Source organism: Lactuca serriola, chromosome 2 (assembly GCF_051521515.1).
Source record: "Lactuca serriola cultivar US96UC23 chromosome 2, Lser_US96UC23_V15, whole genome shotgun sequence".
NCBI classification, from domain to species: Eukaryota; Viridiplantae; Streptophyta; class Magnoliopsida; order Asterales; family Asteraceae; genus Lactuca; species Lactuca serriola.
In genome coordinates, this window is record NC_136409.1 from 9,096,939 (window position 1) to 9,169,027 (window position 72,089).

A 72,089-nucleotide genomic window follows, 5' to 3' on the forward strand; every position below is an offset into this window, starting at 1 on the left:
GCTGACAGAAAGACACATTCTTCAGAGCAACTCCCATGAGTTATCCTCTTGCAATCACATGCACATGCTGAACTAGCTCTAGCACCCTCGGGTTAGGAAAACCCATCACACTGACGACCCTCAAAACATCCCTCAGGATGAACCACTACTACACAATTCCTTCACCGAAATCGAGCTGGGAATCCAAGACTCCATCCCTGCATCCCTTCCGAGCCTCTTGACTTTACACCCTTGGAATTTCTTCCGTAACCTCGGCAGACATCCAAACCGGATGTGATTCTATATTTCCGCCGCTCACACTGCGCAATAACCATAATTGAAACACTTCAGTCATAACTTCGCACTACTGATTTCACTTCCGTGACTTACACTCCCTCTCGGAGCTACATTCCTTTCCTTTTCCTTACCAACGAGATCCACTTGGCTGCCTTGACACTACCACAAGTGCCCTGTGACATCCCCAAAATCACAGCCTAAAAAGACCGGTTTTTGTTTATACTTTATTTCAAAATCAGAGTTATCTTTTAATAAAAGGGTTGCGGAATTTGTCCCAAAACAATAATATGATAAAGATTTATCAAAAGCATTTCCATATAAATGTATTTCATTAAAAGACTCGGGATGTCATGTTCGTACAGATCAAAAGTATAAACAGTACAATATAAGCCTTACTACATTTCATATCTACAGGCCTATATCCGTAATCCCTCGTCCAAAACATCACACCTATGCTCATGCGCCACTACCTGTAATGCATAAAACTGAGTGGGTCAGGCTTGGGAGCCTGGTGAGCACATAGGGTTTTCAACCCACAATAAATAAGTTTATTAATTTCATCAATCAATAATAACCCGATTACCCGTTCCCGTTATCCTCACTTTACGTCCCTAAACACCTATCATAAGGGACCTAGCCTAAGGATTATTATCGGGACGGACACTACTGCTAAGGGGATTCCTCAGCAATAAATGTCCTAATAGGCAACCATGTGGGGGATGGAGTACACCGGTGAACACATCGTTCACAACACCTACAGGTTGCGAGCCTGCTAGTGTTCCACTGGACTGTCTAGAAGAGTCCGTGGTCGTCATCTATACTCCGCTAGATGACTGGCTCAACAACAACAACATCAAGGCCTCTCATCATTTTATCACACATCACCTGTTACATCTACCCATGTTTTACACCAACATTTTCGTAGATATAAAATACATATACATTTTAAATCATTGAAAACATGTATAACAACTTTCATCTAGCATAGATAGCAAGTATTCAGATAATATGCACACATAGCACGTAATTTATATAAAATACTTCATATCTATGTGTAAGTTGAAAGTAACTATGCACTCACCTGATTAGGTGATGACTTAGCACTCGGACAGCGCTTCGATACTCTCAAAATGATATTCCTTCGATAATACCTAGTATCGATACAACTAGGGTTTAGTCTAATGATAACCGCGACAAATTAATTATCTGACTATTATTATTATTATATAAGTGTTAATAACACTCAATATAACTCATAATAATAGCCCAAATAATTATTTTAAGGACCTAATAACATTCCTATAATTATTTGAAAGCTATATTAAAAATTGCGTAAGCGTAGCATAGTTACAGCGAATTTGATCGAAAACCGGAACTTAATTGGAGCAGCGTTTCGAAACCGAAAAACTCCTTTTTCTCGGGACTCCGGGAGCCTCGGGGCTTCCTTAGGGTGCTAGGGGTTCACATAGACTTTTGGGAGGGTTCAAAACCCTAGAGAGAGAAAGTAGTGAGAGAAGAAATGAAGAAAGGTGTGAATTTTTCGGAAGGGTTCGCACCCCCTTTTATAGGCGAGCATCCTCGGATTTACACTGGGCGTTCGGTGGTGCTACGCGGGGCGTAGCTCGGAGGTGGTTGCCAGCTTGCAACAGCTAGCTCGCACTCGGACTCGGCCGGATAAGGCTAGAGGTACGCGGGGCGTACCGGACCTCGTACGCGGGGCGTAATGCGAAGGGTGCGTGTCTCAATCTGAAGCGAAGACCGTGGGCCGCAAGCGATGGCTGGGATTGTGCCACGTCATCAGCTTCGCAACAGGTTTCGCATTTTCATGCTTCAACTTTAAAAATTCGTAACTTTCGCATACGAGCTCCGTTTTCGACGTTCTTTATATCCACACGAAGGTGGGAACGTACTCTACAACTTTTGTTTAGACTTCGTCGGCTAATTTTGGCTCGATTTTAAATTTTATATTATCAACGGGCCGGGATAGGATTGGTCTGTTAAATTCTCATAACTTCTTCATCCGACATCCGTTTTCGCCCATATTTTTCTCGTTACGTTACTCTTAAAGAGATTTTCAATTTTCGTTTAGGTCGTGTCGGCTAAAAATCACTCGATCTAATATTCGAATTTCGGGTTGTACACTGTTATTCCGAAACTTCGAAAAATCGTAACTTCTTCATACGAAGTCAGATTTGGGCGTTCTTTTTATCGATGTTCTTAGTTTAACATATTCTACGACTTTTGTTTAGATTGATAAGGCTAAATAGTCTTCTATCGTAAATTCACTATTTACGTCTCCCGGTGCCGTGTCGGTTTTGCTGTAAAACTTCGGCGGGCCATAACTTCTCCGTTATAGCTCGGATTTCGGCATTCTTTATATGTACGGAAACCTTGAGACATATTCTACAGCTTTATGTAGAGATATCGGGATTATCTCACACTTTAATTTTGACGCTCATTTTTATTCTTTATTAATTATACATTTATAATTAAATAATAAACACATAAACACACATAATTCACATAATACTCAAATATTTCATATTTATTACTTCAAAAAGAGTTACAATAGTTGACCTAGACTATTACATTGACAAAATGCTTAGCCCTGAAACCCGGGCGTTACAATTCTCTCCCCCTTAGGATGATTCTGTCCCGGAATCATGCATTAGCAAACAGATGTGGATAGCGACTCATCATGTCATCCTCTGTTTCCCAAGTGAGATTCGGCTCATTCGAATGTTTCCATCGGACTAGCACTAAGTCGACCATCTTGTGTCGTAACTTCTTAGTCTTACGGTCAACAATTGCCTCGGGCTCTTCGATCAGCCGTTTATTCTCATCCATCCTTAACTCTGAAATTGGAATTATGTCGGCAACATCTCCCATGAATTTCCTCAAATAACACACATGGAAGGTGTTATGAATACCATTGAGTTCTTCGGGCAATTCCATCTTGTAAGCTTGGTTCCCAATCTTCTGAAGAACTTTGAACGGTCCAATAAACCTTGGACTCAACTTTCCTCGTTTCCCAAATCGTATAAGTCCCTTCCACGGTGAGACTTTAAGCAAAACGGAATCCCCAACTTCGAAGGTTATCGGTCGTCTTTTCTTGTCAGCATAGCTCTTCTGATGATCCTAAGCTGCTAACATTCTTTCCCTAATCACCTTCAATTTCTCAGCAGTCTCATGGACTATCTCGGGGCCCATAAACTACTTCTCTCCGTCTTCAAGCCAACAAGATGGTGTACGACACTTCTTTCCATACAAGACTTGATAAGGTGCCATCTTGATGCTCGAGTGAAAACTATTGTTGTAGGAAAATTCTACTAGAGGTAAGTGCTCGTCCCAATTCCCTTGGAATTCGAGGGTACATGCTCTCAGCATATCTTCCAATGTCTAAATCGTTCTTTCGCTCTGACCATCAATTTGCGGATGGTAAGCTGTACTCAAACACAACTTTGTACCCAAATCCTCTTGTAGACTCCTCCAAAACCTCGACGTGAAACGACTATCACGATCTGACACAATCGTAAGAGGGACACCGTGAAGTCCTACAATTTCCTTCACGTAAGAGTTTGCGAGCTTATCCATAGACCACTTCTCGTTGGCGGCTATGAATTTTGCACTCTTGGTGAAACGATCCACGACTACCCAAATCATGTCGTGTCCGTTCTTCGTTCTAGGCAGTTTAGTCACAAAATCCATGGTGATGTCTTCCCATTTACCCATGGGTACAGGTAAGGGTTCTAAACTCCCATACGGTTTTTGATGTTGTGCCTTCACCCTCGCACATGTTACGCACTTGGCCACGTACTTCACAACATCGAGCTTCATCGTCGGGCACCAGTAGTAGGGTTTTAGGTCCCTATAAATTTTAGTGCTACCGGGATGAATCGAGTACATGGTTTTGTGTGCTTCTTCCATTAGAAGATCTATTATTCCTCCCGTCTTAGGTACCCAGATTCGATCTTGGAATACCTTCAGTTCTCGATTGTTTGTACCGAACACTAACGTTTTTCCCAAACGTTCTTCCTTTCGGTCATTCTTCTCTAAGGCTTTTTCTTGAGCTTTCCTGATACTTTCCACAATCGTCGAGACGACTTCAATTCTTAACGTTCTTGGCCTTTTTCTTTCAAGATTGACTTTTCGACTGAGAGCATCAGCAACAATATTTGCTTTACCTGGGTGGTAAAGTATCTCACAGTCGTAGTCCTTGAGAAGTTATAGCCAGCGTCGTTGCCTCATGTTCAACTCCTTCTGATTAAAGAGGTACTGGAGAGTCTTATGATCAGTGAAGAGCTTGCACTTCGTGCCATAGAGGTAATGCCTCCATATCTTTAAGGCAAATACTACTGCTGATAACTCCATATCATGAGTGGGGTAGTTCTTTTCGTGCTCTTTCAATTGTCGAGATGCGTATGCTATCACCTTTTCTCTTTCGGTCAGAACACAACCCAACCTGACTCCCGATGCATCACTATAAACTGCGAAATCTTCGACTCCATCGGGTAGAGAAAGTATTGGTGCTTCACATAACTTCTTCTTTAGCTTCTCGAATGCCTCATCGTGTTTCTCACTCCATGTATACGTTGCTCCTTTATGGGTCAAAGCTGTTAATGGAGCAACTATCGAAGAAAAGCCTTGGATAAATCGTCGGTAATATCCGGCTAATCCTAGAAAGCTTTGAATCTCCGTGGGACTCTTCGAACATTCCCACTTCATTACAGCCTCGATCTTGGCGGGGTCAACCATTATTCCCTCCTGGTTAACAACATGGCCCAAGAATTGGACTTCCCGTATCCAAAAGTCGCATTTGGAGAACTTTGCAAAAAGCTTCTCCTTCTTTAACACCTCCAACACTTCTTGTAGATGCTTCCCATGCTCCTCCTGGCTTTTTGAGTAGATGAGAATGTCATCGATGAACACTATCACAGATTTATCGAGGAATGGTTTACAAACCCTATTCATCAAATCCATGAATGTTGCGGGAGCATTGGTTAGTCCGAATGACATAACCAAGAACTCGTAGTGTCCATATCTTGTTCTGAATGCAGTCTTCTCAATATCCTGCTCTCTCACCTTCAGCTGATGATATCCTGACCTAAGATCGATCTTTGAGAAGTAGCTCGAACCTTGCAGCTGATCGAATAGGTCATCAATCCTCGGCAATGGATTCTTCACCGTTGCTTTATTCAGCTCTCAGTAGTCTATGCACATCCTCATGCTTCCGTCCTTCTTCTTCACGAATAACACCGGAGCTCCCCAGGGTGATGAACTAGGTCGAATGAAACCGCTGTCCAACAGCTCCTGAAGTTGCGTCATGAGCTCCTTCATCTCCGGCGGTGCTAATCGGTAAGGTGCCTTTGCTATCGGTGTTGTTCCCGGTAACAAGTCTATACGAAACTCCACTTGTCTATCAGGTGGTAATCCAGGAAGATCTTCGGGAAAGACTTCCGGATAATCACATACAACCGGTATATTCTGCACCTCTTTCTTCTCTTTCTTAGCATCGATTACGAATGCCAAGTATGATGCACATCCTTTGGACAAACATTTCCTGGCTTTCATCAGGGAGATGATTCCAGAATTCACTCTGCGTTTGTCCCCGTACACCATAAATGATTCTTTTCTGGGTGGGTTTATCCTAACTATCTTCTTTCGGCATAATATGTCGGCATCGTTGGCGCTAAGCCAATCCATACCCAAAACGATGTCGAAACCGTTTAACTCTATGGGTAATAGTTCCTCATGGAATTCGTTTCCGTTTAGGTCAATGACGATGTTCCTAATACGATTACTAACAGGTACGAATTTGCCACTGGCAACTTCTACAATCAGGGCATTATCTAGTTTTTCTACAGGTAATGCTAATTTCGCACTAAATTTATGCGACACAAAGGAGTAGTTGGCTCCGGAATCAAACAGTATATTTGTAGGCAAACCATTTACAAGAAAGGTACCTGAAGCGACGTCTGCTGCGTCCTTTGCAGCCTCGAGCGTCATCTGGAAGGCTTTCGCCTTCGGCTTTGGTGGTATGGTGGGTCTTCCTGCCTCCTTCTTCGGGCAGTCCTTCAAAATGTGTCCTTCTTCATTACACCCATAACAGGCCTTCTGGTTGAGGGTGCATTCATTGGCATAGTGCCCAGGCTTTCCGCATTTGTAACAAGTGACCCCTCCATCACACTTCCCAGAGTGCTTCTTCTTGCACTTGTCACACCACTTTGCTTCAGATCCTCCTCCTCTCGAACCAGATTTCGAGAATCTACTCTTCTTGTTGGACTTCGAGTATCCATCGAACTTCCGTTTGTCACCAACCTCGATTTTGCTGGCAGCTCTTCCCTTAATCATGTCCTCCACGGACTTGGCAGCCCAGATAGCTGCTTCCAAAGTAGGTGCCTGACGCACTGGCACCGCGTACTCCCATGGAAGTCCCTTTGCGTACTTATCAATTTTCGTTAGCTCATCCGGAACAAGACGCAAGGCAAACTCCATCTTTTCTGTGAAGTTGTTCGTGTATTCATCGATTGACATGCTTCCCTTCTTCAGGGTTAGAAACTGGTTCTCTAACTCTAGCAGGTTTTGGGCTGAGCAGTACTTTCGTTTGAATTGCACCAGAAATTCTGCCCATGTCAGTTGCAGGGGCTTGTTGGGGCTTAAAGTCTTCCCCAAGGTATTCCACCAACGTACAGCGCCTCCTCGAAATTAACGCACTGCAAACGTGGTCTGTAGCTTTCCTCTGCAACCGCACGTCATGAAAGCTAACTCCATCTCCGAGATCCAATCCATGACCCCGATTGGATCTTCCTTTCCCGTGAAATTCGATGGCTTGCAAGTCAGAAAATCCTTGTACTTGCATCAATTCCTCTCGACTTCGTCATCTTGGTTGTTTTGTGGGACTATTGGTGGGTTGACTTGACCAACAGTTCCACTGTAGTCTCCTTCCTCAGTCTGCCCTTCGTTCAACCCGGGCTGTTCGATTTGAATAGTCTCTTCCTCTCGATTTTGCTGGAGCAAACGTCTAGTTTCTTCCATTTGACGATCCAACATCGCTTGGATCATCGCTTGCACTCCGGCCATTGTTACTGGTCCGGCAACGGCTTCCACAACGGGTATCTGTTCAATTACTGGGGGTTGGTTTCTGTTCCCATTTGCATTCACGTTTCCGCTACGGGTCCTTGCCATCTTGATCTATACACCGAATAAGGTGAATTTAGATCTTTATTTAGGACTGATGTTCAAATCATCATTATCTCTCCGAAACGTTTACATGCTAGTTCTAATATCGTAGTCGTACGTTTAGAATCCTAAACACATAAGGTTTCTAGATCCGGTCGGCAACAGACCATATATCCGAACAAAATAACAGCATATCATGCATAAAGCATTTAGCACATAAAAGCATTTTAGGCACAATTCATAAAATAAGTTAGTGCTCACACCTCACAATCATCGCTTAGCATTCTAAGTTTAAGTCTAGAAATCCTACAAATTCCTAGTTCGCTTAAACTAATGCTCTGATACCAACTGTGACATCCCCAAAATCACGGGATGAAAAGACCGGTTTTTGTTTATACTTTATTTCAAAATCAGAGTTATCTTTTAATAAAAGGGTTGCGGAATTTGTCCCAAAACAATAATATGATAAAGATTTATCAAAAGCATTTCCATAGAAATGTATTTCATTAAAAGACTCGGGATGTCATGTTCGTACAGATCAAAAGTATAAACAGTACAATATAAGCCTTACTACATTATTTCATATCTACAGGCCTATATCCGTAATCCCTCGTCCAAAACATCACACCTATGCTCATGCGCCACTACCTGTAATGCATAAAACTGAGTGGGTCAGGCTTGGGAGCCTGGTGAGCACATAGGGTTTTCAACCCACAATAAATAAGTTTATTAATTTCATCAATCAACAATAACCCGATTACCCGTTCCCGTAATCCTCACCTTACGTCCCTAAACACCCATCATAAGGGACCTAGCCTAAGGATCATCATCGGGACGGACACTACTGCTAAGGGGATTCCTCAGCAATAAATGTCCTAATGGGCAACCATATGGGGGATGGAGTACACCAGTGAACACATCGCTTACAACACCTACAGGTTGCGAGCCTGCTAGTGTTCCACTGGACTGTCTAGAAGAGTCTGTGGTCATCATCTATACTCCGCTAGATGACTAGCTCAACAACAACAACATCGAGGCCTCTCATCATTTTATCACACATCACCTGTTACATCTACCCATGTTTTACACCAACATTTTCGTAGATATAAAATACATATACAGTTTAAATCATTGAAAACATGTATAACAACGTTCATCTAGCATAGATAGCAAGTATTCAGATAATATGCACACATAGCACATAATTTATATAAAATACTTCATATCTATGTGTAAGTTGAAAGTAACTATGCACTCACCTGATTAGGTGGTGACTCAGCACTCGGACAGCGCTTCGATACTCTCAAAATGATATTCCTTCGATAAAACCTAGTATCGATACCACTAGGGTTTAGTCTAATGATAACCGCGACAAATTAATTATCTGACTATTATTATTATATAAGCGTTAATAACACTCAATATAACTCATAATAGTAGCCCAAATAATTATTTTAAGGACCTAATAACATTCCTATAATTATTTGAAAGCTATATTAAAAATTGCGTAAGCGTAGCATACTTACAGCGAATTTGATCGAAAACCGGAACTTAATTGGAGCAGCATTTCGAAACCGAAAAACTCCTTTTTCTCGGGACTCCGGGAGCCTCGGGGCTTCCTTAGGGTGCTAGGGGTTCACCTAGACTTTAGGGAGGGTTCAAAACCCTAGAGAGAGAAAGTAGTGAGAGAAGAAATGAAGAAAGGTGTGAATTTTTCGGAAGGGTTCGCACCCCCTTTTATAGGCCAACATCCTCGGATTTACGCTGGGCGTTCGGTGGTTCTACGCGGGGCGTAGCTCGGAGGTGGTTGCCAGCTTGCAACAGCTGGCTCGCACTCGGACTCGGACGGATAAGGCTGGAGGTAACGCAGGGCGTACCGGACCTCGTACGCGGGGCGTAATGCGAAGGGTGCGTGTCTCAATCTGAAGCGAAGACCGTGGGCCGCAAGCGATGGCTGGGATTGTGCCACGTCATCAGCTTCGCAACAGGTTTCGCATTTTCATGCTTCAACTTTAAAAATTCATAACTTTCGCATACGAGCTCCGTTTTCGACGTTCTTTATATCCACGCGAAGGTGGGAACGTACTCTACAACTTTCGTTTAGACTTCGTTGGCTAATTATGGCTCGATTTTAAATTTTATATTATCAACGGGCCGGGATAGGATTGGTCTGTTAAATCCTCATAACTTTTTCATCCGACATCCGTTTTCGCCCATCTTTTTCTCGTTATGTTACTCTTAACGAGATCTTCGATTTTCGTTTAGGTCGTGTTGGCTAAAAATCACTCGATCTAATATTCGAATTTCGGGTTGTACACTGTTATTCCGAAACTTCGAAAAATCGTAACTTCTTCATACGAAGTCAGATTTGGGCGTTCTTTTTATCGATGTTCTTAGTTTAACATATTCTACGACTTTTGTTTAGATTGATAAGGCTAAATAGTCTTCTATCGTAAATTCACTATTTACGTCTGTCGGTGCCGTGTCGGTTTTGCTGTAAAACTTCGACGGGCCATAACTTCTTCGTTATAGCTCGGATTTCGGCATTCTTTATATGTAAGGAAACCTTGAGACATATTCTACAACTTTATGTAGAGATATCGGGATTATCTCACACTTTAATTTTGACGCTCATTTTTATTCTTTATTAATTATACATTTATAATTAAATAATAAACACATAAACACACATAATTCACATAATACTCAAATATTTCATCTTTATTACTTCAAAAAGAGTTACAATAGTTGACCTAGACTATTACATTGACAAAATGCTTAGCCCTGAAACCCGGGCGTTACATGCCCCGGTGCTCACCCAACACTACACCATTTCCTTATGGCATAGCCACTATCCCATGCACTATTCATACTCTGAATCCACTCGCGAAGACTCTCAAGTCCATGCACTACCTCCACTGATCGTGATCAATATCCGGGGCCAGACGTTATAACGCTAACATATCGCGACATACTCAATCCATTTCCTCGCACCGATCTAACGACACATGTAGAGTCTTCAGCATGACTGGACCGCCTTACCAGGCCTTCAACCAAACTGGACCACTCTCATAACCTTCAGCAGACCTGGACCGCCCTCAAGGGCCTTCAGTCTGGCTGGACCGTTCCTCGAGCCTTCGGCCTGACTAGTACGCCTACCGGCCTTCATTCTATCCGGACCGCTCGACTAGCAATCAACATTTTGAGTTACTCCTTCGGGAAACTCCTCCCATGCATACTGTTCTAGCCCTCTAGGGGTTCCGAACTCTACCCCCATCCCATATACTCAGTCCCGGCTCGATCCTAGGCCTTCCACAATCAATCGCTCTTGGTTTGTATCCCGCCCCGCACGTCTGCCACTTACTCATACCAGCTCACGCTTTTGGCCGACCGAGACACTACTGAATCGCATGCAGCTAAATGACCCTTCATACTCATCGATTTTTCCGGAGAATTCCCCAATTCTCCCCGACTTAGAGCATTGACTATCAACCACCGGTCGCCATTGCCGACCTTCCTCAACAGTCCTTCCCGACACAAACACTTACACACGAACCGATTCCCACTAACACGAGCAATCTTCACAAATCACACATCAACACTGATCATCCCGATCTTGAAAGAAACTCGATCTTCAGCTAACCACTCCTCAGAATGCAGATGCTACCCGATATCCAGACCAACACCCGATTCACACGAATAACCCTCATGAATGATAACCAACGAAATTTCTAACACTAAGCCCATAACCATGCCATAACCCTCAAAATCAAAGAATACAATACCGAAAACCACGCAACGAGACTAGCAGATAAACAATATTCCACAATAATCATAAAATAATAAGACATCAAGAAGAACATACCCGCAGCTGCATCCGGCACTACCCTGACCTCCTCCGTTGTAAGCTGAAAAGCACGACCTTGATCCCTTGGGGGCTCCGCTCCACCCTGAACTCCAACTGTGATCCTCAACGTGGCCGGTGCTGGAGCCTGCACCGGTACTGCAGCAAGCTGTGGACAGTTGACCCTCAAGTTCCCAACCTGACGACAATGATAACAAATCCTCAAATCCCGAACCGGCGCTGACTGCCGACAATCCCTCGCATAGTGCCCCTCCTTTCCGCACTTGCGGCATACACCACCGGACCTACAAACTCCGGTGTGACCCCTCCCACACTTCCCACAAGCATGGCTGCTCTGATCTCCCACCCTAGAATCAACGGTCTTGGACCGTTTCGGCGTCGGTTGCGACTGCACCGAAGCCTGCCTCAACTCACGCAACTGCAACTCAATCTCTAACTCGTGCCGCCTAGCGGCCTCCTGCAACTTCAACAAACTCTCGCACCTCTGCGTAGACACAAACTGTCTGATATCCCTCTTGAGCATACTCAGGTATCGGGACATCTGAGCCTGCTTCGAAGCAAACTCAAGGCAGAACATGCCCTCTCAGTGAACATCCGGGTGATCTCAGTTACCGACTCCGAACCCTGCTTCAGCTCCAGGAAATCCTGAGCCAATCTCTCTCTCTCTCAACCCGCAGAACATAACGAGTGTTGAACATCTCTCTTAACTGATCCCATGAAACCGCAGCCCTCTGCGCATCCCAATACGACCCCGTGGTCAATTTCCACCAATCCTTCGCCCCGAGCCTCAACAGGTTCAGAGCACATCTCACCCTCTAATCAGCAGGGCATGAACACGTGAAGAAACACGCTTCCACGTTTGACAACCATCTCATAGCAACAATCGGGTTCTGAACTCCATCAAAGGTAGGGGGATTCGTATTATCGAAGTCCCGATACTGGAAACCTTTACCAGCTCCTCCCCTTGCCGCTGCTACAGCCGATGTAGCTGCCGCGGCAACCGTCTCTGTGAGAGCCACATAACGCTCATCAAAATACTCAACCATAGCGGTCTTGATCGACCCAAACAGTTCAGGCAGCTCGGCCCAGAACAACGCAGCAACCTCATCGTGCAAGATCTCACGAATCCTAGCATCCAACTCGCCTGTGCTTGTCTGACCAATAACCTCGGGCGGTACTGACCCGCCCTGACCTCCCTCTCCTGCTCCCGATCCTGAACCGGATCCGCTCCCAGCATGCCTCGTTACCACCATACTAAAAAACACCACAATATCTCAGATACTTCCCACTAACCCGGGAACCAACTCTCAACCCAACCCTAGAGGTCATGGTTTCCCTGATACGCGTATGGGTCTTGTGCTTTCAGTAGTACGGGCCCATACTACCTTCCACACCTACCCATATTTGTATGAAGTACTACCACAACACTCTAGTGACAAATATACATAGCAAGCGCTCAATCCTCACTCCTAGAGGAACACTGAAAATCTCATACAGAAGGAAACCCTAGGCTAGCAGGCAACATTATCATGAAATCCTGAAGATCCCTATCCTAGTACTAGCATGTTGTTCTATCAAAGCTCGAAAACAAATATCATGTATGGTATTTTGGGGTTACTTACTGGCTCCGGCTGATCGTACCTCCGCGTCCTCCTTTACTTATTTTCAAAAACCATTTTAAATTCTCTTTTAAAAACCATCCTCGATTTGAGACTGGAGTCACACAAGTGTTCCTCCAATTCACTCAAACCAAGGCTCTGATACCAACTTGTAATGACCAAAAATTTCAACAAAATTTAAACTTTTTAAAAACATCCCAATTCATTAAGTTATTACAAAAAGGTTTTCAATACATTTATTATCAGAGTATTCCCAGGTCCATATCATAAAACATAAACACGAGGAGCGGTAGGATCACGCCTTTGCCTTGCCATAGTCTCCTGAAGAACCTGAAAAACATTAAACCAAAACTGTAAGCCCGAAAGCTTAGTGAGATACCCCAAAATACCAACCACATATACCATACACATAACATGCTATATCATAAAGAATCACAGAACAATCATGCATATCGGGTCTGCTGTGTGACTGGTCCTCCGCACCGGCCAACATTCCACCTAGTCCACCCTCCACGACTAGCCATATACATCGAGTCTGCAGGGTGGTTGGTCCGCCCGCACCGGGCCTTCAATCCACCTGTTCCACTCTCTGAGTCTACAGTATGACTGGTCCGCCCGCACCGGGCCTTCATTCTGCCTGGTCCACTCTCCGAGCCTCGGCACGTCTGGTTCGCCCTCATGGGGCCTACAGCCTATCCGGACCGCTCGTTGGGCCTTCGGAACAACCGGTCCGCCCTGGGTATGTTGGCCTACAGCACAAAGCAGGTCCCGCCTCAACCTAACCCCAGTCAAACAACCATGTGCACATAAACATACAATCATATAACAATTCATATTCAATCAAACCGATCTAGCAGATCACGTAACACAACATACTCTAAGCAGGATACCGACCTAACCGGTCACTAGCATAGCATCATCCTATATACCAGAATACCGGCCTTAACCAGGTCTCTAACGAATACCATCCTAACTACCAGGATGCAAACATAGTAAAACAGCAACATAACAACAATACCCGGATTACAATCCGATAAAGAGCCGGCCTTGGTGCCTTAGACCCTGTTGATATAGTGAGGATAACTCACCTCGCAACTGCTGACTCAAAAGGATAAGATCACGCTGCTGCAACCTCCGACCCGAACTCCACCACTGTCAATACCCAAAGATTGAATCCAATAAATACCAATAAGTACCAAATTACCTCTGGAAGTCAACTGGTCAACCCTTGGTCAAAGTCAAAGTCAAAGTCAACCTCCTGACTGACTCTACTTGCCGACTTAACCTAATGACTCGTCGAGTCCCCATGCTTAGAACTTCCCCAATCCGCGACTCAACTCGCCGAGTCACCTCGAGACTCGCCGAGTCTCGTAACTCTGAGTCCCCTCGCACTCAACTCACCGAGTCCTCCTTTGACTCGCCAATTCATGACTTAACCAGAAGAATATTAGGACCTCACGACCAGACTCGCCGAGTCCGAGGCTATCTTCAACCTACTCGCCGAGTTCCAGTCCATCTTCAAGCAACTTGCCGAGTACACCTTTGTGACTCGCCGAGTACCGCTAGATCTTAACCCATGCAGAAGCTTTCTAGGCCATGCAGATGTTCCAAAACAAAGATCTACCCTTCTACAACCCATCTATCACGTAAAGTGGCAAAATTTACGTGAATCCAAAGAGATCTAGGAATTTTACACTCTAGGCTAGGGTTTGGGACAAGATGGCTTCACCAATCACTCATTAACAAGGACTTTAATGCACTCTAGACCTTCTCCATTCTAGATCTGAGGTAGCAACCTCATATCTAACCTTTAAACTCCATATACCACAAGCCAAACTTCCCCTATAACCCAAAATGATGAATCTAAAAGAATAGCAGCCCAAAGAACGAGATATTACCTCAAAATGAAGCCCCCCAACATCAAGGAATCTGAATCTAAGCAAAGCCCCTTGCTCCAAGCCTCCTAACTCTCCAAGATCTTCTTCCAACTTCCTTCTCCAAGGCTCAAATGCACTCAAAACCTTCACAAACGCGTATCTAGGGTTTCTGGACTTCAAGGGAAGGTAAGGAGGCTGGGGAGAGGGTATAACGTCCTTTATATAGGGCTCATCCCCCGAATTTAGGGTTTTCTTCGCACAGCGCCTACTCGCCGAGTCCAGCTTTGGACTCGCCGAGTTGGCCACTTAACACGCGAACTGAGTCGTGACCCTACTCGCCGAGTCCACCTATGGACTCGCCGAGTTGCCCTTCAAATTTACACTTTTAGCCCTTCAACTCTACTCTTGATATTCCGGGATGTTACACAATAAATAGCAACACATGTTTGTTTATTTGTGTATATAGCATCTAGCTTTCATTTCTTTTTCTATAACACCATTTTACTTTCAACCTTTTTAAAAAGTACATTGTTGAACAGGACAAGTTATTCCGCCTACTGGCAACATACGTGATCAAAATAGGTAACAAATGCATAGTTATAATGTTGTAATATCATAACTATAACAAGATATTAAATATGTGACTGTATGAGTTTACATTTTTAAGTTTGCAAAGGATATTGGACGTGTATATAAAGATATGGGAGGTCAACATGAGGCATCTTCCCTTCGTGATGAAGTAAGTAAGTCTATCTTATAAAATTTAAAAGTTACTTGCACTTTGAATTATTTCTAGGGTATTTTACTTATTGGAAATTTGTATATGCTAGATCATCCAAATCAATATAGCTATATGATATAATGTGGATTTAGGATGTAGTGTAGTGTATAAAACTTGAGTTAAATGAAGGAAACTTGTTCTATTTGTGTCATTGATAGCTTATACTTGCAATATACTAGAAACCACATAGAAATTATAAAAGGATAGGTTCTCACGATTATAGAGGTGAGGGCTCTCCCGAGTTCTTAGAGAACTTTTCATTAAATTTCAACGTAACCCCAAAACAAAGAGACATCGGGACTTATATAAGAAGCCTGGAACAAAAGACAAAAAGCTGACACTACCCTCCCCTGGAAGAATCTTCCATTCCACTACCATAATCGTGGGGAGATCATTACAAAACAGAAAAGCAATAACAACTTGATAACGGATATAAAAAGAAAACGACCACCAGGACAAGCCTTTATTAGACTGGATTGGATTTGGGCCTGTTTCTCCTTTTGTTGTAGACAAATGTGTCTTTGGGCCTATTAATACCTGCCTCCCAAACTTGAACCTTGCCCTCAAGGTTAAATTCTGGAAATTAGATCTTCATTTTGTCAAAGTCTTCCCACGTCGCCTCTCCTTCTGTGAACCCTTTCCATTTAATGAGGACTTCCCTGCCTGGTTCCTTACTCTTCCTAGGTCTTACCCCTTGCAACAGAAGTGGTTGCATAATTAGCTCCAATTCAGCATTGAGCTGTCGGGGCAACTCCGTGTTGGTGGCTGTTGTTCCATGGGTTGTCCGGAGTTGTGATACATGGAAAACTGGATGGATGCTGGCAGTAGGAGGCAGTTCCAACTTGTATGCAACTTTACCAATCTTTTGACAAATTGTGAAAGGGCCATAAAATCTCGGGGCTAATTTCTCAAATTTCCTTGATGTTGTGCTCTGCTGCCTGTATGGTCTCAATTTCAAGAAGACCTTATCTCCTTCCTTAAACTCCACATCCCGTCTATGTTTGTTAGCCTGTGCTGCCATTTTCTGTTGTGCCCTGATCAGATTGATGCGAAGGTCATCCAACACTGCATCCCGGTCCTCCAAAAGCTTATCAACTGCATCCATGTTGGTTTGTTGCCCTTCATAGCGAATGAAGGGAGGAGGGTCTCGTCCATACATGGCTTTGAAGGGAGTGCAATTGGTGGTTGAGTGATGAGAGGTGTTGTAGTATAATTCCGCCCATGCTAACCATTTTAACCAACATCTAGGTTTTTTTGAACAAAAGCACCGTAAGTAAGTCTCCAAGTCACGGTTCACCACCTCCGATTGACCATCCGTTTGGGGGTGGTAGGCGGTGCTCCGTTTTAATTGAACACCGTGCAATCGGAACAATTCCTTCCAAAATTGACTGATAAAGATCCTGTCTCTATCACTAATTATGGATGAGGTGAACCCATGCAACCTTACAACTTCTTAGATGAACATCTCTACGACCTTAGTTGTTGTGAAGGGATGTTTCAGTGGTATGAAGTGGGCATATTTCGTAAGCCTGTCTACTACTGCCCATATCATATCCTAATTTCCAGATTTGGGCAAGCCTTCGATGAAGTCCATGGTTACTTCTTCCCATGTTTGGGTGGGTATGGGAATGGGCTGGAGAAGACCTGCTGGGGACGTATTGAGAGACTTATGAGTTTGACAGATTTGATAGTTTCTCACATACTCTATGATGGAAGAGCGCATGCCCGGCCAGTACACTTCGGCAGCTGCTCTAAAATACGTCTTCTTCTCACCTAGGTGTCCTCCAATTGGGGAATCATCAAAAACGACCATTATTTGGGTCAAGAAGGCTGAGGTGGGTGAAATGACTAACCTTCCTTTGTACAACAGGTTCCCTTGAAAGATGGAGAACCCTTTGTGGCTGTTGGCCTCACCTTCCAAATCTGCCTTGATCTTTTGTATGAACTCTTCCTGTGTTAGTTTTGCCTTTAATTGGTCCCAAAAGATCCAAATTCCAGTGTTGATGTTGTTACAATCGGTCGAAATTTCCTTACGAGAGAGGGCGCCAGCTACTCGATTGCTCGCTCCCGGGTGGTATTGGATTCCGAAGTCGAACCCCATAAGTTTAGAGGCCCACCTTTGATATTCACTTCCGACTACCCGTTGTTCTAAAATAAATTTGAGACTTAATTGATCTGTACGAACAATGAACCTTCGTCCCAGCAGATAAGGTCGCCATTTGAGGACTGCCATCACGATTGCCATGAGCTCCTTTTCGTATATCGATTTCAATTGGGCCTTCGCTCCCAAGGTAGAGTTGTAGTAAGCGATGGGGCGTTCATCGTGCATCAAGACCGCCCCCAGTCCATACCCTGATGCATCAGTTTCCACCACGAAGGTCTTGTTGAAGTCGGGCAGTGCCAGCACTGGAACGGTAGTCATGGCCTTTTTGAGGAGGTGGAAAGCCTCTTCGGCGTCGGGGTTCCATCCAAATTTGTCTTTTTTCAGTTGCTCTGTGAGAAGCTTGGCGATATGGGCATATCCCTTGACGAATTTTCTGTAATATCCAGTGAGCCCCAAGAACCCTCGCAGCCCTCTGAGATTTGTTGGGGTGGGCCAATCTTGCATTGCTTGAATCTTGTTTGCTTCTGCCGACACCCCGTCAGCCGACACTTCATGCCCCAAATAGGATAGTCGTTGTTTCCCAAACTCGCACTTTTTGTAGTTGACAAACAGCCGATGCTTTTTCAGTTTCTCCAAGGCTGTTGTGACATGGATGCGATGTAGCTTCTCATCGGGGCTGTAGATCAAAATGTCATCGAAGAATACCAAGATGAATTTACGGAGGAAGGGACGGAATATGTCGTTCATCAAGGCTTGAAATGTTGCCGGGGCGTTCATGAGGCCGAATGGCATTACCCTAAAATTCGTAATGGCCATCATGTGTCCGGAAAGCCGTTTTTGGCACGTCTGCTACCCGTACCCTTATTTGATGGTACCCGAAATTGAGATCCAATTTGGTGAAGATAGTTGAACCATGTAACTCATCCAACAACTCACCAATTACAGGAATGGGAAACTTGTCGGGCACCGTAACCCTGTTTAGTGCTCGATAATCTATGTAGAAATGCCAAGAGCCATCTTTTTTTTTTAACCAAAATCACGGGACTGGAGTAAGGGCTATTATTGGGCTGTATCACCTTGGCTTGAAGCATCTCTTTGATCATTCTTATTTCCCCCTTCTGATAATGGGGGTACCGGTAAGGGCGGACACTCACTGGGGTAGTACCCTCCTTGGTTATGATTTTGTATTCCATGGCTCGTGGTGGTGGTAATCCTGTGGGTTCTTGGAATATGCATTCGAATTGGCTCAAGATGTCTTGTAAGAATAAGGGAACAGGGTCCGGTGGTATAACCTGGTACTCGGTGTTGCTGAGTTCAATTAGGTATCCATAAGGATCTTTACTCAAGGTTCTTGCCATGGCCTTCAGAGAAATCAGGGACTTACCGAGCGACTTGTCCCCTTCGATCCGGGCTATTCTCCCATTCACCTCAAACTCCATTGTTTGTTCCTTCCAGTTGGTTTTAGTCACGCCCAAAGTTTCAAGCCATTGCATCCCCAGTATCACGTCAGAGCTGCCTAACCTCAAGGGGAGGAAGTCTTCTGTGATGTGTAATTCCTTAAGGTGCAAAACCACTCCCTTACAGACACTAGTTCCACGCTCACTGTCTCCTGTTCCCATCCTTACCCCGTAGGGTTCAGTCTCGTCAATCGAAATGCCCATAGAAGCTACCAAGTGAGATGCAATGAAGTTATGAGTGGCCCCGAGATCGATTAGGGTTACCACCGGTTGGGACCCAATGGCTCCCCGGACCTTCATCGTTTTTGGAGACGACAACCCCGCTACTGAGTTAAGTGACACCTCGATTTCTGGTCGAACCTATGTAGATACCAAGGTGGCAGGGTCGGTTGCTTCCTGAGGGTCTTCGATGAGCGGTTCCTCTTCATCTACGAGGATCACATTCACGTGGGATTTACACACATGACCCTTGAACCAGCGTTCGTCACAATGGAAGCACACTCCTCGATTCCTCTTATCTTGTATCTGAGCTTCTGTGAGGTAGCGTTAGAGTCGTGGTTTCCCCATCGATCGATCAGGTTGTGAGAAAGAAATGGAATGATTCGGGTTTGCCCCACTAACCTTTCTGGTGTTACCCAGATTGACGAACGACTCGAATCCGCTAGCAAAAAGCGACCTGCTCCTCTCTTCGATATGTTGGGCTAAGTCGATGGCGCGGCCCAAGTTGTCTGGGGTCCATAATCTGAGCTCCGTCTTGATGTGGTCTTGAAGCCCATCAATAAAATTTTCCATGGCGATGCGTTCCGTTACCCCTTCCAACGTGGCCGACAAGTCGATGAACCTTCGAACATACTCCTCCGCCGTCCCTGTTTGCCTCAGAGCTGCCCATTGTTCGTATAAATCCCCCCCATGGATGGGACGAAACCTTTTCAAGAAGACTTCCTTCATTTCCTCCCACGAGTTCATTATCACCCGTTGATTGGTCCACCGGAACCATGCCAGAGCATCCCCGCTCAAGCTGAGAACCGCCGCCATTATCTTTTCTTCATCCAACAATTAGTAAATGGCAAAGTAACGCTCCGCTTGAAGAATCCATCCGTCTGGATCTGTTCCATCAAATTGTGGCATGTCAATCTTCCTGTGTTGGAACTCGTATCTTCCACCCCCCGTGTTGTTGTTTGTTTGGAAGAGAGAGCCAAAAACAATACCGTTTCCTCCGAGTCCGCTCGGTGCTCCTCCTCCGCTTGGATTCGAGTCGCCTGGCCCTGAACCGATGATCACTGAGCTTGCCGGTCCCTTATTTTTGTTCATCGATGGACCTGTGGGTGTTGAATGGCTTGATGGATTGTGAGGGGTTTGGTTTCTTCCTCCTGGTGCTCCAGCCATGACATCCAGTTTCTCCAAAACCTTGTCCAGGGTTGTTTGCATCTCATCCTATCTCTGGTTTGTCTGGCTTTGACCTTGGAGGATATCGTCAATCCTTGCTCTCATCCCCTAGATTTCAGTCCCATGTGATTGGAGCTGAACTTGCATCAACCCCACCTGTTCCTCCACCTTCTTCACGGCTGTTGCTTCCCTGGACGCTCCTCCCATGGAATCGGTTTGGGTGCTCTGATACCAAATGATAACTTATACTTGCAATATACTAGAAATCACACAAAATTATAAAAGGATAGGTTCTCACAATTATAGAGGTGAGGGCTCTCCCGAGTTCATAGAGAACTTTTCATTAAATTTCAACATAACCCCAAAACAAAAAGACATCAGGACTTATATAAGAAGCCTGGAACAAAAGACAAAAAGCTGACACTACCCTCCCCTGGAAGAATCTTCCATTCCACTACCATAATCGTGGGGAGAGCATTACAAAACAGAAAAGCAATAACAACTTGATGACGGATATAAAAAGAAAACGGCCACCAGGACAAGCCTTTATTATATTGGATTGGATTTGGGCCTATTTCTCCTTTTGCTGTAGACAAATGTGTCTTTGGGCCTATCATTCATCCTTGTTCTTTGGTGCAATTTTGTGGGGTTTAGGTTTACTGGAACAAAGTACAATACTGATGAATGACTTGGTGCGAAAATAAAAACAAAGGGCATTGTTGTCTTTTGTAGGTTACTGTTAAATGCAACATGTATATTCAAGACTGTATAAAACACCGTGACTATGGTTGGAAAGGGATTAGAAAGAGTTGGTTTATGTTCTAAAGATCTGGTACAATAAAAATTCCAAGGGGTATTTTGGTCCTTTTTTTGGAGTTTAATGGATCTAAGACCTGGTGTAACTATAATTCTAATCCTCTAGTTGTGTTAATTTTGATTTTGGATGCACTTTGATGGGGATTGGTTTCATTAGAAAAAAGGGTATCCTTACAGTTTACAAATTTGTTGAGTTTGACAATTGACATAAGAAAAGTTTATAAAAGATATTTTTTGGGTGAAAATGCATTGCACTTCCAATTATTTTTATAACCATTTTGCCCCTGCTCAGAAATTAATCATTACTTTACTTTCTACTTTCTTTTTTATTAAGGTGTTGTGCTTTAAAAAAAATTAACCAGTTTATTATTGCAGGAAGGTTAGAAGAAATGTTACTTAAAGCAAAGGGCATGGGTTGAGGCTGAAAAAACTTATTCAAGCCCACTAGAGGATAATCCACTTAATCATGTAAGATTCTAAATTTACTTAATTAGAAAAAAAGGAAATGGTTCATTCCATTTTAATGAAAAAAAAAATTTGAATGAAAAAACCATTTTGAATTGGCTGACGGAATGGAATGTGAGCATTATAGAGGAAATGTGATTCCTTCCTTTTTGTTATTTCTCAATCCTTATTAGAGGGGGTGATTTCTTTTCATTCCATCATTGAATGGAATGAAAAATTGCAATATAACCAGTTTTAACCGTGTAATTTTTAGTGATTTAAATATTTGTAAAAGAAAATTAATTCTTTTAGCCAAACTATAATTTTTAATTTTTTATAAACTAAAAAAATATTATTTGTCATAACCTTATTTAGGTGTTCCGTGTTTGAGAGTGTATAGGCAACATGATTCTCCATTTGAATATTATTTTGACATTAATTATTTGTGATGATGCTTTTAGCTTGTGGTAGGGTATCAAATACATGTGAATTATCTTATATAGATTGTAGATTGACTTGAGGGGATTGCTTATAGAGGCTGCAAACAGATGAGATAGTTATTGCAGAAAAAAAAATCGTCTTGAAGCAAACATGTTGTTTGAATAACCCGAAGAGTTGAATTTTTTTTTTTTTTCGTTTTCTGTTTATGTAATTTGCTGGAAAGTTGTGTTAAGGTTTTATTGAGGACATGATGTAAGTTTGCATAATTGAGACAATGCCAAAGGGAAAATAATTACCCCCCAACCTTTCGTTTTTATAATTTGAGGACAAGTTTTATATTTTTAAATTGCTCATGAAATATCTTTACCATTTACCAAGTTCCATGCTTGTTACTTAAATTGGTTAAATGCAAAAAACAACAAAAATCAATGACGAGTTTTTTTTTTGTAACTAATTGGATAAATCAATGACGACTTTTTTGGTCACAAGTCGGATAAACCAGTGACAACTTTCTGTGGTCACTAATTGGATAAGACAGTGACAACTTTTAGTTGTCACTAATTAGGTAAAATATTTCATTGATTAGTGACAACATTAAATGACGAAAAAGTTTGTCAAATATTTAATGATCAGTATATTGTAGTCACTATTTAGTGATCGTTTTTATACTTACCGTTACTTGTGGCCTTTATATGAAAATTTGCACCAATCTCTTTTCTTGGTTGGCAAAAAAGAAATGACTCTAAAGTTTAATCAGATTTTTGCAGGTAAGAAATGGAAACTATAAGTAGTTGAAGATGGGAATAAACCATTGTTGTAAAAATCGGTCTAGACGGCCGATTAATTGGGGATTAATCATTAGGCTGTCTTCAACTGAATAGGATTAAGGCTAATCGGTCGGCTTAATCGGTTTTGGTCAAAGGTGGTCAAAGTCGGAACTAGACGTTCTAATCGGTCCTAGGCGACCTAATTGGCCAAATTTTCAAATTTTTAAATATTAAACCAAAATTTTCAAATTTTCAAAAGTTCATAGTATTTTAGTGTTCAACTAATATATAAAAAAATTAAAAATTAAATTTTAAAGTTTTTCTTCAAAATTGTCAAAATTTCTATGTTTTCTAATATGCAAATACCTAAATTTACTTCTTTTCTTAAGATATATTAAAATTTGAGTAATTTTTCTTATTAATTGGATGATAAATTGTTGTATTTGTTAAACTTATTATTAAACTTTTATGCTTATTTATTAATATTCTTATGATTAAAGTTAGATTTATAAATTATTGAATAATTTCATTAATAATTAATGGTCCCCGATTAATCCCCACCTAACCGGTTAATCCCTAGATCCCAGTCCACCGATTAGCTAACGTCTAACGTTTTCCACACCCTTGGAATAAACTCTACTTCTAGTTACTCTCATGATATGTGCTTCCAAGAGTATGTTGCATTTATTTATATACTATATATATAGTTTCATAATACTTTTCCATATATTTTTCACAAGTCATTCCTAATTTTCCATACTTGTCCAACATTTACCAACAACATAATTTAGGTTAAGTCACTCATTATCCCATTAACACTATTGATAAGCCCATATAACCAATGAATTTGAAATATTAAAATCAACATCCTCAACCAACAAACTTAGATCATTAAGCAGCTTGCCACTTGATACATATGTTTTCCCAACATCTTCATAGCATCCATGTTCTTTAATGTCCTTCATATGATGAACAATTCTTCCCTTGAATATTCATCCTGACATAGAGTCAACATTCAACCAAACAATGAATGGGGTATTAGAAGATTGACATCATCATGAAGAATACATCCAAAAATCACGAACTAAAAGGCCTTTAATTAATAGGCAACTAGGAACATGAAAATATAATTTACCTTTAATATTCACTTCACATTAATCAGAGTCTTGTTTGAAATCCTGCATAAAGTACATAAATATAAAGCTGAAAATGTAGGTTGCGGTTTTTGACAATATAACAAAAAAAACTTGCATGAAGCTTTTCAAATGTAGTTTAAGAATTATTAAAGCAACAAAGATCTGATTTACCTGTTGTTTGATCTTTATAAGAGAGTTGATGTCTTTTTCCCCTGCAGCATAAAACGAGCCAAAATGTGTTTCAATTTCTTTTAGCTGTGGAGTAGCGGAATTTCCCTTGGTGAAGGTGGTTATTGCTGGGCATTTGGAAATGCTCAAAGTATCCAATAATGGGAATGAAAAATCCTCCTTCCCCAAGCTAAACCCCTTAAGACATGGAAGGTATTGTAATTTCAAGGACTTTAGACGAGGTAACACAAGTATCTCCTTATTCGTCTTGCCATCAGATTCTTTCTCTTTGTCTTCTTCTACAGAAACATCTGCATCCTTAACAATCACCTCCTCCATAAGTTTGCACTGACTTATATGTAGCTCTTGGAGTTGCAATAGACTACCAACCATGGAACTAGTAAATACATGTTCTAACCTTTTACAGTCATAAATATGAACTCTTGTTAGGTTTGGAAACTGAAATACTGTCCACTGATTGCTCTTCCATATATACCTCAGACCATCTAGATTATTTAACTTCATTTCTCTAAGGTTTGGAAGATTGACAAGAGTAGTGGTAGTTGTTTGTGACGATTCATCAAAACCAATTCCACTATTTCCATTTCTCCCTGCTGCTTCCAATGCAGTTTCAAATGCCTCCTCTACCCTTTTACACCACATTACATTAATCTTTACCAGCTTTTGCAGTTGCAGCAACTCACTGGATGGAATAATCTTTTTAACAAAATTATTATTTTGTACATCTAATTCGATCAAGTTATGAAAAGACCAAGGTATCCCTTCTGAAGTAGCAGGGCCCGAGGTGTCACCGTATAAACTTTGGAATGAGGTCTGCAAGTCCAATAAAGAAAACGCCAGAGGCATATATATGTCAAACAAAAACCTTTGAAATGTCATATATGTGCTGTACCAATTTTTATGAATTAATACAAGATATTATAATTATTAATCACAATGGTAATTGTAAGTATTAACTCCAACTAAAAGTTATCCGATGGGTTACTATTTTTGATCTCATAAAGTAGGTTAGTTTTGACCTTTTGTCCTTGTTGAAAATGGAAAAGCTTGATTCAAGTGACAACATGCTATGAAAATAACAATCAAAAGAAGTAACAAATGAGCCACTAACTCACTTAGAACCATGAAGAACAACAATCAAATGGAGTAACAGGGAAAGATTTCATTGAAAATCATGCTAGGCTAAGAAAAATGATAAAGAAACAAGCAAATCGAGAATAATCATGCTCTTCCAGGTACTAAAAAGCCTGCAATAACAACTTTTGACAGAAAATACCTAAAATACCCTTTCCACTGAAATACACTATTTTTCCCTATCTTGCTTTCCCATTTTGGCCTTCCTAGAACAACATAAACTTAGACTGAAACCAGTGTGAATGTGTTTGAAGTAAATTTACTTGGCAGGAATGATATCTTTCTTAATTAGATGATGCCAGTTAAAGAAATATATATACCTGATGAAAGTTAAGGCCAGATTCTTGATCAAGAGCATGTCTGCCTAATTCTGTGTGTATATACTTGAGTTGGGGAGCTGTGGACCCACCAGCTGCAAACACCATCATTTTTGAGCAATACTTGATGGTAACTTCTTCCAATGAAGGCAACCGGAACTCATTCTTCCCCAAGAAGAAACCCTCCAGCTCTGGTAGATCATCTAGTGCAATATACTTGAGACGAGGAAAGACCACAGCCTTCTTAGAAGAAGATGCCTCCTTCGTTGTTGTTGTTGTTTGCTGCTCTCCATATTCATCTTCTTCCTTCTTCACAATCACTTTCATTCTGTAGCAACCCTTAATCGTTAACTCTTGGAGCTGTCTCAGGCTTTCAAGTGCAGAGAATGTGAATATATGTTCCAAACCCCCACAAAAGCTGATTTCCAATATCTTCAGACCAGAAAGCATAATAACATTGTTATTTACTCTTGGAATTCCTTCCTCACAACCACTCTTCTCGTTGTTTTTGTTGCTGCTCGTCCCTAATTGAGTTTCAAATACCTCGTTCATCCCATTGCAAGCCACTACTCTCAGCACTTGAAGCTTTTGCATTTGTCCTGCTGCATAACATGGAATCACACTTGACAATGCATGGCAGTTGCCTATTTTTATCTCTCTAGCGTATTGGCATAAGCTCCAAGAAACACCACCTGCTTCAGACAACTGCAACACCACATGGAAAAATGATGTAAAACTAATTAAACTATATACACAGCTTTTATATAAGAAACTTAATTCAAAATCTAGTTTTTTTATATACTAAATGATACCAGTGCTCTCCACATCAAAAATGTACTTTTGTTTGTTTTTTAATTAATTTCGGGATTTATTGAAGAGAAAATCACTTTAACACCTAAAATATACGAATGCAAATTCAATGAAAACAAGAAAGCACATATTTAACAGAATAACCTTAGAAAAAATAGTTTTGGGTGATATTATATATTGTTCTATTCTACAATATCTGTCACCTGATGACCCCTGATATCTAAAATGTTACATTTAACTAAATTCTGGGTACAATGACCAGATTTTCACAAAAGGTGATATTCTCCTCTCCTACTGGCCAGTACTTGCTAAATACTGCTTTAACAGAAATAAAACTTAAATTGCCTATATTACCCATCAAAAGATGCCATTATCATTTTATTGAACTTCCATAACTGCCCTTACTAGAGTTTCTGAAGTGTAGCAGCTGTGTCATAGCATCCATCCCTCTAGGTAATTATTATCTTAGTATAGTGGGTATAAAATGTATTATTTATAGAATATTGCAAATAAAAAAGGAAATTAAATAAATAATTGAATATGTACAAAGCATACCTCAAATTGATCAAGAACAGCAGTAGTTGCAGTGGTATTATTGAAAGATATTTCATTGCTCCCCTCATCCTTGGCACCACCTCCACCAATACACTTCAGACAGTGCATGTATTTTAGAGTGAGAGAATCAAGATGAGGGAACAAGTTGGTGGTTGTGTGGGTAGATGTAAATGTAGTCATTTCTTCATCCTCATCATCTCTGTTTGAAACAACTTCTCCAATACCATCACACTCTCTTATCTTGATATGCTTTAGGTTGGAAAGAAGTTCTGCCATGAGAGGCGAAAACAAGTACTTAATGCTTTTGCAATACATAATTTTTATGGTTGTGAGGTTGTGGAATGGGGATTCTGATTGTTGTTTTGGAAGAGTGAAGAATTTATTCCAGTTGCTGCACTTCCACACATGACTCAAGTTGTCCATACCCCAAAGATCCAAATACTGGAGGTTGGGAAGTATAATAGGATGTTGTTGGTTATTGTGAGCTGTTACCAATTCTCTACTTGTTGGACTCTCACTCTCTATCTCAAACACCACCTCCACTCCTTTAACTCTGTTCAATATAAGTTTCTGGAGGTTATGAAAAGAGTGCATGAGACAGGATGGGAATACAACATTAGAAATACTGTCAGTGGCTTCTTGTAATGTCTCTTTCTCTGATAGAATTTCAATCTGCACAGCAAGAAATGTAATTAGCAACTTGTTTACTGAACTGTGTTAATGATTTATGATTCCATGTCCATTTGCAATTCTCTCTTATAATTTTGGATTTGAAAATGGTTATTTTGATTTTAGGTATTTTTTTTTCAAGAAACAGTTGCAAATGATGGAAAACGTCAACAGATTAAAAATAGTTGGATCTTTCACCTTCAAATAAATTATTAAAAGATGCTAAGGATCCTATGCAACAAGATAATACAAAAATAAAGATGCAACTTATTTTCAAACAAGAATCAAATTTAGGTTGAAATTGAGTTAATAAGAAAAAGGTAGGTTAATTGAAGGGTTAAGTTTACTAAATTTATCTACCATCCAAGTCACGGTCTCACGGAACTGTTTCCAAACAACCTAAGTCCCTATTTGACTGGTTGGGAATAAGAGGCTGACACTGGTATACCCCTTCTTAAATTTAAAAAAAAAAAATAAAAAAAAAAAAAAAAAAAAGGAGGACGGTTAAATACATATAAGATGGCCATTTTACCCCTTGTTTTATATATTTGTTTGTTTATATAAATGAAACTCGGCCAGCCATAAACCATCCTCAACCCCAAGCCACGTCCTCTCTAAATCACAGTCGTTCCCAATCTCTATGTGTAAATTATCCACACCACATACCATCTGGAGATCAAGAAAGAAAGAAATAGGAAAAAAGAAAATTTAAAATAAAATAAAAGATATGGTGACGTGTTTGTGTCTTTAAAGTCAGCTCTCCCTTCCATCTTCATTTACCAGATCCACCAGACGCACATGGACCTTTTTTTTCAAGTTAATCTAAGTAGAAAATCATTCCACTTGTTATCAAGATGAAGAAAACAATTGATTAATCAAGTTTTTAAGAGTTGTTGGTGATATTTGATCCAAATCAGGGTGTTTCAGAAAACTAAGTTCTAAAAAGATCAAATGGTACCTGGAAGAAACCTTGGTCGTTGTAAAGAGGCTACATATATAGTAATAACTCAGAATCAAGTTTATAACCACTTGCAGACCATCATTCCCGTTCTGCCCAAACTTCTACTCAAATCCATCAACAAAATCAAAATTTTGACGACATTCGTTCAATTCCACATCCAAATAAATATATGGATATTCAACTTTTCGTTATTGTAATGAGTAGCAACAAAGGGTTGTAAGCAGTGAGAGAGCGACGTAACGCCATCGTAAGTGACGACTAGTGATAGAGAAATTGGGCGAGACTTGCAATTTAGGGTTTTGGATTATGTTCTTTGTTGTTTACTTTTAAATACATAGATCACAACAAAATATTAAAAATTATCAAAATCAAGGAATAAATTACATTTCTGGTTAATGTGGTCACCGTTCCACCTTAAATTTTGATATGATTTGATACAAACTTGTAAAAAAAACTCGCCCCTAGTTGTTATTTTTTTAAAACTCTTTTTCCAATTAGGACATCGTACTTTGAAATGTTTATTTTTACCTATATTACACAGTGTTACAAATACTTTATTTGATATCTATTTCTATCATTGGTAATTAAATATTCGTGTTGTTATTTGAGAAAAATAAAGTCGTATAGTAGAATATCGAATGTGGGGGACCAAAAGGGACAACTCCACAAACTAATGTGGCAAAAATTTGACATCTCACATTTGGTTACTGTCAGGGACCAAAAGTGTGAAACTCTGGAACCCTTTTTGGCTAGCATTAGAGAATATCGAAGTTAGGGGGACCAAAACTACCAACTCCACAAACTAATTGCGGTGAAAAGTTGAGGAATGATCAAAGTGGCAAAGTTTTGGAACTTTTGTCGCAAAACATTAAAAAGGTTAAGGAGGGACAAAAAGTGGCAAAGTGTTCAAACTTTTGTGGCAAAACGTAGAATAATAGAAAATATTCTATTCCTATGACCTTTGCGCTTTAATATATATATATATATATATTGTAAAACATGTTAGTCATATCTTGAATTTTAAAATGTATAAGTTACAAAGTTTTTTGTATAAATCAATTATGCATAAATAATTCTTTAATACTTACCAAAAATTTGAACACTTGAATTAAAAAAAGTAATTAAGAAACTCAATTTGAAGCAAACTAAAAATTTTAAAAATATTAAATTCATGTATTTAAATTAATTTACATTTCTTAAATTAGACATAAATATTAATTTATTATATTAATAGTATACAAGCAATATAAATATAAAGTATAAACATAAATATTTTATTTAAAAGTTGTAATTTTTTATTATATAATACCCAATAAAAAATATAATAATTATTTATGCTTAAGAAAGTATTCTCCAAAACGTCACTCTTTGCGCGGGCACACATCTAGTGTGTGTGTGTGTATATATATATATATATATATATATATATATAAAATTAGGAAGGAAAAGTGTCAAAGTAAGCAAAGAATTGTAGCAAAAGTTTGAAATATAAGAATTTACTATTCCTAAGACCATTGAGAATTAATTATATATATATAATACTATTCCTAAAGACTATTGTGAATTAATTATATACATAATTGTCCACATGTTTGGTCTTTTTGATTAATATTGTTGGATTTTTATGTTAAATCCAATGTATAAAAGACTTTTTTTTTCATATCAAAATAAATAAAACTTATAAACTAAAATGATTAAATATATAAATTACATTAAAAAAAATATACAATATCAAAGATATAACTCCATTTTCCCAAAAGAAGTATCACATCCCAAACTCTCTCTCTCTCTCTCTATGTGTGTGTGTGTGTGCGCGCAGGGGCAGTTCAACTTTGGTGTCCATAGTGGCACCAACAACCACTGTTTTTTTTAGACACATTGTAAAAAATTTCGAATTTTTCGTTTTTTCTACTGTTATGCCACTACGTAAAAGAAAAAAAAAAGTGTCACCAGCAACACTTATGTGCCACCAACAATCTGTACTATGAAATCCTACGTCTGCCCCTATGTGTGTGTTGTGTATATACAAGAAAAATGGATTATTTTCATCTTTAGTACTTACCTTTGTCACTCACCCCTTATATGTTAGTTTTTTGGCTTAATTAATGATGTTTCCATCCCATATTGGTACAAGGAATGAAGGGTGGGTGGACTACAAGCCTATAAGGGTGATCGAAGTGCGATAATTTCATTTTATTTACTTCATTTTATAGTCTATTTTAGCATATTTCGTTCATCATTTAGTTAATCTTCATGCATATTTTTCTTTTTGTTATTTTATGACCATTTCGGGTACTTTCTAGTTCTGTGATCTTAATTGCAAATTTTAAGGAAACTAGCGGAACGGGAACTACATGAGATAATTAAATTTGGAGGACAACAAAGATTGTGGACTAAATAACTAGTAGAGATGATACATGAAGTGAACTATTGACGGATGAAGCATGAAGAAGGTGGTCTCTTGCTTAAAATGAAGACGAGAGAATAATTGTGCATTCGGGATTGAGATGAACGGGCGATTCTATGAAGTTATGGATGATTTGGAGAAGGCAAATTGGGCTTAACTTGAATACAACTTGAAGAAAAATGGGTCACAAGTTGATTGGACTCGAACTGGGCCAAGTGGACTAAGCATTGGAGGCTCAAAACTCAAGAAAGCACACACCATGCCTCACCTGTGCAGATGTGCGCGAACCGCGCAGAAGCATGCGACCAGCTAACCCGCACAACACCACCCTCACGAAGACCAAAGACCTTTCGTATTCAGCTCCACCCGCACAAGGCACCCGCATAGGGTTCTTCAGGGGCAATTTTGTAATTTTTGCTTTGAGTGTTATTTAAGTGAGTTTGGTGCAGCTTTTGAAGGAATCAATACACACGAATTTAATGGCTCTCCTTTGCATTATTGGGAGCAACTGGAGACTTGAAGAACTTAGAAGAACATCAAGAACAACATCATCTTTTACTGTGATTCTTACTACATGTTTGGTACTTCTAATCTTTATTTTAGTTTCTTGAGTTTAGCCATGCTAGGCTAAACTTCTCTTTGGTTGAATTGGATGTAATTTCTTGAATGACTTGGTTATTTTGAGGAATTCCTTGAAGTTATGTTGAATATCTATGATTATATAATCTATAAAAACTTCGTTCATGTTCACATATATCTAGTCATGAATAATGATACATGAATGTAATTTTTTTGGTTAAACTCTTGGCTAAGTAATAGGTCTTCCGTTTAATAAGCAACAATTAGTTTGAATGTTTGTTTTCATTTCATTTAAACTAAGAAAATATTTTCTCCATAGTGGTAATGAAAGCATTGGATTACTCTTTGAATTTGGTGACTCTTAAAACCTAATGCTAATTGATTTTCACAAAATTATATGCTTCATTAGTTTTGTGACTTTGATTTAGAAAATATACTAAGAGTTTCTCTAGTCATTTTAATACAAAAGAAGAGTTGAGGAAAGTTATGATCATTGCTATAACCAAGTTTGATTATAAATATAAGTATTGCACCTTAGTATTCTCATGATTATTTAACCAAATGTTCAAGTTATGAAATTTCAAAGTCAATCATCCTTCTCTTATTGATTTTACATCAAACTTTACTTTTGATTGAATTGTATTTGAAATCTTAGCATAATTCTAGTGTCAACATGCTAGTATAATTTAAGTTTTCTAAAAAAAAACCAAAAATAGTTAATCCCCCATTTTTACTTTTATTGTTATTTTTATAAGTATTTGAAGAAAGAAGTTTTCATAGAATTATAATATTGAACCAATCTTCGTGGATACGATCCCTTTACCATTATACACAACTTTTTATGTGCAATATAAAGGATATTAATTTTGGTGGCCTCGACACGCATACCAGAGTGGCTCGGGAAGAAGAAAAGTGGGTGGGCGGTATCGACAGTATCGTTGGGTGCTTATACTGAGCAAAAAATGGGACTGTGGTTTACCTCTTTTTCGGGTTATGTAGCCCGTGAGTTTGGTGAAGAATCTCGATGAAAGGTTGCATCAATTGTCCTCTTTGACCTATTAACTAGGTCAAGAGTTAAACATATTTCTTTTTTTTTAAATTACCTATAATTTCTCTCAATTTGTCAATCTATTTTCATCAATTCTTATATTTATCTTAATTCGACTATCTAATTCCACTATTCACCTCTTCAATTCCATTCAATGGATTCCAGATGAAAATCAAAAAAGGTTATTATGTCAAAAACACAAATCGAAGCAAGGCGGTTTAAGTCAAGAAATTCCATTTTCTTCCCTAGAATCCCAAAACTACAAACAAAAACAAAAGTTCCAACAAAACCTAAACTATCATCAATACCAACACTATCAGTAAAACCGAAATTATCAACAATAACCGGTGCAACAAAGCTACAACTCATTTCGTCTTCCACAGGATAATATGTGTTTTACTCTATACATGCAGTATTCTTAAGGGGTTCCTGAAACCAAATTCCAAAGCCTATTATCGTGATACTCAAAACTTAGAATCATCAGATTCTAGTGACGATCCCACTCTCGAACAAGATATCGAGGTGCAGTAACTAGTTGTCGGGAACAACGCGACTACACAAAGCGCCAAAAGTAAAAAAAAAATCATTGGAAAAGGAAGAGATGGCTTTGGCTATGGCGTATGTCGATGTTTCTGAATATAAAAAAACGTAGAAATCACCAAATGTCAGATGCAATTTGGGAGCGGGTTGTAGAACATTTGAATGTTCAATTGGGTGGTATGGATCGACCACGACATCAAGTAAACTCAAAATGGAAAGATCTTCAAAAGATATGCAACGATTTCAAATGCATCTTTAACCGTAAGATGAACAGTCTCGCTAGTGGGGGATCCAAGGTAGATGCTCTAAAAGATGAACAAAGCAAGTATCAGAGGCTTAGTAATCAAAAAACTTTTTCTGAGGAAAAAAGCTTGGGATGTTTTGAAATACCATATGAAATGGTTGCAAGTAAAAAGAGTCGACGAAGAATCCCCGCCTCCTTCTTCAAAACAAACCAAAACTTCTTCATCGAATGCATATACAACATCTTTAGATGCACAATTTCCACCGGGGTTCAACCAACAACACCAAAAAATGAACTCACCGCCTCAAAGACAACAAAAAAGAAAGAAAGCAGCATCTGAAGCATCAACATCAAATGAAATCGTTGATCTGGTCAACGAAATTGTCGGCATCCACACTGTGAACAAAGTAGAGGTGGAAGATAGAAAACGATATTGGATGAAAACTTGCGTCTTAAACGAGAAAATGAATAAATGGAAGCTAAATTGTTGAACTTGGAGATACATGAGAGAGACATGCAATTTTTTCTCAACCTGCATGATCACTTGACTGGAGAGATTCTGCGAATGGTGCTCGAACAGAAACGACAAATTACAAAAAAATATGGCTGAGAGTTTTAGAATTTTCTTGATCATTAGTTAATTATAATTTTCTCTTTTTATTTTTAATTTTGTCTTTTTTTATTATGTTTTTTTAATTATCATTTTTTTATTTATCGTGTTTTTTTTTTATTTGTATTAGTGCTTTTTAATTAAAAAAAATGTTATCTTTTATTTAATTTTGTATTTTTTAATTTAATTAAATTAAAAATAATAATGTAGCGGTGGGTTGAATGTCTTGAAAAAGATGTTATTTTTATGTGTTATGGGTTGGAAAAGATGAAAGTAAGAGGAAAGAGAAAAACGAATTTGAAGCTCGTGTGACAATTAGTTAAGTGTAGGGATGAGAATTTGGCCCGAAAACCCGAACTGAACCGAGAACTGAACCGAACCGAACCGAATTAGACCCGAATAAGCAATTTGATTCGGTTTTCGGGTATCTATATAAGGCTTATTCGGTTTTTGGGTTATTCGGTCCGGGGTAAGGGCTTATTCGGTCCAAAGAACCGAACCGAATATGAAGAGTCGTTTTTTTTCCTTGCACAATTTATGTATTCGGTTCTGTGATCATCACAATCGATCCCAAAAAAACCAAATCGAAGATCGTTACCCACTTAATACACCAAATCGAATATCCAAAAAAACCAAAAAAACCAATTTATGTATGTTATCAATTGAAATTTAAATGTGCTATGTTAACAGTTAACTTTTTTTTTTCTATAAGTCCAAGCAATGGGGACTTTGATCTTGAATAATAGAATTTAATGAAAACAACCATATATGTTCTTTTACTTGTTTCATTCCATATTGATGAAGTTATTCGGGTTATATATTTATAGATAGATTTTTTTTGGTGTTTTGGATGTTTAATTTTTAGTGTTTAATTTGTTTCTTTAAAAGATTTGTTATGAAATCATAAGCTACAAAAGTAATACAAATATTCGGGTTACTCGGGTTATTCGGGTTATTCGGGTTATTCGACTCCTTAATCATCTTGTACATGTTATTTGGGTTATTCGGACCGAAACCGAACCGAACCGAATAATACCCGAAGCGAACCGAACCCATATTGCTTATTTGGTTCGGTTTTCGGTTCATACAATTACCCTTATTCGGTTTTTGGTTTATTCGGGTCGGTTCGGTTCCGACCCGAATAACATCCCTAGTTAAGTGGATTAAGTGGTTTCCACTCTTACCATCTTAACAAGTCATTTACAGATCCCTATTCTAATAAATGAATAGTTTTAATCTCATTTTGACAAGTATCATTGTAATACAACTCGTCATTAATATTGTGTCATGTGCCATGTAGATATATTACACAATTCATTTCAAAATTCAAATTTATATTTTCTAATTATATGTTAAATTTGAAGTTATAATTACTTTAAAATTTTGATATATCTCTTAATTAATAAATTATTTAAAATTAATAATAATGATAAATTTTTATTATGAAAGTTTAACTAATTTTGGAACCCGTGGTTCCCACAGGTTATAAACTAGTACAATTATAAATGACTACAGAAAAATAATATTTTATTATATATCCATTTGTGATACAAGAATTATAAACCGTTAATTAACATATCCAATTTCACTTTGTAAATTTTGTATAACATATATAAAAAAACTTTTTTGTTTAAATTTAAGTTTTAATCATTTGCAATCATATTTAGAAAAAAAAAATTGCTCTTAGTGAATGTCAAATATTTTTATTTTAGTTATCTGGTTTTCCGAACCAAATAGTTTTTTTTGTTAGGAAATGACATTTAAGTTGTTAACTTATTAAATCTGTTGCTTTTTTCACTAAAAAGTAATTATTTACATTTATAACGATATATTAGCTAAAGTTAGATGATGAAAATTAGTTCTAATTTAAATTGCTTTAAACTTATTATTATAATAATGATCTCTAATGAAAAATCATGTTGATACATAAATATAAAAATATTTTAAGCCATATTTTTAAATGACTTGTATTGAAACCTTAATTCAAGAAATGGTTTGTACGTTCATGGTTTGTAACATTTTGTTACAATTATGATGCCCAAGTTTAGTCATCTCACCTCTTTATTATTCAAAAAATAGGAGCTTAGTCCTTAATTAAGTAAGAAAGTGAAATTGAAAGTGTTACCTGCTCTTCCGATTCGTGATTTTCTCCGCAATCTTCTATCTGAATCTCCAAAAGTGCCCCCAGATCAAAATTGGTGGTGGTAGGCATGAATACATTTCTAAACCTCTCACATCCTCTGATGCTTATGCTTTCAACAGCTTGAAATCCACGAACGAGAGGACAAGAGTTATCTACACCTTTTATCCTCCACACCTCTCTTAGCTTCCCTGAAGTCTCCACTTTGATGCTTCTTATTAAGCTACCGATGTTGTCTTGTTCTCCAATTGCACCGGCACAATCCAAGTCGATGTTGAATAACGATTCAATGGAACCACAATCCACCACTTTAAGCTCCTCAAGATGATGCAGCAGAGACATGGGATTGTGCGGAAATAGATTCACAAGTTTATTACAATTTCTCACTTTAATCTCTCTCAACTTAACTTTCTCACCTCCACTAAGTTCACAAGGCCATATTTCTTCTAAGTTCTCCATGTCATCAATTCGAAGTGTCTCCAACTTAGGAATCACAACCTGCAAAATAATCATCCCTTAATAACCACATATAAACAATAACACATTATACAATCAAATTACAGATATATTATGAAACTTTTAGTTGAAAATATTATTTAAATTGTATTAACATAAAGAACATATATCTACCTCTTCCTTCAACAAACTAGATGTTCGCAACTTGTTCTGCGGATAAATGACTGTGAAACCTGGAATGCCCTTAAGTTTCAAGTCTACGAGATGTGGTAGCCCAATTATCTTGACATTATGGCACAAACCTGATAACTTCGGTAGTTGACTCAAAGCTAAAGACTTCAGCTTGGGGAAAGTAATTGTCTCTTCTCCACAACCCCCAATCCCAGTATGTATGAGTTCTTCCATATTCTCGCATTCACAAACTTCTAGATGCTCAAGGCTTGACAAAGTGTTTGCAACATGGAGTTTGAAGAGGTATCTCAACTCTATACACTTTGAAATAATAAGAACTTTTAAATTGCAGAATGAAGAGGACTGAGTAGGATGTGTCGACTTCACCTCAACATCTTCAAGATCATTCATGCCATGCACACTTAAAAAAAGCACCTCTGTTTTCAAAAAAAACCCATTAAGTTTAGAGTCTAATACATCACCTTTGTTGGTCACCAATTGCAACATGTTTTCGTATGAGTGGCTACTCATATTGATATTTTCATCAAAAGAGCATCCCACTGAGATCTTGAATCGTTCAAGATTCTCAAATGACATATTTTTCACTTCAGCCTTGTTATTAAAGAACGCGAATTCTAATGCAGAAAGGTTGTAAGAACGCTCTGCCATCTCATTGCAGTTATCATCTATAAACCCAGATGCATTTCCAATATAAAATTCTTCAAGTTTGACTAAACTTTTCAAGACACCCTGTTCTATACGGAGACCATCACAAAATCTCAGATCAAGTAACCTTAGCTTCTTTAAATTTCTGACTGTGGAAGGTAACCATTCAATGCGAGAATTAGCAAAGCTCAGCACTTCCAGATTCGATAGATTTCCAATACAAGAGCAATCAAACATCTTTAATGAACATTTAGTGAGATGAAGCACCCGAATGTTGGTGGAGCATCGAGGTGCCAAAGGAAGCAATGGGTACTTCATTTTATCGTATGATATAACATGGAGCTTTTCCATTCCTTCATAAAAGTCTTGAGGAAACCTTAGCGACTTATCTCCATGCATAAGTTTCAAAATCATTAGGTTTGGAAACTTGAAATCTCCTGGAAACTTAGACATACTCTTGCATGTTAATGAAATTCTTTTGCAAGAGTCAGTTATATCATTTTCAGTCCACTCGGGCATATTACCATGGTTGACAATAGAAGCATGCTCGACTTCAGAAAACATACCCAAAACAAAAGCACGGACCAGATCATGCATCTTGACACACCCAACATCATCACTTTCAATTAACAAATTTGTCTGCACCAGTCGCTCAATGCAGGTGTTGAGCCTGGTTCTTGCTTCTCTAATCGTATAAACTCTATCAAATAGCTTCAAGCCCCATCCATACCTCATCAACTCCTCAGTAGGAATATCGAAGTCTTCGGGAAACAAACCACACATTAAAAAAGTGGATTTAGTCTCCTCTTCTTGGAGATTGTGGTAGCTCGTTTCAAAGACTTTGGGCGCAACATTGTGAATGTCATAGTGCTCTATGCGCGAAAGTGCATCCTTCCATGCATCCTTTCTTTTATTTCTAAGAGTACATGCCATGGTTTTTATGGCAATAGGTAGACCGCAACACTTCCTTACGATATCCTCTCCTATCTTCTGGAGCTCGGGCTCAGAAGTTTCTACAAATTGCTGGAACAGACTTTGAGCTTCTGCTTCAGTTAGAAGGCCCACGTTAATAATTGAATTAGCTTCAACCCCCATCATAGTGCAAACTTGTGAGTCTCGTGATGTCAACAAGACCTTGAAGTCGACACCTTGATTTGGAAAAGGACTTAACCCAATATCTTCAAGATCAACTAATTGCCAAACATCGTCAAGTACTATGAGGAACTTAGTCTTACCTCCATCTGAATTCTTTTTGAACCATTCACGAAGCTTATCAGCTCTTGCTGGCTTAGTTTTTTCATTGAGTTGTATACCGAGGTAATCTGCTATAGCTTCTTGAATGGCAAAGGGGTCCGTCTTTTCCCCTATAACTGCCCTAACAATATAATTAAACAATTTCTTTTCTTCAGCGGCCTTCTTCAGCCTTTGCATCATTCTAGTCTTCCCCACTCCACCCATCCCACACAAGGCTACCATGTGGAATTGTTGGTTGGGTTCGAGTGCTTTTAGTGCTTGTGTAAAAGTTTTCTCTCTTGATGGGAAATCATCACTTGATGATGCAGAGGTGGATGCATTCATGGAACCAACTCTTCCTAGAGGAACTGGATCATCAGTCCAACTGATCAGGGAGAGTTGTCTCGTTAGACTTTCAATCTGCTCAGTTATCTTGAAGGCTTTCTGTCCAAGCTTGTGCCTGATCCTGAGACTACAACAAGTGATGACATCAATCGGAAAGTTTTCCACATTTGCTCTGATCCCTTCTACTTGGTCCAACCATTCCTTAGTTTGAGATGGAATCTGAAGATGATTTCTTGTGTTCCGGCTAATGTGTTCCTCTACACTGATTCTTGAGGTATTCAACTCTGTCATTTTCGTCTGCATGACTCTCACATATTTTCTGCAGGAAATCATGTAGCCTACATGGTCTGTAACGGGAACCAAGGCCCTCTGAGCAATTGGGTTAATAATGGCACCAGCAATCCCCGTTGGGTCAACAAATGAATCAACAATCGCCATTTCTTAATATTCTTACCTTTAGTTGCCCCTACACATATAAAAGCAACCGAATTAGAAAGTGAATTCAATGCAACTTGATTGGTAATCTATGACTGAGCAATTACAAGCATATACTAGATTCATTCCATTGAGAAAGGTCGTTAGCATATATTGATGATCTAAAATATAAAAAAGAACCATCTCATAAACTGAAATGAATTAAAGATAATGTTTTGACATTTTAAACATGATGGCAGGGGTGGTAATCTGCATCCATTTAGAAACAACTTTGGTTGGTTTAAAATTTAAAACTTAGGTAAAAATTAAGTCCTGATTGCAAAGAATATATATATATATATATATATATATATATATATATATATATATATATATATACACACACACACACACACCAATTTATGCAACTATCTCCTGTAACAAGCTTAATGTTTCTTAACATTTAATCAATTAATATAAAACATCAAATACAACAGTAATATAATCGTGTGGTTGTTGCATAATATGGTAGAAAATGTAGTTGGTTACATTAAACTATTGAAAGAACATGTTGCATGAAATAATAAATGGTGAAAGTATCTTGTATTTTTTTGCAATTAACCCAATCATAAAACGGGTTAATTAGGTCGAAAGTTGAACAAAATATATTCAATCTTTACAACTTATTAAATTGTTAGAAATCTAAGACTATTATTTTAATATTATACCATTAGAGATTATAATGATTGGCAACAAAATCCTTGAACCGTTTGAGTAAGAGTGAATGAATGTTATACCCTCACCCTCAAATGCACAAGTATGCAGAAAAAGAAAATAATTATTTGTTTGAGAACTTCTCTTAAATGTAATTGTAAATATACAAACTATAAAATACTTGAATAACATTTTTTTATATAAATAATGATACAATTATATTTGATCAATCAATGAGAAAGAAAAAGTTTAACAAATTAAATCACTCAGATTTTGATTTCACTATGTTACCAAATCAACAAGACCGTAGAATTTGCATCTTCTTTAACAATAGGAGGGAAAGACAGTGATAAAAAAAAAAAAAAAAAAAGAACCAATTGAGAATCTATTTCACACTATCTACAACAATCAAGCCTCAGGTTAACGAATACATGTACTTAGCAAAAGCACCACAACAGACAATCAAATTGTACGATACGTGAATCAGAGAAACAGAGAAAGTACTGGGTTCACAATCAGAGCAAATCAATATAAATTATTTTAGCAAGTCCAACAATCTAATGAACAGATGCATCGAACCAATCAAGCCCAATAAGAAATCATCAATTTCAAGACTGAAACATAAGGTTGTTCGTTGATTCCTTTGCAACCGAGAAAAAAAAAGAACTATAGATATTATAAGAACTCTGATGTCAAATGCTTTTACCAAATTGAAGAGCAGCTCCCCTCATGTTAATTACTTTAAAGTTTAACCAAGTTGTTCGTTGATCCATGATGTCAAATGCTACCAAATTGGAAGAGCATTTTCCTTGAATTTAGTGTAAAAATAGTTGAATTTACAGTCGGGACGACTAAGTAGGAGGTGCGTATAGATAGAGACGCCGATAAAAGGCAATGGCGATGAAGTGCCGAACTTGGGATAAGAGGGTGCGACTGGCGATGACGTTGATGAACAGCGGTGGCGAGGAAGTGGGGAGAAGTGCAAATTGGTAAATGTGTTATGTGTGGATACATAAACCTTCAATCCAGTTTTCATTTAATTGCCCAATTAAAAAAAATTATAAATTTAGAAAGAAACGCAACTACCTCTAGTTTTTCATACTATAGAAAAATTAATATGAATGTAATTGACATTTACTTAAAACTTTTTTTTTAAATTGCTAATGATTATATATAAAAAGGGCCAAAACTAGCAAGGAACTAGTCCGCGAGAAAAGAAACATTACACGCACAAAATATTAAGTGAGTTACAAACATAAGATGGGAGAAACTAATTAATATGAAAAACATAAGGGAGAAACTAATTAACATGAAAAATATCCACATCAAAATTTAATCTAAGTTTTAAGAAATTCTAATGTTTTTAGAGTGTTTTAGTCAAACTAACTAATAGATGACATCTGAAAATTGAAGAATATAGTTTTTATTGTTAGGAAAAGTTAGTTAACTTTTAATGGTATAAGTCATATAAAAACCAAAAGTTAAAAAGATGGAAAAGGATATTTGAAGTGGTTTTTGGATTATGAATGTTTTATTTAAAATAAAAGTTAAACTCTCTTGCTGCTTAACAAGTTTTTTTTTTTTTTTTTAATTAAAAACTAAAAGTTGTTAAAAACTTTGAACCGAACACATCTTAATCATCTTAAAAAAAAACAAAAACATATTTTATATAAATATTTTAATTTGTATTTTTTAATTTTGATTTTAATTTTTTTTATTTTTGATACTTCAGTATTTTTTAGTGTATGAATTTTTATTATACATAAAAAAAGTATATATCAAAAAACACTGAAATGAAATGTTATAATAAACATCGTCCATGATGGTCTATCTCTTCTAGAACAAACAAGCAAACAACGCACATGAGGGTGTTAAGATCGTCACATTTTCGACTAAGATTCCATCTAGAAGGGAACATGTTAAGTACAATTCTCCAAACAAGAATATTAACCTTCTTAGGAAGGAATTTATACCACCTAGTTTCCATAATGTTATAAGGAAGAGTCAAATTGTCAATGTGCAACCTGATTTCCTTAATAGAGAAAAAACAGATTTGTCTAAAAACCATCTCTAATGGTCTCGATCATTAGAAAAACATATGCCTTGCAACAACATTAAAAGATCTTCAAGTTGACGGCTACCGACCCCTCCACGTATAGGCCGAGACCAAGACCAATTCCACCCATCATACCACTCACACCAATAATTTTGTTGAAATTACAAACAAAACAATCTTGCGAATCTAACATTAAGTGGTAAGTCACCAAGCCAAACATCGTGCCAGAAGCGCGTAGATTTCCATCACCCACCTTTCTTTTGTAAGAAAGAATGAAGCTGTAACATCCCAATGATGAAGTCTTTGGTCCAAACGCCATGCGTTTGGCATAAAACGCTGGACGTTCTATGATGGACGCCTAGCGTTTGCACGCAAAGACCAAACCCTAATTTGTAGAGTTCATACCCTATTTAAAGAACATTATGGTCTCCACTCCAACCTCCATCCTCATTTTGAAAACCCTAAGTGTGTATGAGAGTTTGAAGCCCTGGTTCATATTTTTGGTATCATTTATTGTTCTTGATAAGAGAAGGAAGATCTTTGGAGTATAGTGGTTGCTCTCTAACTTGTGGATATGGACTATTGACATCTTGGAGCATCATTTTGAGGTATAAAGTTCAAATCTTGATGTCTCGTTTGTTAGATCTTGATTTAGGGCTAGTTTGTGTACTTTTTGGTCCCAAAGACTTGATCTTTCATAGTTTGGAATGCTTCAGAGGTTTGGACTATCCTTTCAAGCATAATAGTGTGTCTAGAATCATAAAAATGCAATATTGGATCTTCATAATCTTCCATGCAACAGTTTTAGAGCGAAAAAATTTGCAACTTTATGGATTTAGACGTTCCATTATGATTGGATCTGAAGTTTGGACATGATATCTTAAGCCTTTAAGATATTGGTTTGGAAGTTGGTAATCAATGAGCAAACGCCAACCGTTTGCATGGGAACGCCCAACGTTCGAACGCTATGCGTCATATAGTTAGGGATGCAGCCTCGACAAGTTTGTCACCGATACTCGAGGTTGTTGACCCGATGCGGTTAGGTTTGGGTTGCAGTTTCCGGTGGGATTAGGAAGAGAGTGCTGGAGGAGGCTTATAAGTCTCACTTTTCTATTCACCTGGGAACCACCAAGATATATCGGGATTTGAGATTAAGCAATTGGTGGCCGTGTATGAAGAGAGAGGGGGTTTTTGACCCGATGCGGTTAGGTTTGGGTTGCAGTTTCCAGTGGGATTAGGAAGATAGTGCTGGAGGAGGCTTATAAGTCTCGCTTTTCTATTCACCCGGGAGCCACCAAGATATATCGGGATTTAAGATTAAGCAATTGGTGACTGTGTATGAAGAGAGAGATGACCTCATATGTCAAGACGTGCTTGACCTATAGGATGGTCAAAAACGAGCATCAAAGGTCATATGGGAAGTTACAGCTTTTGGAGGTTCCCATGTGGAAGTGCAAACAGATCACTGTGGATTTTATCACCAAATTGCCTCGAACGACTAAGGGATTCGAGGCGAATTAGGTGATTGTGGATCTTCTGAACAAAAGTGCTCACTTCTTAGCAATTCGAGAGAGTTCTTTGGCCGAGAAATTGGCCGATTTATATGTACGCCAGATTGTCGCTCGACATGGTATTCCTCTCTCCATTGTATCGGATCGGGATGTTCGGTTCACATCTCGTTTTTTGGCAGAAGTTCCATGAGGAATTGGATACGAGACTGCATCTTAGCACAACTTATCATCCACAGACTAATGGCCAGAGTGAGTGGACCATTCAGTCACTGAAGGACATGTTGAGGGTCTGTGTCAATACTTAGAAAATAACGATTTATGTACACATCCTCTGTTTATTGTACCTTTGATCTATGGGATACTCTGATATGGAACAATACTTTGAAAACAATGATTTTATAAACATTCTATGATTTGTGGTTGTTTTAAAAGGTTTAAATTTCTTGTGATTTTTTTGTTGGGATGTTACAAGTTGGTATCAGAGCCTTGGTTTGAGCGAATTGGAAGAACATCCGTGTGAATCCAGTCTCAAACTAAGGAGCTGTAAAGGCTTTAAAAATGAACGTACACATCCTCTGCTTTATGTACTTTTGATCTATGGGATACTCTGATATGGAACAATACTTTGAAAACAATGATTTTGTAAACATTCTATGATTTGGAGTTGTTTTAAAAAAGTTTAAATTTTTTGTGATTTTTGTTTTAGGATGTTGCACCCTTTCCGTGCATGTAATTTATGTATCCTTCTATCCATAAATTTACTGGATGAGCATAAACTTACTTTCAAAACCTTTGAACTTTCACTATTATCTTCCTTCACTTACTTTCAAAACCTTTGAACTTTCACTATCATCTTTCTTTTACATCATGTCTTTCTGTTGAATACCTCATGATGGGCTTCATGTACTACCACTACAAATGAAATCATGTAGAAGGAATATAATTGTGAATGTCCAAAAATCTTGAAAGTAAATCAACATAAGGGTTAAAGGTTAAGAACCTTGAATGATTGCAATGAAAATATAATGCATATTACACAACCTTGATTAATCATTTAAGGACTCCGGGTGGGGTGTGCTTTTTATATTTGCATGTTCAGTTTCATCTCTCTCGCTCAATCTCAAACACTGTCTTTAATATCAAATATGAAGTGCTTCATTTCTCTTGATCTCTTATCCAGTTCCAAATCCATGTCTCTGTCTCTTATCGTCATCTGTAATTTGAAAATGTTGGGTATTCTTGTTTTGCAATTTTGGGTTTTTCTTGTTATGTTATTGAAATAGATGAACAGAATACAATGTGTTCATAGCTTCCTAAACATTTGGTTCTGCAATGGATCCTTGCAAGTATCAAGTATCCTACTTTTCTGTACTTTTTGTAGTTCAAAACCAAAATAGATCTATGTTATTGCTGAAAAGAACTGTAACGATCCGTCTCTGGTATGTTGTTTTTAGTATTTATTTTTGAAATTCATGGAGGAACTCGGCGAGTCTATGTCCCGACTCGTCGAGTAGGGTCGCATTGTTGATCAGTGTATAGATCGGCGACTCGGCGAGTCCATATTCGGGACTCAACGAGTCGGCCTGCCAGGTTGAAACCCTAAATCTCCGGGTTGCTCACTATTTAATCCACCTTATAGCCCCCATTCTCGCCTCCTTCACCCTCAGAACGCTGTGAGAAAACCCTAATCCATCCTTGAGTGATCTAAGTATTCTTGTGTTGATTTGTGAAGGCTTGAAGAAGGAGAAGAAGAAAGGAGCAAGGAGAAGAGGAGTAGTGCAAAGATCCAAGGGCAAATCAGAGTTATTTGAGGTATTCTTCGGATTTCCCTCTTGTTTTATGCTTTAAACCTCCATTAGAACTCTTCTAGATCTAGTTGATGCTTTTCCGAAGCCTTATGATTGTATGGATGCCCTAATAAGTCGAGATATCCTTAGATCTATTCATTGAGAAGTTTCAGAGCCCAGATCTATTGCCTTTATGAAGATACTTTGCATGGAAACCCTAGATCTAGCCTTTATTATGCTTTTTGAGCCATTTTATCTCCATGAATGCATATGGGCACGTAAAGATAGAATCTTTACGTGCTAATCGAGTTAAGGGAGTCCAGATCTATAAGTTTTATGCACTGGATTCAAGCAGAATCAAGTTTTGAGTTGCTGCATGCAAGCGACTCGGCGAGTCGGAAGAACGACTCGGCGAGTCGAGCCGCGAGTCCCCGATTTTTCCCTTTTTGAGTGATGCCGAGTGAGACCAGTGAGTGATGGAGTGGATTCAGTAAGTTGTGGTTAGACTCAGTAATGGAGGGACTCGGCGAGTTGTTCATACAACTTAGCGAGTCCAAGGCAATCTTCTTAGCTCGAAGAACAACTCGTCGAGTTGTTCATACGGCTCGGCGAGTCTGATGCAGATTGCCTGAGGTTTTAGATTCGAAAGGGAACTCGTCGAGTTGATGCCATACTCGACGAGTATCGGCGATTAGGTTGAGGAATGAGAGTAGGGACTCGGCGAGTTGGCGGCCTAACTCGGCGAGTCAGGTCAACTGTAAAGTTGACTTTGACCAGGAGAATTGACTTTAGTCAGGGGTAAAGGAGTCATTTATCCCAATACAGTTATTAATAATTTGATTGAGTGTAATTGTGGATTTGTAGCCGGGGAGATACCGGAGCAGCAGCAGATAGTTCCCGGAGCCACACACTCAGCAGTCAGATCACGAGGTGAGTTTCCTTTCAGTAGGAACGGGTCTAAGGCCACAATGCTGGCCCGTTTAGCTAGCAGTAGCATCCGGACTTCGGTTCGATGCAGATTTTAGTATGTTTGATGCCTTCGTGGCTCAGACAGTATTTTGTGTTATGTGTTCCGGGTTACATCCCGATGCAGTATGCTATGTATGTACTCATGTTAGTTGATATGCTTGTGTGATGCTATGTTCAGTATGTTCCGGACTTCTGTCCGATGTAGTCAGTTCCGGATTTCGGTCCGATGCAGTAGTTCCGGACTTTGGTCCGATGTAGGAGGCAAGGCCTCAGTAGTTCCGGATCCCGATCTGATGCAGAGGGCAAGGCCCTGGTTAGTTCCGGACTTTGGTCCGATGCAGTTTCCAGACTTCGGTCCGATGCAGTGGGCAAGGCCCAGTATGTGATTATATGTATTATATGGTATGTGGTAGTTTGGGGGAGCTCACTAAGCTTCGTGCTTACAATTTCAGTTTTGGTTTCAGGTACTTCCGCAAGCAAAGGGAAGAGCTCGAGTTGATGGCATCGCACACACACACCACAACATCATTTGTCCTGGGAGTTGTTTTGTTTTTCATAGATGTGACTAATACATTCTTGATTCAGTTTACTTATAACACTTTACTATTGTTGTGAGATATTGACGTACGAGTTTACCTTATGATTTTATTATGGTGTTTTTAGTAATTATTCAAAAAAAAAAAAATTGGGTCATTTATTTTGGGATGTTACAAGTTGGTATCAGAGCCTTGGTTTGAGGGATTCAGATGCACCCCCGAGTGTATCTGAACTCAAACTAAGGGAGAGATAAAAAGATTTTCAAAAAGGAAAAATGTTTTCGAATGAAATTTTGAAAAAAAGCACTTAGAAAGAAAAGAAGTTTTAAACAAGATAAGGGTGTGGTGCATGCGATCAGCCGAGCTCAAGTAAGTACTTCCAAATTACCCATACAAGTTTTATAATTATGAATAATTGTTCCAGTTTCAGTAGAACAACATGCTAGTATAGGACTAAGGATCTAGGAGGATGCCTTATGTGCCTGTTATATGTGTTTAGCTTTATGAGGATTGCATGCTAGAAACGAGTAGACAGTAGTAGGATAGCCTATTTAGGTTATGCCTGGTAGCGCGAGCTTAGCATTGTATGCCATATCGGTTTCTCGTTATGAGAGTAGGATTGCTTGGGTAATTTCCGGTGTCCGAATGCTGCTTGCTTCGTGCTTTGTAGAACTCTTAGTAATGAGAGTTAGCCGCTAGGTGAATACGTCACGTCACATGTGATCAGGGTTGAATAATCTCAGAGTGTTGGATTTGGCCCTATTGCGCAGCTCTTGTTTGAGTCTAACCGTTGTAGGGACGAGCCTTTTTCTCGAAGGATTATCCGAGCCTCATCACATGTGATGGTATTCAGGTGATGGCTAATTAGCATTTCAAGGAGGCCTTCAGCAGCTGAGGACTGTTTTGAGCAGAGTCAAGATTTCCCTAGGGCAAGCCTAGGATGAGAGTAGCAGAGAGCAGCAGTAGTAGAAGTGACTTGGTGGAGTCAAGGCAGTTCTTGAGGAAAGTACGGATAGATGTGGAAGGTAGTATGGGCCCGTACTACTGAAAGCAGAGGATCCGTACTCGAATCAAGGAAGGCCAAGACAAGACCAGGAAGCTAGTAGTAGTATCATGATCCCTTGAGATATTTCAGTTTTCTGATGTTGTTATGATATGTTTCAGAATGGTAGTTTTGCGTTCGAGACCAGCAGTCGGCAGTTCAGATGCCGGAGGGGGATCAGGCCCGGAGGCCGGGCAGATGGATGAGCAGACCAGAGAGTTCCTTTCTTATGAGGTTACCCGCATCATACTGGAGCAGACTCCTGTGATCTTCGGTTCGATCAAGGAGGGTATCTTAGAGCTGATGGATGAGAGATTGGGCATTTTCCGTGCCGAGATGGCGGCCATGATGGGGTCGCGCAAACTTACGTTCAGGGAGTTCAGGGCATGTGGAGCTCCAGACTACCATGGGGCGCGGGACCCCATAGCGAGCACGAGATGGTTGGCGGATGTGGCCAACACATTCTGATTCCGCACTAGCAGGTGTCCCAAGGGGGACAAGGTTAGATTGGCGTCCTGTCTTCTGATGAAGGACAGGGCACGGGATTGGTGGGAGGAGGTCGGTCATACCATTGGAGATGATGCAGCGTTAGATGCCATGACCTGGGCCGATTTCTCTACCAGGTTCAGGGCAGAGTTTGCACCAGTTATTGAGTTACAGCAGTTAGCCCGAGAGTTTCAGGACCTCACCCAGACTACAGAGACCGTGGCGGAGATCACCACCAAGTTCAGGGAGAGGGCTCTTCTTGTTCCTCAGTATGCAGCCGATGAGGAGATGAAGAAGGCCCGTTATCATGAGATGTTGCGTAGTGATATCCGCATGTTTGTGAGCCGGTCCAGCTGTAAAGCGCTGGATGACATGATTGCTAGAGCTCGGGAGAGGGAGATTGACCTAGAGATGGAGAAGAAGAGGAAACCGGAGGCGGTTTCGGGTTCAGGAGGTTCGGGCAAAAAGCCTAAGGTATCTGATCACAGGTCCAGGAGTCAACAGATCCATGGTCGATGTGGCAAGTGTGGGAGATTACACGAGGGAACGTGCAAGGCAGGGAGTTCCGGCTGCTACAAGTGCGGTCGGACTGGGCATTTGAGCAGGGATTGTACGGCCCCTGCTACTGCTGTTGCAGCATCAGATTTGATTTGCTTTCAGTGCAATTAGAGGGGATATAAAAAGTCCCAGTGTCCAAGTTTAGCTGCAGCAGGGAAGGTGGTTGCACCTGCCCCTGCTATTTTGAGGATTACAGATGGTCGTCAGGGCCGAGCAGAGACACCAGTGGCTAGGAGCCGAGCTTTTCAGATGACAGCAGAGGAGGCGCGAACGACTCCAGATGTGGTGACGGGTATGTATTTTTCCCTTCATCTCTACATTATTGTTATTATTATTGAGTATTGCTTATGGTTATATGTTTTGTATAGGATCGTTCTCTGTGAACGGCATCTCTGCTACAGTATTATTTGATTCGGGGGCTACCCGATCGTTTGTATCGCTAGCGCTTAGCAAGAGATTTAGTAGAGCTCGTGGGGAGCTGGATTGTCTACTAGAGGTTGAGATAGCGGATGATAGGACCGTGAGGGTTGCCAGAGTACATCGAGGATGTTCTCTCCAGTTGTTTGACGAGCAGTTTTTGGTGGATTTGGTCCCTATTCCCCTGCGAGGAAATAAGGTTATAGTGGGCATGGATTGGTTGAGTCCCAACGGGGCCGTGATTGATTGCGAGTTACAGCTAGTGAGGATTCGCACTCCCAATGGTGGTGAGTTAGTGATTCAGGGCGAGAGGCCACAGCGTGGACCAGTTCTTTGTTCAGCCGCGAGGGCGAGACGCTATTTTCAGCAGGGTTGCGCAGGCTATGTAGCCTACGTTATGGATGCTCGGGAGGAGGGCAAGTCGACAGTGGAAGATGTTCCGGTAGTGCGAGACTTTCCGGATGTATTCCCGGAGGATTTACCTGGAATACCTCCCGAGAGACAGGTCGAGTTTGGGATTGACCTAATTCCTGGTGCGGCTCCGATAGCCAAGGCACCGTATCGGTTAGCTCCCCCTGAGATGCAGGAGTTGTCTACGCAGCTGCAGGAGTTGCTGGACAAGGGTTTTATTCGGCCGAGTAGTTCACCCTAGGGGGCGCCGATCTTATTTGTGAAGAAGAAGGATGGGTCGCATCGTATGTGCATCGACTACCGGGAGCTGAATAAGGTAACGGTGAAGAACCGTTACCCTCTCCCGAGGATAGATGATTTGTTTGATCAGCTTCAGGGAGCGTGTTGGTTCTCCAAGATCAATTTACGCTCCGGATATCACCAGATGCGGGTTAGAGGCGAAGATGTGCAGAAGACTGCTTTCAGGACCCGATATGGTCATTATGAGTTTGTAGTGATGCCTTTTGGGCTCACTAATGCTCCAGCCGCATTCATGGACCTCATGAATCGCGTATGCAGACCGATGTTGGATCGGTCTGTGATAGTATTCATAGATGATATCTTGGTGTACTCCAAGACTCAGGAGCAGCATGAGGAGCACCTGAGGGAGGTGCTAGAAGTGCTGAGAAGGGAGAGGCTTTTCGCAAAGTTCTCCAAGTGCGAGTTTTGGTTGCGTGAGGTACAGTTCCTTGGTCACCTCATCAATCAGAAGGGTATATTGGTAGATCCGGCCAAGATAGAGGCCGTGATGCAGTGGGAAGTCCTGAGGTCTCCAACCGAGATTCGGAGTTTCCTGGGGTTGGCAGGGTATTACCGGAGGTTCATTCAGGATTTCTCCAAGATTGCGGTACCGCTTACCCGACTGACTAGGAATTCAGTGGTGTTTCGTTGGGGGCCTGAACAGCAGACGGCATTCGAGACCCTCAGGCAAAGGCTATGCGAGGCTCCGATTCTTTCCCTGCCCGAGGGGATAGAGGATTTTGTAGTCTACTGTGATGCCTCAATCACAGGTATGGGAGCAGTGTTGATGCAACGGGGGCATGTGATAGCCTACGCCTCGAGACAGTTGAAGCCTCACGAGGCTAATTATCCTACGCACGATTTGGAGCTGGGGCAGTGGTGTTTGCCGTTAAGATTTGGAGACATTATCTTTATGGGGTCCGTTGTACCATCTACATGGATCACAAGAGCTTGAGATAAAACATGAGGCAGAGGAGATGGTTGGATGTGCTGAAGGATTATGATTGTGAAATCCTTTATCACCCAGGGAAGGCCAACGTAGTGGCCGATGCCTTAAGTCGGAAGGTGACAGCAGCCCCTATCAGAGATTTGTGTTTGAGAATGACTGTGATTACTCCGTTGTTGGAACGGATCAGGGAGGCTCAGGTTGAGGGCCTCAAGGAAGAGAAGCAGAAATGTGATAGGATTGTAGGTCGAGTAGCTGCTTTCGATTATGATAGTCGGGGGTTGTTAACCCTTCATGGGAGAGTGTGGGTACCGTACGGAGGCGGAGTACGACAGGTGTTGATGGACGAGGCTCATAAGTCTCGATTTTCTATCCATCCAGGGGCAACGAAGATGTATAGAGATCTTCGACCCGATTATTGGTGGCCCTGCATGAAGCGGGATGTTGCTTGGTATGTGGAGAGGTGTCTGACCTGCAGGAAGGTCAAGGCAGAACATCAGAGGCCTCACGGCAAGATGCAGCCGTTAGACATTCCCGTGTGGAAATGGGAGGACATCACTATGGATTTTATCACCAAGCTTCCCAGGACCGCACGAGGAGTAGATTCGATATGGGTAGTAGTGGATCGGTTGACGAAGAGTGCCCATTTTATCCCGATCCAGGAGAGTATATCGGTAGAAAAGTTAGCCGATATCTATGTGCGTGAGATTGTGGCACGCCATGGAGTGCCGGTATCGGTGGTGTTAGACCGAGATGTCCGTTTTACCTCCTGATTCTGGAAGCGGTTCCATGACGAGATGGGTACTCGTCTCCACTTCAGCACTGCTTTCCACCCTCATACGGACGGGCAGAGTGAGAGGACGATTCAGACTCTCGAGGACATGCTTAGGGCATGCATTTTGGATTTTGGTGGCAGTTGGGATACGTATCTTCCATTAGCGAAATTTTCATATAACAACAGTTATCATACGAGCATCGATCGACCTCCCTTTGAGATGCTTTATGGGAGGAAGTGCAGGACCCCGATTTGTTGGGGTGAGGTGGGTCAGCGAGTCATTGGGAGCACAGAGGTGGTGCTCAAGACGACCGAGTTGATCCAGCAGGTCCGTAGTAGACTGCAGACTGTGTAGAGTCGGCAGAAGAGTTACGCCGATAGGAGGCGTTCAGACTTGGAGTTCCGGGTGGGTGACATGGTTCTTCTGAAGGTCTCACCTTGAAAGGGTGTTATCAGGTTCCGGAAGAGGGGCAAGTTGGGTCCCAGGTTTATTGGTCCTTTCAGGGTTTTGGCCCGGGTGGGTCGGGTTGCTTATCGGTTAGATCTTCCGGCAGAGCTTAGCCAGATCCACGACACTTTCCATGTGTCTCAGTTAAGGAAGTGTTTGGTGGACGAGTCAGCAGTTGTTCCTTTAGAGGATATCCAGGTGGATAGCAGCTTGAATTATATTGAGAGGCCGGTCGCGATTCTGGACCGGAAAGCAAAGACCTTCAGGAACAAGGTAATTCAACTAGTGAAGGTGCAGTGGGAGCACCGGAAGGGGTCTGAGTGGACGTGGGAGGCTGAAGATGAAATGAGAGAACATTATCTCGGGGTATTTGCAGATGCAACAACAGACTTCGAGGACGAAGTCTGAGTCAAGTGGGGGAGAATTGTAACGACCCATCCCTGGTATGTGGTTTTTAGTATTTATTTTTGAAATTCATGGAGGAACTCAGCGAGTCTATGTCCCGACTCGTCGAGTAGGGTCGTGTTGTTGATCAGCGTATAGATCGGCGACTCGGCGAGTCCATATTCGGGACTCGACGAGTCGGCCTGCCAGGTTGAAACCCTAAATCTCCGGGTTGCTCACTATTTAATCCACCTTATAGCTCCCATTCTCGCCTCCTTCACCCTCAGAACGCTGTGAGAAAACCCTAATCCATCCTTGAGTGATCTAAGTATTCTTGTGTTGATTTGTGAAGGCTTGAAGAAGGAGAAGAAGAAAGGAGCAAGGAGAAGAGGAGTAGTGCAAAGATCCAAGGGCAAATCAGAGTTATTTGAGGTATTCTTCGGATTTCCCTCTTGTTTTATGCTTTAAACCTCCATTAGAACTCTTCTAGATCTAGTTGATGCTTTTCCGAAGCCTTATGATTGTATGGATGCCCTAATAAGTCGAGATATCCTTAGATCTATTCATTGAGAAGTTTCAGAGCCCAGATCTATTGCCTTTATGAAGATACTTTGCATGGAAACCCTAGATCTAGCCTTTATTATGCTTTTTGAGCCATTTTATCTCCATGAATGCATATGGGCACGTAAAGATAGAATCTTTACGTGCTAATCGAGTTAAGGGAGTCCAGATCTATAAGTTTTATGCACTGGATTCAAGCAGAATCAAGTTTTGAGTTGCTGCATGCAAGCGACTCGGCGAGTCGGAAGAATGACTCGGCGAGTCGAGCCGCGAGTCCCCGATTTTTCCCCTTTTGAGTGATGCCGAGTGAGACCAGTGAGTGATGGAGTGGATTCAGTAAGTTGTGGTTAGACTCAGTAATGGAGGGACTCGGCGAGTTGTTCATACAACTTAGCGAGTCCAAGGCAATCTTCTTAGCTCGAAGAACAACTCGTCGAGTTGTTCATACGGCTCGGCGAGTCTGATGCAGATTGCCTGAGGTTTTAGATTCGAAAGGGAACTCGTCGAGTTGATGCCATACTCGACGAGTAGCGGCGAGTAGGGTGAGGAATGAGAGTAGGGACTCGGCGAGTTGGCGGCCCAACTCGACGAGTCAGGTCAACTGTAAAGTTGACTTTGACCAGGAGAATTGACTTTAGCCAGGGGTAAAGGAGTCATTTACCCCAATACAGTTATTAATAATTTGATTGAGTGTAATTGTGGATTTGTAGCCGGGGAGATACCGGAGCAGTAGCAGATAGTTCCCGGAGCCACACACTCAGCAGCCAGATCACGAGGTGAGTTTCCTTTCAGTAGGAACGGGTCTAAGGCCACAATGCCGGCCCGTTTAGCTAGCAGGAGCATCCGGACTTCGGTTCGATGCAGATTTTAGTATGTTTGATGCCTTCGTGGCTCAGACAGTATTTTGTGTTATGTGTTCCGGGTTACATCCCGATGCAGTATGTTATGTATGTACTCATGTTAGTTGATATGCTTATGTGATGCTATGTTCCGTATGTTCCGGACTTCTGTCCGATGCAGTCAGTTCCGGATTTCGGTCCGATGTAGTAGTTCCGAACTTTGGTCCGATGCAGGAGGCAAGGCCTCAGTAGTTCCGGATCCCGATCCGATGCAGAGGGCAAGGCCCTGGTTAGTTCCGGACTTTGGTCCGATGTAGTTTCCGGACTTCGGTCCGATGCAGTGGGCAAGGCCCGGTATGTGATTATATGTATTATATGGTATGTGGTAGTTTGGGGGAGCTCACTAAGCTTCGTGCTTACAGTTTCAGTTTTGGTTTCAGGTACTTCCGCAAGCAAAGGGAAGAGCTCGAGTTGATGGCATCGCACACACACACCACATCATCATTTGTCCTGGGAGTTGTTTTATTTTTCATAGATGTGACTAATACATTCTTGATTCAGTTTACTTATAACACTTTACTATTGTTGTGAGATATTGACGTACGAGTTTACCTTATGATTTTATTATGGTGTTTTTAGTAATTATTCAAAAAAAAAAAAAAAAATTGGGTCATTTCTTTTGGGATGTTACAAGAACAACCCAGAGAAACAGAGTACAAGTCTTGAAAGAAGATTTCTCAATCTAATTACCATGTTTCATCCATTGTTTCTTCAATCATTTGTATCAATGTGAGTTCAAAAAGATGAAATGAGGGTGGGTTTTTTTTTCTTTTATGAGAGAGAGAGAGAGATTAATAAAATTTTAAATTATAAAGAAAAAAGCAAAAAAAAAATTTCAAAAAGGCGATTTAGTCTTTTCAGTTTTCTGATGACCAAATATGCAATGAAAGATGCTCAAAAAGACCACCAATCCAAAACTTTAATGGTTTAGACGTTTTTCCTGAATAAAAAATACATACCACAAGGATTATATTTGCAGTTTTGTCCCATTTGTTATCATACTCTTATCTATTTTAGTCGGTTTGTGTAATAGTCTCTTAAAACAAATGTATCTATATAAAAGCAAGATACACACTTCATCATTAAATTATTCAATATTTTTCAAGTTTAACTTTAATTTATAGTGGTCAAGTTCATTTTTACTTTTGATCCAAAATATTTCATACCAATAACGATTAATGTTATCAGTTATGTTAAAAACCTGTCCAGCCACTCATCACCATCAGATTTGCCTTTTAACCGTTTTATCATATTTATTGTTTCTATAAAATCAAAAATACAAAACTCAAAATGAAACATTTAATCAGAACAGAAATATTACTACGTAAAAAATTGAATCCAAAATACTTACAACAGTCAAAACCTATGTTAAAATTTTCAAAAGGATCAATCAACTTTCTCCCTTTTCCAATTTTGATGAAGAAATACGAGTTTTTAGTGAGTGCATGTTTCTTTCCGGTTTCCATCAGTTATTGTTCTTACACAAACCAATATTTCCAAAATCAAAGGAGAAAACTAAAGAGGCATTGTGGGTTAACGAAACCACTGATTGTTTCAAACAAAACAATACAACTTTATTTGTGAAAACTAAATAGATATTGTGTGTATGTGAATCAGTAAAGAAAGGAGAATGAATACCTCTGTGTGAGTGTGAATGCTTCTCTTTTCTTCTTCCCTGTAAACACAAGAATTTAATTTTTTTTTTTTTTTTTGAGGATAATACTAAGAACTGTGAAAGATGCAAGTATGACAAAAGCCAAATTATATAAGACTTTTGTGAGGGGAAGGGGCGTGATGGTAATTTGGAGATGGCCACACCTAACTTTTGAGGTGTTCACACCTACTGTTTTTTGTCCGATACATTCTAAGAAATATTTATCAATTACTAAATAAAAAAATCATTTGAAATATAGTAGCTGTAGCATAATTGGTCATTCAAGAAAGAGAACACATTGGTGCATCCCTTGTGTATATGAACATTTGGGGAGCAGATTGAGAACTCATATTTGCAAAGTAATAAGTGGTATTCTGTAAAATAATATTCGCACTTACGAAATTTTTAATTAAGTAAAAAATATTTGTTGACTGTGAATCCTTAATTAATTTTAGCATAAATATTTGTTTTTAGATACTATTTGGTATTATGTTTGTCGTTTGGTATAGTGTTTTCCTGTTCTTCTTGCGTACTTAATTGGCTGATGCGCACGAATCACTATTGAAACCTAAAATTTAGCCAAAAAAAAACAGCAATTTGCAAAACTAGTCAAACCAATTTTTCAAAGCAATGATAACGAATCCTATTTTGGTTATTTTAGTAATATATCCCCAAAATATATTATTGAGAAATTGAGACAGTGGGAAAAAACTTTCTTAAAGTTTGATATAAAGTAATATAAAGTAAAATGGGAGGTGGAGTGTGGGGTTGTTAATAATTGTACCATATATGTTGTTTCAAATATGAGTTTATTTTTTTAAACTTATATAGAATTTTAGTAAAGTACATAATTCTGTGAAAATCTTTGAGTTTATTTTTTCTAAAAGTTGAAAGGACTCCAGCTTTGAAAATCCCACTGCTTTAAAAACTTAAATCACAAATACGGCCAAAACGTGATGTGTACTATCACTAAACAGCTTTTTTCTAAGCTATCATAAAATAACTAAACGTTTTGTAAAATAGACTTTATGACACACTCTAATTTGAAAAAATTGTTTTGATTTCAAAAAACTATTTATGAGATCCTATGAATATCTAAAATCCGGTTGTTAGTGATGCCATGGAGAGATTCTGTCGATATCCTTACTTATGGTAAAGGCATAGCAAACAATTTCCCAAAGGGGATTCGATTGAAATCAATAATAAAGCAAATACATGCATCTTATCTTTAGATTCTTTTCATCGAGTAAGGTTGGTGGAAAAGGGTATTTTATAGGGAAAAAGCGGGGCAATTTATAAGGCTGCACATGTTAAACAAATATTGTGAATAATACCCTCATATTTGATGGATTTCACTTTAAACCAGTAATTGTTTATTATTTTCTGATGACATTAGCAAAAAATCTTTACATGTTCCAAGGTGTTCATTAGAAGCTTTTTTTTATAAGTATATAAAATCATTCATATTTGGATGAAAAAATATATATTTTTTAATTTTGATTTTGATTACATAGACTTTCTACATTATAAGTTTTAGACTAAATTACATTCGTTGTCCTTGAGTTTTGTCACATGTTACGGATTCCATCCCTCAAACTATATTTTCACTCGGACCCTGTGATTTTAATTTGTTGCAGTTTTCGCCTATTTTACCCTTAATAGATATTTTTTGTTTACTTTTTTACTATTTATTTATTATTAAATGGTTATTAAAATAATTGGGGATGGGTGGGGGATGGAGCCCGCTTATTTTAATAACCATATAGTACTAAATTTATAATAAAAAAGTAATACAAATATCTAATAAGGGTAAAATTGTCTTTTTGCCTCCGACATGGACAAAAACCACGACAAACTAAAATCACATGAGGTTGAATAAATAAAATTAATGACGTAATCCGTCACTTTGGACACAACTAAAGGATAACAAATGTGATTTAGGACATGTATTATGAATCTTGTAATTATGTGTAAGACTCATGATATACAATCATGCAATTTTGGTTGAAAAAAAAAGGGAAAAGAATTAATTATTAGAAAACGAGAACCAAATTTTTCAAAGGAATGCTTCATAGCCTATCTCCTTTGATTCTGAAAGGTGTCCTTGGTTGGAAGCAAACATGATCCAAACCAAGCCACGAATTCACATCACCATCATCTCAAAAGTATGACCTAGAATTAATGCACACAAAAAAAAGGTTATAGGCAGCAAGGATGACGTGCAAAATAGATTTTACCTTTTAATAAGCACCTGAAATTATTGGTCATCATTTTTTTTTTCTAAACATAAAATTCCTGCATAAAATATATAAATACAAAGGTGAAAAAATAGAGGATGGTTGGGCTTTTGACAATAATAAAAAAATGGTCACCTGGACTAGGTGATTAATTAATCTCAAGGGCCAAAAGAATGGGTTTAAAAAGGTATTCAATATAACACTTAAACATTAGGGCCCAACAGCATAATTCCTAATAGCTTTCTCATTTAACATTTCCAATAGAAGCCCAATATACCATAACAAAAGCGATGTACTTTATAAGAAAGTTTCTACCTAACAATCTCAATCAGAAATTTCCTCAAATTTTCAATCATAGAAAAACAAATCCAAGAATCACTTTATCTAGACAAGGCAATAGAAATGGATTCAATATAATACCATAACAGAAATCTATATAACAAACTTTATGCCTAAAAATATTAATGAGGATTCTCCTCAAATTTACAATCATAAAGAAACAAATATAAATAAACTTAGGATACTACTTTTATCAAAAAAGTCAACGTACTTTGACTTTGTCTATAAAATCCCAAGCTTCAACCCCGAAAGCTCCATCTCTACTTCATTAGCACTTACTTCCACCCCACTATGATGTATTCTAACTAAAAATTAACATGACTTTTATCGATTAGGGCAATGTGTAATCTTATAAGAGTAATTCCTTAATAATAACATTGTAATTTCCATTCTTCAAATAATTCAAACTTACCAACGAATTCTCCTTACAATATCAGTAGATTTAACACATTGGAGAATTCAAGAAATGAAAGGGTATGGTTTAGTCTCTCTGTTATCACATATTCAACAATCATCAAGTCATATTGTCAAGACTCCAACTTTGGTAAAGTCAATTTAATGAGTTACTAGATGACATGAAAGGTCAGAATTACCCTCCTAATACTATAATTATGTTTTACTTGACAAAATTTGAGGGGTTTGATGAATCATTGGGGATACCTGAAAAAATGAAATCTTTTGGATGTGAAACCAGATTAAGGATTTTATTTCAGAAAACATTTAGATCCAAATTAAAATCAGTGCCTTCAATTTCCGGTTTAAAACAATATCAACATTGCCCAACAGTTGCATTTACAACTTTGCAACCAAATATTTACAAAACCAATTACTAGTACAGTCCTGTTGCTAATGTGATTCCCCAAATACATAGACTCGCAAAATTTCATACATTTGGTTGAAGTACGAACCCTAACTTATGAAAACCCAAAATTATCATCCTTTTATTATCAGTAACTATAAATATGTGATATACCGTGCCTTACACTGGTTTTTGAGCATGCTTATTTCATTCAATAAAACACCCAAGCGTACAAATATTTAGGGTTATGGATTTTACCTCACCAGTGGAACCTCGATTCCCCAACTTCCAGCTAATTTCTTCACCAATTGAACCTCTAACTTGGTACTTCATATTGATTCTTGCTTCAGTTTGGAAGTTACCTTCACTTTTCTTCTCTTCGTTCTTCAAACCGTTCACACGAGCGCGCACACGCACACACTTTACCCGGTTAAAATATGAGAACTGGTGTACCGAGCTAAAATATAGAGAACTTTTACATAAATGGTCCCTGTGGTATGGAGAAATAGGCAACTTTGTTCCAACCTTTTGTTTGTTACATTGGTGGTCCGAGTTGTGTAGTGAAATTAGCAACTTTTGTCTTGGTAGGTGAAATGACTTTTCATTCTAATGGTATTTATTTTATAACTTCTTTTACTTATTTTTTACTTTTAGAGATGATAAACATAAATGACCCCAACAATCCTACCCTTACCTCTTATAAATGTTGTAGATGGTTCAAACTGCGATGTCTTCCAAAACACAGCCGCATTTTGGCCAACCATGCTAAGAATATCAACGTACTTCCTTAAAAAAACCCATTTCTACCCTCTTTTTAGCATCTCGACACCAAAGCATGGCTGTGCTTCCAAATATCGTTCGTGTTTTGCCTAAACATTTCTTTTAGGTAGTGTTTGCTCTCATTAGTTCAAGTTTAGTTCAATCATCAATTTCAAATATGTATAACTTTCTCATACGGACTTCGTCTTAGTGTATTCCTTTGCTCATACATTCTATATTGTCTTGGCTGTTTTACTAGATCAATCAAAATATGCATTTAAACCTCATTAGGTTCTACTTTTATAATGATAAACATCGTCTATACGCTAACAACTTAATAGTACTAAGTCAACAATTCCTCCCATAACAATACGACCTTTCATGGTACTATTCTACCAATAGATACAAGAGTTATTGTTATACAACCAATTGTTTTGAAAGGATATATACACCCGGGCTTACTGTTACAAATTCACAAAATGGATGTTATTTTATCTATTGATTTTCATTTTTTTTGTTCAATAAGTATGTAAATTCATAAAATTGACTACATTGTAATTTGGAAAAACGTGAGGTCACAAAAAAAATGAATAGATTCTTCTAAATATGGGTTAATTCTAACGTAGACGAGGATGGGTGGTTGAAGAATCAAGTGTTTTTCAGATTTGTGTTAGTTTCATATTTTGATACATTTGTTGTCATTTTAATTTATTGCAAGTGTTAGGTATATATATATATATATATATATATATATATATATATTAACTTTGGGCGGTGATCAATGGTTGAATAAGTGATGGAGGTGGAGTACGGTCCAGTTTGATATGCATTTGACCGAGTCAAGTCATAAATTTTTGGCTGACTCAATCAAATTGAGAAAGAAGTTGGTTGATGGCTGACTGGAAAGAAAGAAGGGTTTTCCAATGCTACCCTTAAAAGTTCGGTGCCTAGCAAAAGAAAATGGGGTAATGGGAAACGAACCTATGACCTCATACTCACAAGGCAACATCATTACAACTATGCAAGAAGTTTTTTTTTTTTTTTTTTTTTTTTTGTTCAAACGTTTATTTTTATGTATAACGCTGATTAATATCAATATTAATTTTATTATTATTATTATTATTATTATTATTATTATTATTATTATTATTATTATTATTTTGCATATAAACATAGAGAGCATCAGGGTAAAATGGTCATTTTGCATCGGGGTAAAATAGTCATTTTGCATCGGTCAGCACATTCAGTCAGATGTCAAACAACGTGGTTTCTTACTCAATCAGAATTTCTTACTCAGACAAAGATTTCCCGATCAACACTTTCTTAATCAACAACTATGAAATAGAACCTACATTTTTTATCGGGTAAGGACCTACATCGTAACAATATCAAAACCTAAAAATAGTAATGCATAAAATAAGATATGGACTAAAAACACAATTTTGATAAACCACATGGACAATTCCAATAATTTGTTCTTTTATTATTTATAAAATGACCGCTATGTAGCTAAAAATTGGCTCTTCTAGAAATATGGGCCTAGTCGTTCAGGTTTTCCATTGTTTGGGCCAACCCTATTTTGATAAAAATATATTAAAATTACATTTCATCAATAATAATAATGATAAAAATACTAATCACTCAAATCCATTAAGAAAAAAAAAAAGCCAAGCCTTGTGTCTTTGTTCTTACCTAATTTTTCTTCCTCACCAAAATATATCAATAACACGAGGCGGATCCAAGTGACGATCCAGTATTTAGTTGAGAGTCCATAGGCCCATCAGCAATAACTCAATTGACCAAATTGACTCCAAACTCGGTGAGTTTGTTCGTTCTCTCACATCTCTGTCTCGCCTATCTTTTTCTCTCTAAACTCCGAATATCGTGTCTTCCGATCTCTAGTTTCAAGTAAGTTAACCTAATTCTCGTTGTTTAATTTTATTTAAACACCAAATTACTTGACTTACTTTAGTAGTTTTGTGATGTTTTATATCTAAGATGTAAGTTATATACCCTAAAGTACATGACTTAATTTTTTGGGATGAATTCTAGCTTTTCATTTTTGTGACATTATGAGTTTTTCAATTTTGTAAACTCTAAATTAAGCATGATTATCCCCATAGTTCATATGAATTTACTTGTTCGTAACTCTATCTTGTTACAGTCTTATTTATGCCAAATGTTATTTGGAAAATGATTGTTTCTGCATGTAAAACACTTGAATATGTCATCTAAACTGCTTTTTTCACCTTCTTTTGTTCTATAGATGATTTTCCGTTTTCTCAATGGTTCATTTTGACATAGATAATGTAAATGTTCAAGCAAATCCATGATATGATTGACTTTTCAATCTTGAGAATTGGGTTAGCATTCATGATCTGGCAGATCAGCTATGATTTCAAGTGTGGATATTTTTTTTCCGGAATTTTAGTTCTAGATTGCCTACTTGTTTCTACTTCTTTGCAAACATGATCATGTTAACTTATCCTAAATGACGCGAGGACATGTTTTTTTTATTTTTTCCCTATTAAATGTTGTATGGATAAATGATGAGTCAAGAATAAGTGTCGTATTTTTCTTAACGAGAGTAAATGACCACTTTGCCCTTGAGTATATCATATTTCCTTTTCTTTATGCCCTGTGTTAGACGTATATATGTATTATATTTAGCTTGTATTCTCCTTTGGTATTTAGTTAGGCAGTCCAATATTGTATGTAGCCCATTTGTATTATTTGTAGTATTTATTAATCGTAAGAGGCACAATGCTATGACATGGGAAATTATTTGCATTAACATGGTATCAAATAATGAGAGGCACAATGCTATGACATGGGAATTTATTTGCATTAACATGGTATCATGCCTTATTTTCTTAACCCTAGCTGATTCCTAAGTTCTGTAGACGATCTCCTCCTGTTTTCTTCTTCTAAGCTTCCATTGATCTGTCTTCTTCCTCTCATCTCTATTATTTGTGTCTCTCACCATGCCTTGAAGGATCGTCCAACCCTCAACCCCGTCCTACTGATAAAATATACAACATAACCAACATAAAATTGTATGTTCCTCTTCTTCTTGATATAGATCGTTTGAACTACGATTCATGGAAAGAACTTTTTAAAACCCACTGCATTGGGTACAAGATCTATGATCACCTTGATGGATCTCATAAGAACAAAGATGATCCGGAATGGGAGACGGTCGACAACATTGTTAAACAATAGCTCTACGTGACCTTAACTGAAAGTGTTCTTCAATCCATCAGCACTATCAACGCCACTGCCGCCGAGGTTTGGAAGGATATCGAAAACTTGTTTCATGAAAACAAGGAATCAAAAGCCATGGAGCTTGATGATGAGCTTCGAAATATCACCATTGGAGACTCCATAATCATGGAATACTGCACCCGTATCAAATCTATCTTTGATTTGCTTACCAATATTGGCTCCCCGGTGCTCGAACGCAACCTTGTTATTTACACAACCAATGGTTTGTCTCTAAAATATGCTCACACTGTCACAACCATTCGCCACCAAAAGCCGTTTCTAACGTTTCTTGAAATGCGCTCCATGCTTACTCTCGCAGAACGCTCACTGCTCAAGGATCACACCCGTCTTTTGCAAGCCACACATCGGGATAACGCCTCCACTCCCACTGTTTTGAATTATGAGCATCAAAATCGAAAACAAAACCAATGTTTCAATACCGCCAGTAATCGTGGTGGTCGTCGAAACCACCGTGGACTTGGTGGCAGAGGCGGCGACCGGCAGGGTAGGTCCGGTGGTGGTGGATATGCACGCAGTCAGTGTTCTTGGGGTGGGTATTACTCATCGACGACGCCTTTCTTTCCACAGCAGCAACAATGTGGCCTGTTGCCTTCTCCCTCAAGTCAATCGCATGCCTGGCCCACTCCTGTAACGACCCAAAAATCAAGGATAAAAATTTCATTTTTATTATAGCCAAAACATTGAGTTTTTTGAATCTTATTTCCTTCAAGCCTCCAATGTTCCATGTTTTATCAATTTTGGTCCCTTTCCTCGAAAATGCTTTACTTTGGTTGCATATAACAATTTATCCAAATAAGTACCATAATTCTATGCAAATAACCAAAATATCATGAAAAATGTAAACAAATATTGCCTAAAAATATGTATAAATATGGCAATATCAATAGCCTTAGAGGCTGTCTCTACCGTCAGCCATAAAGGCTATCTCTACTGCATATTACCACATACTCATGCCACACACCTCTAGACAACAAGTATACCAACTATCATAAAATGGGCCGGCCTTGGTACCTTAGACCCATTGGTATGGTGAGAAGACTCACCTCAACTGCAGAGCTTCCCGAAAGAATTCATCAGCTGCTGCCCTGTCCACTTCCTAAGCTATCATTACCAACCAATATACCTAATTAGCAATTGGATCCATACCATAATCCTTAATCAATTCATGGGGTAGAATGACCATTCTACCCCTGGCCCAGTATGATCCAAAACTAAGGCCCAATCCCAAAACAAAAGCCCAACACTATAATGTCCATAAATCCATCAATGGCCCAATTTGGACCTCTACATGGATCTTGCCATGAGGCCCAAACATTCTTTTCAGTCCACACACTTATAAATCCGATAGTCCAATAACCCATAATCATCAAAGCCCAATTTATAGCCCGCTTATGGCCCAATTTTCCAAATTGGGACCAACCTTTCCAATGGTCCTTATCCCCAAGTCCAATAATTTTTCCTTAGACCATACCTTGTTTCCAATTGGCCCACTAAGGCCCACAACCACCTAGTCCAAGAAATGGCCCAACCCGAAGCTCACAAACGCGAAGTAGTACGCAGGGCGTGTTAGGTGCATAAATTGCACCTTTTCATAAGCTAATTTCATGTTTATTTATAGCATTGCATTGCATTTTTAGTAGCCCTATCGAAAATACCCGATACCCGAATTACCCGCCTGATTTTTTCGGGTATCGGGCAAATCGGGTATCGGGTAAATTTTTCCAGGTAATCGTGTTACCCGATTTTTTTTCGGGTCGGGTAAAGAGTACATTTTTTGGGTTTCGGGTATACCCGAATTACCCAAATTATTTTAAAAATTCCTTATATTTGTAGAGCTTGTACTATATAGCATGTATTTGATCACGCTTAAACTAACTATCATTATTGTAAAACATAAATATATTTATTATGACAATACGACACTAACAATATTAAAAGTAATTTTATATATCATCACGTTCTTTAAAACTTAACTGTTTTCTAGATTATATTGCAGCTAACAAACTCATTATCTTGACGAAACTTCAGAACATGGCAAAACTTATGACTACATTTAGCTTAAACATTTTAAACTTTTAAATTAAGATCTTTAGGTATTTGTTTTTTTAACATCTTATTTGATTAGATTAAGTTGTTAAAAAATTACTTGATATCTCATGTATTATTGACTAAAAAATCTCAATGTTCAAAGCTTGAGTAACTTCGTTTATGTCTCGTTTCTTTATATAAACAAGACTAATAAAGGACGACGTATTTATTTTATTAAATTTATTTTCAGGTGAAATTCAAATATATATATATATATATATATATATATATATATATATATATATATATATATATCGGGTAATACCCAGATTACCCAAACCCGAATTACCCGAAATTAGTTTGGGTAGGGTAACGGGTAATTTTTCTAACATGGAAAACCCGAATTACCCAAAACCCGAAAAAATTACCCGTTCAACACCCCTAATTTTTGGTGTAATATTCATTCATTTTGCATTTAATGACATTATCGAGGATCTATCGATATTTTACCATTTTTGTGGATGTTTCAGGGTGATTTGAAGTTTGAGCATGCTTAGGATGGTCAAGGGAAGCTCTCGGTGAAATTTCGGAACTTTCAGAGCTAAATTGAAGAAATGAAGAAAATTAGAGATTGGCTATCTTATAGTTCATTATACGGTCTACGCTTTGGCAAGGCATACGTTACACGACCGCGCTTTGGAAGTATTTCAGCACATCAGAGTCATTACACGGCCGTGTAATGACAAGGCATATGTTACCCGGGCTGTGTAACGTGATTTGATGGAATTTCAAAATCTTAACTTCCGATTTATCTACGATTTTTGGGACATTTAGAGAGGTCTTCGACTTGGAACTTCAAGGGGGCGATTTTGGGGAGTTTATATCATCATCTAACACTTTGGAAACACTTTAATTTGCTTTTTGTAAGTTAATTTGAAGATCATACTTGTTAGATTTGTAGTTAAGTTAGACATGTGTGGCTAATTTCTAAATCATTTCTGATTCTGGATTCCTAAGTGTTTGTTGTTAAGTTGTAATTTGCACTTGACTTTATGTTTATTATCTAGTAATCTTTGATTTTGACTTAATTACATGTTTGATTGGTTCTCTTTTCACTTGATCAATGAATTAGGGTTCTTATCAATATAGTTAATCAAATTGTGAAATTCGTATATGTTTTATGATTTGATGTTAGTAACATGCACTTGATTGGCTGTAATTAGATTATAATCAGTGTAATTAAAGATTAAATGTTCATATCCCAAGCTTATGAGGAATGTTGAACATTGTTGGTAATTGTTACAAGAACTTAATGTCATTTAATTATTTGATCCAAGAGCTTGTTTGGATTGAATCAATTAAATGAAGTTTTATTTGAAGAACTTGTTTTGAATAAAATACTTTTGTCAACTTGGATATTAGAGTTTATTAATATCTAAATTACCAGCCTAGATTGAACATGAGTTATAATCATATTACATCTTTCAACATAATACATGTATGGGAATCAGAATCGGAAATGTACTTCTATTACTGCGTTTTGTTATCAATCTTGCTTATTTATGAAGTTTAATTCGAGTTCAAACACAATCCCCCATTTTAATTTTTGCTTGTATGATGTGTGAGAATATGGCTAAATAAAAAGTCCCGTATTCCTGTGGACCGACCCTGCTTACTCTATATTATCCCTAGTGTATGAAGTAACAGTGACTTGAATTTTATTATTATTATTTTATTCCATTATTTGTTGGTTTGACAACCTAACAAATTGGAGTCGTTGTCGGGGATACGGTAGTACTAATTGTTTATGCCAAGATCTTTTCGCACAGGTACACCTTTACCAGTTGATTTGGAGATATAGAAATCTTCAAAACAAAGAAGGAAGAAAGCTAAAATTTTAAAGAAACAACAATCCGGAGCTTCTTCATCAAATCCATCAACCACATCTTCACCAACATCCAAAAGTCCCACCCCACCATCTTCACCTACTCCTTCCATGGCAGACAATTATGGTGGAAACCAAAATCCTCTAAACCCACCACCTGAACAAACCTTTAGACAGTGGGCCACTCAAGATGTCACCCAACAAGCTTTATGCATTAATTACCCTACAACAATCAACTTCAAACTCAAGTATGGACTCATCCATTTGTTACCTTCATTCCGTGGTCTTGAGAATGAGGACCCACATAAATTCCTTAAGGAATTTCATGTTGTCTGTGTGGGTATGAAGCCACATGAAGTTACATAAGATCAAATCAAGTTAAGGGCATTCCCTTTTGCTTTACAAGATTCAGCCAAGGAGTAGTTATATGACTTACCACCGGGGTCAGACACAGCATGGAATGAACTTGCAAGGATGTTTTTGGACAAATATTTTCCAGAGATGAGAGCTTCGGGCTTACGCAGGGAAATCATTGGTATCAAACAACAAAAGAGAGAAGCTTTGCATTCTTATTGGGAACGGTTCAAGAAGTTGTGTTCAAGATGTCCAAAACATGGGATTTCAGAGTATCAGTTGTTGCAATATTTTTGTGAGGGAATGTCATCTTGGGATAGGAGATTACTCAATGCATCAAGTGGTGGATCCATAGCTGATAAAACTCCAATGGAAATCAGAGCTCTTATCAAGAACATGGAAGAAGAGTCCAAACATACAACACAAGAAGAAGAATAGTACAGTGATGCACCAAGAGGAGTGAAAGAAATCTCTACCCCAAAAATTGAGAGTCAGCTTTCTGTGTTGACTAAAGTAGTGATGATGCTTGCTAAGGATAAGGGTGTGCAACCACCAGTAGTTAGACCTTGTGGTATTTGTACCCAAGTTGGAAACCCTACTGATATGTGCCCAATGTTACAAGAAGATGTAGAGCCGGTTCAAGCTATGGGATTCTCAAGCCAACATCAAGGGAACTTTCAGCCAAGAAGCAATCCAAATTGGCACCAACCCAATGCTAATTTTCACCTTATCCACCAAGACCTCCATTTCAAAATCAGATGCATCATCAACAAAATTATCAACCACATTTCCAGCCAAATCAACCTCATCATCAATCTCAATTCCAACCTCAAAACATGCAGCAAGGAAGCAGTTCAAGCGGGTCAGGAATGTCTTTGGAAGACATTGTCAAGAGTTTAGCCACAAGTACTCAAACATTTCAAAATGAGACCAAGGCAAGCATCAAGACTTTGGAGCAACAAATGACTCAACTCGCCACTTCTGTGAGTAAACTGGAGTCACAAGGCAAACTACCCGCACAAACCGAAAAGAATCCAAAGCATAGTGCATGTGCCATCAATTTGAGAAATGGCAAAGCATATAAAGGTCCAAAGATGATTGAAGAAGAAGAGATGGAGCTAGAGAAAGAAGAAGAGAAGTCAAAAACACCCTCAAAGCAAGTTTCCATTGAAACAAAAGTCATTCCTCCTCCATTTCCAACAAGGTTAAGCAAGTCAAAGCGTGAAGGGAAGACAATGAAATCATGGAGATGTTCAAAAAGGTTGAGGTAAATATTCCTCTTATTGATGCCATCAAACAAGTCCCTAGGTATGCTAAATTCCTTAAGGAATTATGCACCTCTAAGAAAAGATTGAAAGGGAATGAAACTATTAAAGTAGGTAAAAATGTGTTTGCAGTGTTACAGAAAAGATTACCTCAAAAATGTAAGGATCCAGGTGTTTTCACGGTTCCTTGTAAGTTAGGTAATCTTCATGTTCCACGAGCTATGCTAAACCTTGGAGCTTCTATCAATGTTTTGTCATATTCTATTTTCAAAACCTTAAATATTGGCACATTGAAGAAGACCGGGGTGATCATTTAATTGGCTGATCGATCTTTAGTACACCCAAAAGGTGTACTAGAAGATGTGCTAGTCCAAGTGAATGAATTAGTATTTCTAGAAAATTTTTATGTCCTTGATATGGATGATGATGACCCACCGAATTTAAGTTCAATTCTTCTAGGAATACCCTTTTTGAAAATAGCCCGGACAAAAATTGATGTTTATAATGGTACATTGTCCATGGAATTTGATGGGGAAGTGATAAATTTCAATATCTATGATGCTATGAGCTATCCAAGTGATATTTCATCTTTGAATTTTGTTGATATCATAGAACCATTGACAGAGGAGTGTTTTGATTTGTCTAATCTTAATGTGTTAGCTCTCATTTTAGACAGAAATCTTCAAAAGGAAAAAGTGGAAAAACTTGCCAAGCAATTTAAAATTGATCAAGAGATTATGGAAGTTGTGTCTTGCATGGATGAGAAAAAGGAAATGAGGTTTGATGTTCTGAAACTGAAGTTATCAATGCCTAATGAGAAACTTGTTCCGTTTATTGTGCAGGCACCAGAGTTGGAGCTCAAGACTTTACCCGAGCACCTCAAATACGCATATCTTGGAGACAAAGAGACTTTGCCAGTGATCATCTCCACCAAGTTGTCAACACAAGAAGAAGAAGAGCTTGTCACTACCTTGAAGGAGTACAAGGAAGCTATCGGGTGGACTATAGCCGACATCAAAGGGCTAAGTCCTTCACTTTGCATGCACAAGATCCTTATGGAAGAAGATTACAAGCCTTCCCGAGAAGCTCAAAGGCGTTTGAATCCTCTAATGATGGAGGATGTGAAAAAAGAGATTTTGAAGTTGTTGAATACGGGGATGATTTATCCCATATCAGATATCAAGTGGGTAAGCCCAGTCCAAGTTGTACCCAAGAAGACAGGTATTACCGTTACAAAGAATGACCAAGGTGTATTAGTCCCCACCCGTGTGCAAAACAGGTGGAGAGTTTGCATTGATTATAGAAGACTCAATTCCTCAACCCGGAAAGACCATTTCCCACTTCCCTTCATTTACCAAATGTTGGAAAGGTTAGCAGGAAAAGCAAACTATTGTTGCTTGGATGGGTATTCCGATTTTCATCAAATACCCGTTGCACCCGAGGATCAAGAAAAAACCACTTTCACATGTCCCTTCGGAACAGTTGCATATAGGCGGATGCCTTTTAAACTTTGCAATGCTCCCACCACTTTTCAAAGGTGCATGGTAAGTATTTTTTCAGAGTATGTTGAGGAGATCATTGAAGTTTTTATGGACAATTTCACAATTTATGGTAATTCTTTTCATGAGTGTTTGGACAATTTGAAAAAGATTTTAGGTAATTCTTTTCATGAGTGTTTGGACAATTTGAAAAAGATTTTACAAAGATGTATTAAGACCAACCTTGTTTTGAATTATGAAAAGTGTCATTATATGGTTGATAAGGGTCTCATACTTGGTCATGTTGTGTCTTCTAAGGGGTTAGAGGTAGACAAAGAAAAAATTGATGTCATTAAGTCTTTACCTTATCCCACTTGTGTTCGTGAGGTACGCTCGTTTCTTGGTCATGTAGGTTTTTATAGAAGGTTCATCAAAGATTTTTCCAAGATATCTCATCCCATGTGTGAGCTCCTATAAAAAGATGTAGAATTTGAATTTTCCAAGGAGTGCAAGCAAGCTTTTGATCAGTTGAAGAAGTTGTTAATCTCAACACCAATACTTCAATCACTGGATTGGAGTTTCCCCTTTGAAATCATGTGTGATGCCAGTAATCATGCAATTGGTGCAGTGTTGGGGCGAAGAAAAGATCAAGTTCCTAATTTCATTTATTATGCCTCGAAAACACTTGATAATGCACAAGCCAATTACTCAACAACTGAGAAAGAATTGCTTTCTATTGTCTTTGCTTTAGATAAATTCCGTCAATATCTGCTAGGTTCTAAAGTCATTGTTTATTCTAATCATGCAGCAATTAGATATCTACTTGCAAAGAAGGATTCGAAGCCTAGACTCATTCGATGGGTATTACTCTTACAAGAGTTTGATATTGAAATCAAGCACAAGAGTGGAAAGTCAAACCTTGTAGCTGATCATCTTAGCAAGATCGTTTCTCCCGATGACTCAACTCCCATTCATGATGCATTTCCCGATGAGAACCTATTTTCAGCAAAAGTTACCCCATGGTATGCCGATATTGTGAACTACATCATCACAAATTAGTTTCCACCAGATTTGACTCGATGGCAAAGAGATAAAATCAAGAAAGAAGCCAAGAGGTATGTATGGGACGAGCCATATCTGTGGAAATATTTTGCTGATCAAATGATTAGATGATATGTGCAACAACATGAGGTATATTCTATCTTTGCATTTTGTCACTCTTATGCTTGTGGAGGGCATTTTGTTCCTCAACGAACTGCAAGAAAAGTATTAGAGAGTGGATTTTACTGGTCAAGTATTTTCCATGACTCTTATGTTTTTTGTGCAAGCTGTGATAAGTGTCAAAAGATGGGTTCTTAAATTCAAAGAATCAAATGCCCTTAAATCCCATTTTAGTTTGTGAAATTTTCGATGTTCGGGGCATTGATTTCATGGGACCTTTTCAATCATCTTCGGGTTTTACTTATATCCTTTTGGCTGTGGATTATGTTTCCAAATGGGTGGAAGCAAAAGCTACCCGTACTAACGATTCAAAAATTGTGATAGATTTTTTAAAGGCTAACATCTTTTCCAGATTTGGTGTTCCAAAGGC

At 38.8% G+C, this 72,089-nt stretch overlaps 3 protein-coding genes across 6 annotated transcripts; all 3 read right to left on the minus strand.

Annotated features, from left to right (window-relative positions):
- Positions 1–18,633: 18,633 nt before the first annotated feature.
- LOC145089007 (uncharacterized) lies at positions 18,634–19,458 on the minus strand. Its single transcript, XM_079027511.1, has one exon. The coding sequence runs from the start codon at positions 19,456–19,458 to the stop codon at positions 18,634–18,636; it is 825 nt and encodes a 274-aa protein (XP_078883637.1).
- Positions 19,459–19,704: 246 nt separating this feature from the next.
- LOC145089008 (uncharacterized) lies at positions 19,705–20,193 on the minus strand. The gene has a single exon (XM_079027512.1). The coding sequence runs from the start codon at positions 20,191–20,193 to the stop codon at positions 19,705–19,707; it is 489 nt and encodes a 162-aa protein (XP_078883638.1).
- A 3,523-nt stretch (positions 20,194–23,716) lies between these two features.
- Positions 23,717–59,870, minus strand: LOC145085953 (uncharacterized). Of its 4 annotated transcripts, none has more exons than XM_079023654.1 (10): positions 59,703–59,870; positions 58,321–58,364; positions 56,054–58,241; positions 36,982–39,688; positions 36,337–36,849; positions 27,154–27,825; positions 25,792–26,493; positions 24,320–25,150; positions 24,148–24,190; positions 23,717–24,009 (listed from the first exon to the last, which is right to left on the minus strand). In XM_079023654.1, exons 4-9 carry the CDS (start codon positions 39,658–39,660, stop codon positions 24,167–24,169), a joined length of 5,421 nt encoding a protein of 1,806 aa, XP_078879780.1. In that variant the 5' UTR covers positions 39,661–39,688; positions 56,054–58,241; positions 58,321–58,364; positions 59,703–59,870; the 3' UTR covers positions 23,717–24,009; positions 24,148–24,166. The 4 variants fall into 4 exon arrangements, with proteins under 4 accessions (XP_078879780.1, XP_078879779.1, XP_078879781.1 ...); XM_079023653.1 differs by having other exon boundaries at positions 58,307–58,364; XM_079023655.1 differs by lacking the exon at positions 58,321–58,364.
- Between the last annotated feature and the right edge of the window lie 12,219 nt (positions 59,871–72,089).

Coding starts and splice junctions, on each gene's coding strand:
- LOC145089008 (XM_079027512.1), bottom strand. CDS start 20,193: ATGGCGGCGGTTCTCAGCTTGAGCGGGGATGCTCTGGCATGGTTCCGG.
- LOC145085953 (XM_079023655.1), bottom strand. CDS start 39,660: ATGGCGATTGTTGATTCATTTGTTGACCCAACGGGGATTGCTGGTGCC. Junction 27,826..36,336: donor ATCACGAATCGGAAGAGCAG/GTAACACTTTCA, acceptor CTTGCTGTGCAG/ATTGAAATTCTATCAGAGAA. Junction 26,494..27,153: donor CTGTTCTTGATCAATTTGAG/GTATGCTTTGTA, acceptor GTGGTGTTGCAG/TTGTCTGAAGCAGGTGGTGT.
- LOC145089007 (XM_079027511.1), bottom strand. CDS start 19,458: ATGAAGGTCCGGGGAGCCATTGGGTCCCAACCGGTGGTAACCCTAATC.